General features: G+C 38.2%; 3 protein-coding genes across 3 annotated transcripts; 1 reads left to right on the forward strand and 2 right to left on the reverse strand.

Annotated features, from left to right (window-relative positions):
* Nucleotides 1–27,059: 27,059 nt before the first annotated feature.
* Nucleotides 27,060–42,204, reverse strand: LOC107784968 (uncharacterized). The gene is made up of 14 exons (XM_016606175.2): nt 41,803–42,204; nt 39,699–39,862; nt 38,743–38,846; nt 38,152–38,218; nt 36,910–37,002; nt 36,664–36,828; nt 36,437–36,577; nt 36,262–36,339; nt 35,118–35,230; nt 34,969–35,029; nt 33,453–33,620; nt 28,303–28,404; nt 27,623–27,712; nt 27,060–27,441 (listed from the first exon to the last, which is right to left on the reverse strand). The coding sequence occupies exons 1-14, from the start codon at nt 42,080–42,082 to the stop codon at nt 27,379–27,381; spliced, it is 1,689 nt and encodes a 562-aa protein (XP_016461661.1). The 5' UTR covers nt 42,083–42,204; the 3' UTR covers nt 27,060–27,378.
* Nucleotides 42,205–47,439: 5,235 nt separating this feature from the next.
* On the reverse strand, nt 47,440–54,880 carry LOC107784969 (uncharacterized). The gene is made up of 10 exons (XM_016606176.2): nt 54,582–54,880; nt 54,284–54,450; nt 53,886–53,990; nt 53,703–53,759; nt 50,811–50,891; nt 50,258–50,292; nt 49,885–49,974; nt 49,636–49,792; nt 49,292–49,492; nt 47,440–47,754 (listed from the first exon to the last, which is right to left on the reverse strand). Exons 1-9 carry the CDS (start codon nt 54,733–54,735, stop codon nt 49,373–49,375), a joined length of 966 nt encoding a protein of 321 aa, XP_016461662.1. The 5' UTR covers nt 54,736–54,880; the 3' UTR covers nt 47,440–47,754; nt 49,292–49,372.
* A 4,723-nt stretch (nt 54,881–59,603) lies between these two features.
* Nucleotides 59,604–59,957, forward strand: LOC142172653 (uncharacterized). Its single transcript, XM_075236319.1, has one exon. It carries the CDS (start codon nt 59,604–59,606, stop codon nt 59,955–59,957), a length of 354 nt encoding a protein of 117 aa, XP_075092420.1.
* Nucleotides 59,958–68,254: the final 8,297 nt, after the last annotated feature.

Consider the following 68,254-nt stretch of genomic DNA (forward strand, 5'->3'; position numbering starts at 1 on the left):
CATCGTGAAAATATATCTCAAACCACGTTACATCAATGCACCCGTGGTTATTGACATATCTCGAGTTGGTTGAGATTTTGGATTTTGGTCACATAAATGTGCACCCGTGTTTAAGGAAATTAAATTATTAAGACGTGCCTAAAGCAACTAACGTATTGTTATTTTGGGGAAAACCGTAAAATTTGCTAAACGGCCTGTCCCGATTTCTAAGTATTTTAATATATATATATATCTGGATGGCCCCGCAGCTTCTACATTTCTTGTTTGTCGAGGATCGTCTCACTTTGTTATTAAAAGGAATTTACAACGTCATGAAAATGCATCTCAGACCACGTCACAATCAATGTGCCCGTGACTAAAGACATATTTCGACTCCGTTGAGATTTGGATTTGGGTCACATAAATGTGCACCCGAGTTTAGGGAGATAAGATTATTAGATGCGCGCTTAAAGAGACTATCGCGTTATTATTCCTGGAGGGTCATGAGATTTGCTAAACGGCCTGCCTTGGAAACTGAATGCTTCGATATATACATTTAACGAGGGCCCCGCAGCTTGTGCGTTTTTATTTGTCGAGGCTCATCTCGTCCTTATTTTAAAAGGATATCCTATAGCAACTACGTTTCTTGTCGCGTTTGTCTCTACTAACTGAAATCAGAGATAGTCCTAGTTAATTACATGCTTGCAGGTTATTTATAGCAGGATTCAAAATGCTTTTACAGAATAGGAAAATGTGGCTACGCGCACGGACAGCTGATCGAACATTATGGGCCCAAATCCAGCTTATGCGAGATGGGCCAGACCTGGGCCACTGTTTATCCGATGCGGGCCTGCTTAGTCTGTTTCGACCTGGGCTCTACCCCCATGAGGTTGAGACCGTAAACTTATGTTCTTTGTTCTAAAGGTGTGGCTTATCAATAATTATAACAAAGCAGTTTATCAAAAGGAGATGAACTTAACTAGTAATGGATAGTTTCATGCTTGACATGTATTAAAGAATATGTTACACAATTAAACTAAGTCTAGGATACAACCTACTACATTGGGAATATTTTTACCTAACAGCATACACATACAACTAACATTCAATCACCATACATTGATATCTACTAGGCGTGCAAGTTACCTTCAGTATCCAAACAAAAATGTAAACTATTATGCATTACATGATATTCAATATAACAGTCTATGCTTAAAATAAACAATCTTCAATTCTTCTCTTTTTGCATTCATACTCAACTTCAAGTTACATTGACAGTATTAGTCGTGTACCTGGATGTTTGCACAATAAGAAGAGGAAGAGAAAGAGTATCAGCAGCAAGCAACCCAACAGCAACAACAAATAGCAACAACACAGCAACACAACCAGCAACAACTATGTAGCCCACAGGTGATCGAGCATCAAACAGACAAATCCCAGAAAAAAACAGAGTAGAGAGACAGCAGGAGGCCCAGGATATCGAATGTAACAGCAGCAGAAATCCAATAACCAACAAAGCTCGGCAAACAACCAACAACAAACAACAAAGACAACTTGACCGCCTTGAATTCTTACACAGTTTTCAGACAATACTCATTCACAGTATTCTGAAATTTGTTTCTCTTTTTTCCTTCTCAGTTTTCTTACTCACAGTATCTCTCTGAAGACTAAAGGATGTCCAGCCCCTTTTATGTTCTGAAACAGCTCTATTTATAGGCAGAAATGGCAAGCACTCAGCTGCCTTGAACCCCTCTCCTCTTTCCTGCCCATAACTTCCTTTCTAAACTAATCAAAACATTCCCCATACCCATCCATTCGACAGGCTTTTAGCTTGTATTTTCTGCCCAACAACATGGGCACCCCTTTTTTATTCAATCAGCCCCATGCCACAAAGTTTGGCTCCCCACTATTACCTTATTTTAATCCTAATCCAGTACCCTATTTGTCAGCTCATTTAAACTAATCATTTTTGTTCTTTTTAACACCCAAATTACCCCTGTTAATCCCTGGTTATTACTGTCTTGACCCTCTGCAACAATGGGTCATTTTGAACTTCTGAAAGTTTAAAATCGAAGCTGCCCTAGACTGAATCTTTCAGTTGTTTTGTAATGCAGTTATAGGCTAATTTCAGGCAATGTCGAGCATCCAACTAATCACAAACAGGTTTGTTCACTTACATGGAGTTGTATGAATTAGAATATTTGAAAATTCAGTCGTAGGAAACTAATTGACGACGTTTATCGAGTCGACTATACTAATTATAACAGGTAATAATAAGTCGATTATATAAACAACACGTACAGGGTCCCGAATGACTTCAGACAACTTTTGTTCAATTACTGGGAACCTATATGAATTAACTATTTGACGATTAATCTAATTGACGGGCTTGTATATCACCAGATGTATTCACATATACAGAAGAACAAATGACCAAATAAATGGTCTTTGACAGAGATGGAAAAACTTTGACAGAAAAAAAAAATATTAGAAATTACCAAACAATCACAACAGAAACATGCTAACACACTTAATCAGCACGCAAATAAAACATAAAAAGAAAAGAAAAACTTACTGAAAACTTTTAAGAAAAGTCGACCTAGGTCCGAATCAGCTTTGGCCTTTTGAAGCCGAACAGACTTTAATCGGGGTGTTCTCAACCGAGAACACCCTGATTGAAGTCTATTAGACCCCAAACCCTCTATGAAACAGGTCAGATTCCCCAGGTTCTGGTGTTCTAGGGTTTGGATCTTCAGATTTGAGATTCTAGGAGTTGTGGGTAGATTCGGACCAAACCAAGCTTGGTTTGGTCACGAGGGAGGTCAGGGGAGTGTCTGGTACGAATATGGTGTGGTTTGGTCTAGGTCAGAGTTCGACTCGAATCTTCAAATAAAGATTCGAGAAACTAGGGACTGATTCGAGGCACAAGGATAGCAGATCCATGTTCAGGGCAGCGAGGTGGTCCTAGGGTGTTAAGGAGGTGGTCACCGGCGTCCATGCCGCCGGGTTCAAGTGAAAGGGAAAAGGGGGCGGCGTTAGGGTTTCATAGGGTTCAGGGTTTGGTGAAGAAGACGAGTGAAGGGGGGTTTGGATAGGGGGCGGGGTAGAAGGGTTAGGTTTATATATGCCTTGGAGGTTTAGATCCTGGCCGTTGGATCAAATGAGATCTAAGGCCAGGATCTATTCACTTAGGAAAGACGGTGTCGTTTGGGTGTGATGGTGGGTGAGACCGGGTAAGGCTGGATCGGGTCAAAATTTGATGGGTTTAGGGGGAAGGCCTGGGTCCGTTGGATCAAAAGGGTTAGACGGCTTAGATCAACTTGCCTGAAACGACGTAGTTGAGGTGAAATGAGCAACTTGATCAGGACCGTTCGTTTGAGTCAGATCAACGGCTCTAATAGGGATGCTGATACGGAGTCGTTTGAGTCAGTGCTTGGGCAGGCCTGACTTGGACTGGGTCTTGCATTGGCTTTGGGCCTCATTTGGGGCCCAATCCGATTTCTTCACTTCTCTTTTTTTCTTTTCTTTCTTTTTTTCTGATTTTTTAAAATACAACTAAATTAAAATGAACTTAAAACACCCATTAATCAACACCTAAACAATTATTACACACATATTAAAAAAATGGTTAAATCACAGCCTAGAATAAAAAGCTGCATATTTTTGTGAATTTTATTTTAAAAACCGAATTACGGCCCGATTACACACGGCATACTTATTTTGTATTTTTGTTTGATAAGATTCAATGAAAAATGGATAGAAACACAAAGGACTACCAGCACATGTCACGTAAAAATTGAAAATTTTTACGGCGAGGCCATTTGCAATTATTTTGATTTCTTTTGGAGTGATTGTTCGTGAAGCAAAAATCACGTGCTTACAACGATGCGCTGCCTGAGTAAGTAAGAGCAGGATCAATTTTTGAGAACAAACAAAACATGACTAAATTTTTCTGCAGCTTGGAGATAAACCAGAAAGTTGAATTCACTGTTGTTAGATCATGTTCAAAGAGATACGAGCTGAAATACATCGTGGAGAAATGTGGTTGGAATGTACGTGCTACCAGAATAAAAAATTCCACACTTTTTCAGGGTGATAAAATATCACAACAACCATGAATGCTCGGTTAATGCAAGAAAATCAGATCAGAAGCATGCTACATCAAATTTTATAAATGAAAAAATTATAGAACATGTTCGAGACAAAAATATAGAGGTTACACGAGCCTTTGTAGAAAATGAAATGAAAAAAGAAATTTGGAATTGACATTGGTTATCACAAGGCATGGCATGCAATTCAAAAAATTGTTTCTTGCATAAGGGGAACACCGGAAGAGAACTACCAGATTCTTCCTTCAAACCTACACATGTACACAAGCATAAAAAGAGATGAGCAGAATAGGTAAGCAAAGCAATACTAACCATCAGCTTAAAGTTTCAAATGTTCCTATTTGAAAAACTTCACACCTTATGATTTATTTTTTTGTGTTTCACTGTATAGATTTGCTTACATGTTCTTTGCTCTTGTGGCATCAATAGCTGGTTGGTCCTACTGTAGACCCGTTATTGCAGTAGATGCAACGTTTTTAAAGTATCGTGGTGTTCTATTTGTTGTTGTATCAAATGATGCAAACAATCAAATCTTTCCTCTATCTTTTGACGTAGCAGATTCAAAAAATAATGAGGCATACATTTGGTTCTTCGGGGAAATGAGAAAAGCAATTCAAGTCCATTGTGAACTAGTTTTCTTGTCAGATAGAAACCAATCAATCGCAAATGGGATTAGAAAAGTTCATCCTGAAACTCACCATGGTATCTGCCTCTATCACTTTGAGAAAAATTTAAAGCAAAGGCATGCAAAATCCACGGTAATAAATCTTTTTCAAAGTGCTGCAAGGTCATACAAACGTGAATATTTTAATCAGTTAATGTCCCTACTCAAAATTGTTGACAAGAAAACATACAATTACATAATGGAATAGCCTCCGGAGAGATGGGCTTGATCGTGGTTCTCACGGCGTCGTTATGATATGTTAACAATAAACATGGTAGAATCAATGAATTCCATTTTACTAAAAGCGAGAGAGATGCCTATTTTAAGAATGTTAGATTTCATCTAAGAAAAGTTGGGAGAGTGGTTTTACAAATGGAGAAAAAAAGAAAATGAAACTTTTCACAAAGTATCAATATGGGCAGAAGAAGAGATGACTAAGAAGATGGACTTGGCTTGAAAAATGTTTGTGAGTATATTTATTAACTTCAGGATTTACTTCAGCTTTTTATATCGGTTCCAGTGATTTACTGCATACATTTAAAAAACTTCATACTTTTTCTTTTTGAAGCAACAATACACTAATATAGTTTATCTTAATTTTTTATTCTTTCTTAGGTGTTCAACCTTGATTTAATATTGTTTAGAATAAATAATAAAGGAATCGAATTCATTGTGGACTTAAAGAAGAGAACTTGTGACTGCTTGGAATTCCAACTTGATGAATTGCCCTGTACACATGCAATTGCTGCTATTAATAAGAGATATTTACATAAATCTGATTACTGCTCAAAATGGTATTCAAAGGAAACATGGTTCAAAATATATAAAGGATATGTGAATACCGTGGGAGATCAAAAATCATGGGATATTCCACAAAATGTAGAATCTGAGATCACAAAACCTCCTGATGTAGAGATTTTACAAGGAAGAAGACAAAAGAAGAGGCATATCCCCATGACTAAATCAATACCATTGAAGTCTACCAAATGTGGTCGATGTAAACAAGTTGGGCCTAACAGAACAACTTGCTTGTCTTCTCCAGCACCTCATCCATATTCCAAGAAACACACTGAAAAATACTCCAACGTTCAATAATCCTTGGGTTGAATTTAGACTTTCATTATTGTATGACATATTTGAAATGTGATTTTTTTTATAGGAATAAAAAAAGCTCTTGGACTATTTTATATATTGCTAAAGTACAAACCACTCATTTTGTTGCGCAGGTGTGATGACCCGGCCAGTTGTCTCATGAGTTACCACTCTGTTTCCCTTATTTCTGCTTCTTTATGCTTTGTTTATCCATGTTATGTGATATTGGGTTGGTCGGATCGAATCCGGAATGATTTTGGTAAGGTTTGAGACACTTAGTCTCTTTTAAGGAAACTTAAGTTGGAAAAGTCAATCGGACGTTGACTTATGTGTTAGAAGGCTCGGATGTGAGTTTCGATGGTTTGTTTAGCTTTGGGAGGTGATTTTGGACTTAAGAGCGCGATCGGAATGAGTTTTGAAGGTTCGGAGTAGATTTAGGCTTGAATTGACGAAGTTGATATTTTGGCGATTTCCGGTTGGTAGGCAAGATTTTGATATAGGGGTCAGAATGGAATTCCGAGAGTTGTATTAGTTCCGTTGTGTCATTTGGAATGTGTGTGCAAAATTTCAGGTCATTCGGACGTGGTTTGGTTGGGTTTTTGATCAAAAGCGGAATTCGGAGGATTTTGGAAACTTAGGCTTGAATCTGATGTGTTTTGATTGATTTGATGTTGTTTGAGGTGTTTTGAAGATTTGTACAAGTTTTAATAAGGTTTTAGGATATGTTGGTGCCTTTGGTTGAGGTCTCAGGGGCCTCGGGTGAGTTTCGAGGGGTTGAACAGATAATTTTTAAGTTAAGAAAGTTGCAGGTTTTGGGTTTCAGCAGTTGCATGCATTTTGGTCTTCGCGTTCGTGAGTGGACCCTCATGTTTGCGAAGGGTTCGGAAGGGAGGCATCAGGTTTGGCCTTCACGTTCACGAAGGGGAGTCCCGCGTTCGTGAAGGGCCGGAATAGTAAGCATCGCGTTCGCAAGAGGCTTGGTCAAGTTCGCGTAGGTTGGTGAGGCTGAGGCATCGCGTTCATGATGGTGTGGTCACATTTGCGTAGAAGAGTTTTGGTCCACAGAAGTTTTGTGCTTCGCAAGCACGAGGCTTTGACCGCGTTCGCAAAGAAGGAATTTAGGCCTGGGCAGAAGGTTTAAAAGGTCGTCTTGTCCGCAAATGTGGGGTTATTTTCTTCCATTGTTGGTCGTTTTTGGAGCTTTTTGAAGGAGATTGAAGAGGGATTCAAGGGGAATCACTTGGAGGTAAGATTATTGGTCTTTAAACTCGATTCTAATGTGAATTCCACCTAGTAAATCATGGAAGTTAAGCCAAAAATTGAAGAACTGGGGCTTGGAAATTTAAACTTTTGATTGAGGATTTGAAGGACCATTTGAGGTCGGATTTCAGAACTTTTGATATGTATGAACTCGTGGGGAGATAAGAAATCTATTGATGTAAAAATTATCGAATTTCGAAACGTGAGCCTGGGGGTCGGATTTTGGTAATTTCAGGATTTGTGTCATATTTTGATTGTTTTCGCTTGGGCTTCGTTCCCTTAGCATATTTTGACATCCTCGTTCTAATTTTGGATAGATTCGACGCGTGTGGAGGCCGATTCCAGGGGAAAAGGCATCGCGAGTTAGAGATTTGATCGGCTCAAGGTGAGTAATGATTGTAAATGGTGTTCTAAGGGTTTGAAACCCCGGATTGCACGACGTAGTGCTATATTGAGGTGAGGCACACGCTTGATGACGAGCGTGGGGTCGTGCACTATTGGGAATTGTGACTTGGTCCGTCCCGATTGATGATTTTACCGCGTATTTGACTGAAATCTATTTGTTATCATCATTATTTGGGCTGAATGCCATATTTAGGACTTGTGCCAACTATTTGAACCCTTCGGGGATTTTTACTAGTATTTCCTCACTATTTTGACTTTATACTTAACTCAGTCGTGTTATATTTCATTGTTTTTCGTACTCAGCCAGGTTTACTCTATTTTAACACTTATATGATCTTTTAAATGATATTTTGGGCTAAGAAATATGTTTTACAACTGCCTGAATGGCTTGTGAGGATTTTTGACTGAGTAAGGCCGAGGGCCTATGTTGTAAGGAAACATTTGATACTGATTATGAGGCAGAGAGTCTGAGATATGTATGCCACGAGGTGGCTTGATTGATATGAGGCTGAAGGCCTAGTGATGATGCCACGAGGTGGCTTGATATTGCGCTGGGCCGTAAGGGGCCCCTCCAGGAGTCTGTACACCCCCAGTGAGCGCGGGTACCCATTGTGATGTGAGATTGAGCCCGAGAGGCTAGTATTGTGCTATGTGATTGCCCGAGGGGCTGGTACTGTTATGAGATGTTGCCTAAGGGGCAGATTTGTGCATACTGTGCCCGAGGGGCGAGCCTTTATGTGTTTATTTTTTATAATTGACTGTCAATTACCTACTTAATCATTGAGAAAGGCTTTTCATGAAACTACATTTGACTTAAAGAATTTTACCTATCTTTCACTAATTTACTAATTTTAAGTGGTTTTACTGCTTCATTATAGAATATTTTGTGCCTTACATGATTTCTTAATTTCAATCTTTATTTACATTTTTTACTTACTGAGTTGGAGTACTCACTTTACTCCCTGCACCCCTGTGTGCAGATTCAGGTGTTGCTGATCCTGCCAGTGCGAGTTGAGAGCTCCCGACGGACATTCGGAGTCCACAAGGTAGCTGCTTGATGTCCGAAGACCCATGTTTCTCCCTCTTTATCATTTCTATTTCTGATCAAACAATTGTAGTAGCTTATAGACTTATCAGATTTGTAGTAGGATTTATAGATGCTCATGACTAGTGACACCCCGGTATCGGATTGTGTTGGGTTGTCCTTCCGCATATTTATGATATTATCTGCTACTTAGTATTATTAAATCATGTTTTAGACTGTTTTACTGTTGTTTAACTGTTTAACATCGAATTTGGGAATAGTTGGCTGGCCTTGTCTTCACGAGAGGTGCCATCACGACCGGGTTCGGGTTTTGGGTCGTGACAAGTTGGTATCAGCGCCTACGTTACATAGGTCTCATTTGTCATGAGCAGGTTTAGTAGAGTCTCGCGGATCGGTACGGAGACGTCTGTATTTATCCTCGAGAGGCTACAGAACCTTTAGGAAAAACTTTATATTCTTGAAATTCTTGTCGTGCGAATTTGTTGATCTGAGTACTAAACTTTTGCTATTTTATTCTCTCATAGATGGTGAGGACACGCGTTACCGGTCAAGATGGACGACCACCAGTACCACCAGATGTGGCCACTAGGGGCCGAGGACGCGATCATGGTCGTGGTAGGGGCAGAGCAGCTAGGGCAGCACCTGCAAATCCACCGCTGCCCCAGTTCAGGATCAGGTCCCAGTTATGGACGCTCCAGTAGCACCAGCTGTGCCCATTGAAATTTCGGGTCTTCAGAAGGCTTTGGCTCAGATCTTATCAGTTTGCACTGGCCTAGCTCAGGCGGTTTCAGCCACTACAATCGCAGCTACTTCTCAGACCGGGGGAGGCAATCAGACTCTCACCGCTTGTACACCTGAGCAGGTCGTGCAGGGACTTTAGATGTCGGGGGCACATCCAGCCCAGCCGGTTGTAGCTGCTCAGGATTATGTAGTTCGTGCCATGCCGTAGGATGATCAGCGTAGGTTTGAGAGGTTTGGTAGACTGTAGCCTCCGACCTTCAGTGGTGTAGAGGGCGAGGATACCCAGGGTTCCTTAGATAAGTGCCAGAGGATGCTTCGTACAGCGGGTATTCTGGAGACCAGCGTGGTCGCTTTCACTACTTATCAGTTTTTAGGAGCTGCCTTCACTTGGTGGGAGGCTTTTGAGAGGCGAAGGTCTGTTGGTGCAGCACCCCTTACCTGGCAGCAGTTCTCCATTCTCTTTCTAGAGAAGTATGTGTCGCAGTCCCGTAGAGAGGAGCTGCGTAGGGAGTTTGAGTGGTTGCATCAGGGAGAGATGACTGTGATGCAGTACGAGATGAGGTTCTCCGAGTTAGCTCGTCATGTTATTTGGATGGTTCCGATAGATAGAGAGAGGATTAGGAGGTTTGTTGATGGCCTCTCTTATCAGCTTCGTATTCTTATAACCAGGGAGAGGGTGATTGGTGCTACTTTCGAGGAGGTTGTGGATATTGCCCGTGAGATTGAGTTTGTTCGTTGCCAGGAGCGAGGGGAGAGGGAGGCCAAGAGGCCTTAAGGATCTGGTAGTTACAATGGTACTTCTTCAAGAGGTCAGTTTCAGCACGACAGAGGCCGTCCATTCAGGCATGCTCAACCAGCTCGCGCAGGTTATCATGGGGCATCATTGGGTCATGGTTCTTACAATTTTCATCAGGTCCAGTCATCACTTAGTGCCCTTCCAGCTCAGAGTTCGCCCGTGCTCCATTAGTTCAGGGCTCTTCTATGCCGAGTACATCTGCTAGTCACTCCGGTGCGAAGGGGTTCCCTTCAGTCCCCTTCTCCAACACCTGGGGGTTGTTATGAGTGTGGTGAGATGGGTCATATGTGGAGGCAGTTCCCTCGTCGTCTTGCGAGTTCATCTCAGTAGAGGGGTCTTTCATCGGCTTCAGCACCAGTTACTTCACCACCACCCGCCCAGCCATCTAGGAGTGGAGGTCAGTCAGTTAGGGGTCGCCCCAGAGGGGGGAGGTCGATCTGGTGGCGGTCAGGCCCGTTTCTATGCACTTCTAGGCAGAATCGATGTTATTGCTTTAGATGTTGTTATTACAGGTATTGTTTTAGTCTACCACAGAGATACCTCTGTATTATTTGATCCCGGTTCCACCTTTTCTTATGTGTCACCATACTTTGCTCATTATTTGGGTATGCCCCATGAGTTTCTTGCTTCATCTGTTCATATATCTACCCCAGTGGGCGATACTGTTGTTATAGACTGTGTGTACCGGTTGTGTGTGGTGACCATTGGGGGTCTAAAAACCTGTGTGGATCTTTTATTATTGTGTATGGTGGATTTCAATGTCATTTTAGGCATGGATTGGCTATCTCCGTGTCATGCTATTCTGGACTGCCATGCTAAGACAGTTACGTTGGCTATACCGGGTGTGTCGTGGATCGAGTGGTGAGGCATGACTGATTACGTTCCTAGTAGAGTGATCTCATTCTTGAAAGCCCAAAGTATGGGTGGGAAGGGTTATCTCTCGTATCTAGCCTTTGTGAGGGATGTCGGTGCTGAGACTCCCATTATTGATTCTGTTCTAGTTGTGAGGGATTTTCCCGATGTGTTTCATGTAGACCTTCCGGGCATGCCCTGGACAGGGATATTGATTTTGGTATTGACTTGGTGAGTGTCTCCATTTCTATTCGCCCATATCGTATGGCACCAGCGGAGTTGAAGGAATTAAAGGAGCAGCTTCAGGAACTCCTTGACAAATGGTTCATTCGGCCTAGTGTGTCACCTTGGGGTGCACCGGTTCTATTTGTGAAGAAGAATGATGGAACTATGAGAATGTGCATTGATTATAGGCAATTGAACAAGGTAACAATTAATAACAAGCATCCTTTGCCTTGCATTGATGATTTATTTGAGCAGCTTCAGGGAGCGAGAGTGTTCTCCAAGATTGATCTCTATTCAGGTTATCACCAGTTGAAGATCAGGGACTCGGATATTCTCAAGACAACTTTCAGGACCAGATATGGTCATTATGAGTTCTTGGTGATGTCTTTTGGGCTGACCAATGCCCCAGCAACGTTCATGCATTTGATGAACAGTGTGTTCCGACCTTATCTTAACTCGTTTGTCATAGTCTTTATTGACGATATTCTGGTATATACGCATAGTCAGGAGGAGCACGCAGAGCATTTGAGAGTTGTGTTGCAGAGATTGAGAGAGGAGAAGCTTTATGCAAAATTCTCCAAGTGTGAGTTTTGGCTCAGTTCAGTGGCTTTCTTGGGGCACATGGTGTCCAACGAGGGTATTCAAGTTGATCTGAAAAAGATAGAGGTGGTTCAGCCACAGAGATTTGCAGCTTTCTTGATTTGGTGGGTTATTATCGCCGGTTTGTTTAGGTATTCTCATCTGTCGCATCGCCCTTGACCAAGTTGACTCAGAAGGGTGCTTAATTTGTATAGTCAGACGAGGGTGAGGAGAGCTTTCGGAAGCTTTGACCACAGCTCCAGTGTTAGTTTTGCCATCAGCTTCAGGTTCATATACCGTGTATTGTGATGCTTCGAGAGTTGGCATTGGTGGTATATTGATGCAGGAGGGTAGAGTTATTGCTTATGCTTCTTGTCAGTTGAAGCCCCATGAGAAGAACTACCCCGTTCATAATTTAGAGTTGGCTGCCATAGTTCATGCATTAAAGACTTGGAGGCATTACTTGTATGGTATGTCTTGTGAGGTGTTTACTGATCATCACAGCCTCCAGCACTTGTTCAAACAAAAGGATCTCAATTTGAGGTAGCGGAGGTGGTTGGAGTTGCTTAAAGATTATGATATCACTATATTGTACCATCCGGGAAAGGCCAATGTGGTGGCCGATGCTTTGAGCTAAAAGACAGCGAGTATGGGGAGTTTGGCATATATTCTAGTTGGAGAGAGACCTCTTGCAGTTGATTTTCAGGCCTTGGCCAATCGGTTCGTGAGGTTAGACATTTCGGAGCCCAATCGGGTATTGGCTTGTGTGGTTTCTCGGTCTTCCTTATATGATCGCATCAGAGAGCACCAGTATGATGACCCGCATTTGTTTGTCCTTAAGGACAGAGTTCAGCATGATGATGCTAGAGATGTGACCATTGGTGATGATGGGGTGTTGAGGATGTAGGGCCGGATTTGTGTACCTAATATGGATGGGCTTCGGGAGTTGATTCTGGATGAGGGCCATAGCTCGCGATATTCCATTCATCCGGGTGCCACGAAGATGTATCAGGATTTGAGGCAGCACTATTGATGGAGAAGAATGAAGAAAGATATTGTGGGATTTCTAGCTCGGTGTCTCAATTGTCAGCAGGTGAAATATGAGCATCAAAGACCAGGTGGCTTGCTTCAGCGAATAGATATTCCAGAGTGGAAGTGGGAAAGGATCACTATGGACTTTGTAGTTGGACTTCCACGGACTTTGAGGAAGTTCGATGTTATTTGGGTGATTGTGGATCGGCTGATGAAGTCCGCGCACTTTATTCCTATGTGTACTACCTATTCTTTAGAGCAGTTGGCAGAGATCTATATCCGGGAGATTGTTCGTTTGCATGGTGTACCAGTTTCCATCATTCCAGATAGGGTCACTCAGTTTACATCGCAGTTTTGGAGGTCTGTGCAGCGAGAGTTGGGCACTCAGGTTGAGTTGAGCAAAACATTTCACCCTCAAACGGATGGGCAGTCCGAGCGCACTATTCAGATATTGGAGGACATGTTGCGCGCTTGTGTCATTGATTTCGGAAGGTCATGGGATCAGTTTCTACCGCTTGCAGAGTTTGCTTATAACAACGGCTACAAGTCGAGTATTCAGATGACTCCATATGAGGCTTTGTATGGAAGGCGGTGTAGATCTCCAGTTGGTTGGTTTGAGCCCGGTGAGGCTAGGCTATTGGGGACATATTTGGTGCAGGATGCCTCAGAAAAAGTGAAGGTGATTCAAGAGAGGCTCCGTACAGCGCAATCGAGTCAAAAGAGTTATGCTGACAGGAAGATTCGAGATGTGTCCTACATGGTTGGTGAAAAAGTTCTGTTGAAGGTTTCGCCCATGAAGGTTGTTACGAGATTTGGAAAGAAAGGTAAATTGAGTCCTCGGTTCATTGGGTCTTTTGAGGTGCTTCGAAGGATTGGGGAGGTGGCTTATGAGCTTGCTTTGCCACCCAGATTATCGAGTGTGCATCCGGTATTTCATGTTTCTATGCTTCGGAAGTATATTGGGGATCTGTTTTATGTTCAGGATTCCAGCACGGTTCAGTTGGATGATGATTTAACTTATGATGTGGAGCCAGTAACTATTTTGGGTCGTCAGGTTCGAAAGTTGAAGTCAAAGGATATAGCTTCAGTGAAAGTGCAGTGGAGAGGTCGACCTGTTGAGGAGGCTACCTGGGAGACCGAGCGGGAGATGCGGAGCAGATATCCTCACTTATTTGAGGCTACAGGTATGTTCTTGACTCATTCGAGGACAAATGTTTGTTTAAGTTGGGGAGGATGTGACGACCCGTCCAGTTGTCTCATGAGTTACCGCTCCGTTTCCCCCTATTTCTGCTTTTTTATGCTTTTTTATCCATGTTATGTGATATCGGGTTGGTCGGATCGAATCCGGAATGATTTTGGTAAGGTTTGAGACACTTGGTCTCTTTTAAGGAAACTTAAGTTGGAAAAGTCAACCGGATGTTGACTTATATGTTATAAGGCTCAGATGTGAGTTCTGATGGTTCGGTTAGCTTCAGGAGGTGATTTGGGACTTAGGAGCGTGATCGGAATGAGTTTTGGAGGTTCGGAGTAGATTTAGGCTTGAATTGGCGAAGTTGATATTTTGGCGATTTCCGGTTGGTAGGCAAGATTTTGATCTAGGGGTTAGAATGGAATTCCGAGAGTTGCAGTAGTTTCGTGTGTCATTTTGGATGTGTGTGCAAAATTTCAGGTCATTCGGACTTGGTTTGGTTGGATTTTTTTATTAAAAGCGGAATTCAGAGGATTTTGGAAACTTAGGCTTGAATCCATTGTGTTTTGGTTGATTTAATGGTGTTTGAGGTGTTTTAAAGATTTGTACAAGTTTGAATAAGGTTTTAGGATATGTTGGTGCCTTTGGTTGAGGTCCCAGGGGCTTCGGGTGAGTTTCGAGGGGTTGAACGGATCATTTTTAAGTTAAGAAAGTTGCAGATTTTGGGTTTCAGCAGTTGCAGGCATTTTGGTCTTCGCGTTCGCGAGTGGGCCCTCGTGTTCGCGAAGGGTCAGGAAGGGAGGCATCAGGTTTGGCCTTTACGTTTGTGAAGAGGAGTCCCACGTTCGCGAAGGGTCAGAATAGTAAGCATCGTGTTCGCAAGAGGCTTGGTCGCGTTCGCGTAGGTTGGTGAGGCTGAGGCATCGCGTTCGCGATGGTGTGGTCGCATTCGCGAAGAAGAGTTTTGGTCAACAGAATTTTTGTGCTTCGCGAACACAAGGCTTTGACCGCATTCGCGAAGAAGGAATTTAGGCCTGGGCAGAAGGTTTAAAAGGTCGCCTTGTCCGCAAATGTGGGGTTATTTTCTTCCATTGTTGGTCGTTTTGGAGCTCTTTGAAGGGGATTGTAGAGGGATTCAAGGGGAATCACTTGGAGGTAAGATTCTTGGAGTTAAAAATCGATTCTAATGTGAATTCCACCTAGTAAATCATGGAAATTAAGCCAAAAATTGAAGAACTAGGGATTGGAAATTTAGACCTTTGATTGAGGATTTGAAGGACCATTTGAGGTCGAATTTCAGAACTTTTTATATGTATGAACTCGTGGGAAAATAAGAAATCTATTGATGTAAAAATTATCGAATTCCGAGACGTGGGCCCGGGGGTCGGGTTTTGGTAATTTCAGGATTTGTGTCATATTTTGATTGTTTTGCTTGGGCTTCTTTCCCTTAGCATATTTTGACGTCCTCGTTCTGATTTTGCATAGATTCGACACTCATGGAGGTCGATTCGAGGGGCAAAGGCGTCGCGAGTTAGAGATTTGACCGGCTCGAGGTGAGTAATGATTGTAAATGTTGTTCTGAGGGTTTAAAACCCCGGATTGCACATCGTAGTGGTATATTGAGGTGAGGCACACGCTTGATGGCGAGCGTAGGATCGTGCACTATTGGGGATTGTGACTTGGTCCATCCCGATTGATGATTTTACCGCATACTTGACTGAAATGTATTTGTTATCATCATTATTTGGGCTGAATGCCATATTTGGGCCTTGGGCTAACTATTTGAACCCTTTGGGGATTTTTACTGGTATTTCCTCACTGTTTTGACTTTATACTTAAACTCAGTCGTGTTATATTTCACTATTTTTCGTACTCAGCGAGGTTTACTCTATTTTAACACCTATATGATCTTTTAAATGATATTTTGGGCTGAGAAACATGTTTTACTACTGCTCGAGTGGCTTGTGAGGATTTTTAACTGAGTAAGGCCGAGGGCCTATGTTGTGAGGAAACATTTGATTCTGATTATGAGGCCGAGGGCCTAATATATGTACGCCACGAGGTAGCTTGATTGATATGAGGTTGAGGGCCTAGTGATGATGCCACGAGTTGGCTTGATATTGCTCTTGGGTCGTAAGGGGCCCCTCCAAGAGTCTGTACAACCCAGTGAGCGCGGGTACCCATTGTGATGTGAGATTGAGCCCGAGATGCTGGTATTGTGCTATGTGATTGCCCGAGGGGCTGGTACTGTTCTGAGATATTGCCCGAGGGGCGGATTTATGGATACTGTGCCCGAGGGGCGAGTCTTTATGTGTTTATTTTTCATAATTGACTGTTAATTACCTGCTTAATCATTGAAAAAGGCTTTTCATGAAACTACATTTGACTTAAAGAATTTTACCTATCTTTCACTGATTTACTGATTTTAAATGGTTTTACTACTTCGTTATAGAATGCTTTGTGCCTTACGTGATTTCTTGCTTTCAGTCTTTATTTACATTTTTTACTCACTGAGTTGGAGTATTCACTTTACTTCCTGCACCCTTGTGTGCAGATTCAGGCGTTGCTGATCCTGCTAGTGCGAGTTGAGAGCTCCTGGCGGACATTCAGAGTTCACGAGGTAACTACTTGACGTCCGTAGACCCGTGTTTCTCCCTCTTTATCATTTCTATTTCTGATCAAATAATTTTAATAGCTTATAGACTTATCGGATTTGTAGTAGGATTTATAGATGTTCATGACTAGTGACACCCCGGTATCGGGCTGTGTTGGGTTGTCCTTCCGCATATTTATGATATTATCTGCTACATAGTATTATTAAATCATGTTTTAGACTGTTTTCCTATTGTTTAACTGTTTAACATCGAATTTGGGATTAGTTAGTTGGCCTTGTCTTCACGAGAGGCGCCATCACGATCGGGTCCGGGTTTTGGGTAGTGACAGCAGGCTTACAGGTTTGGTTGCATTTTTAAAAAGTACGCAATGACTTCAGTGAGAAAAAACTTCAGGCTTACAGCATGTGAAATACATATCTTTAACAAACACACACACACACATACACGGATAGCACACAAAAGAAACGCATGTACAAACAAAAAAGCCAGCATCTCTAGGCTGAAGTTATAGAAAATGAACTTAATAGCTTTAGCATATTCTCTAATGAATATATTGAAGTAAACAAAAAAGCACAGCATAAAAACATTAAAAAGGGATTACAAAAACTAAGCATCATCACCATCATCAGAACAATACTCCTCAATTTCTTGAAATATTTCATCATCATCAGTATCGGAGATAACTATAGGGTACTCGGACAAAAGACCAAAGAGCCCAATGAGATCAATCTTCAACTTGTTGAATTCATCACGTAACTAACTTTGTTCAACTATTACTCTGTTCGTAAGAGAAAGAAGAGTCTTCAGGTTGTTTCGCAACTTGGTATAGTCATCCCAGATGGGAAACTTAAAACTATCAAGCTGCTGCACGACCTTGTCAAATGAGGTTGAATAACCTCCACAACTACGTTCCAGGTTAAGCCTGTTCTGGAATGATTCATTGGCAAAAAACTGTAGTCTGATTCTCTCCCAATCAGCCTTTATTTGATCCCACATATACATAAGATTAGACATCGATATGTTATTGTACCACTCACACTTCAAACTCTCTCACTTCTGCATAATTTCATCCATTGTAGGCTTCCTACTTCCGCTTGCACCAGACATTCCTTCTTTAACAAAAGCTAAAAGGCTACAGATGAATATAAATTTAAAGAAATATGATGGAAGTCTATGAATGACTATGAAATTTTCAAGTGAAGAGATTTTTAATATAGCCAAAGAGTGCACCTAATCAATTTAATATCTATAAATGTAAAAGTAACTTTTCAGGTCCTTAGACTATTTTACGTTCAGAGAAATTGAATGAAACAAGATAAGTAGGTGGTAAAATAAGTAGGTGGTAAATGCAAAAAGAAATGTAACTTCAGCCCCTCAGCCCACAGTTTTTCTATAGTAAAAAAAATTCAACCTGAAAATTTTTCACATAATCAATGTAAGTGCAAAAGTAAATTTTCGGGTCATTTACTGTATGGTCAAACAAATTTAAATGAAAGATGAAGTATGTGATAAAAGACAAAAAGTAGCTAGTAAATGCAAAAAAGATAAGTATAAAGTTTAAAAAATACCAAAACATGTAGAAGTTTTTGTCATGAGCTTTTTCAAAAACTTCAACAGAAGGTACTGAAGTTATTTAGTTCATTTCTAAAAACTTCAGCACATAATAAGCTGAAGTTTTTTGTCTTGGATTCAATAGTTTTGTCGTAAAGCTTTTTCAAAAACTTCAGGAGAAGATGCTGAAGTTATTTAATTCATTTTTAAAAACTTCAACACATAATATGCTGAAGTTTTTGTCCTGGATTTAATAGTTTTGTCATAAACCTTTTTAAAAAAACTTCAGCAGAAGGTGCTGGAGTTATTTAGTTCATTTCTAAAACTCCAACACTTGATAAGCTGAAGTTTGTCCTGCATTCAATAGTTTTGTCGTAAAGCTATCACGAATCGGATTTCCCACCCTCGGGAGTCGTGATGGCGCCTACTAGTGAGAGCTAGGCAAGCCGACCATTTACAAATTACCTTTTTCTCATTTTAATCCTTTAATGGAAATTAAAACAAGCGAAAGAAACTATTAAACCATTTAAATAATCCCAACATAATTTCTTGAACAAAACTACCCAGAATTGGTGTCACGCTTCACAGACAGTCTAGAATTACTACAAATAAGGTCTGAAAAATAAATAATATACTATTTCTAAAATACGTAAATGAAACAAGATGAAGGGATAGAGGGAGATGCCGGGGCCTGTGGATGCCTGCAGGACTACCTGGGAATTTCCGACTGGACTGAAGGCAGCCACCCAAGCTAAGGTTCTAATGTTGCTGCTCCGGGATCTGCACACAGTGCAGAGTGTAGTATCAGCACAACCGACCCCATGTGCTGGTAAATGCCTGGCCTAACCTCGCCAAAGTAGTGACGAGGCTAGGATCAGACTACCAAATAAACATGTGCAATTATATCATATACAGTGAAAAATAAAACATAAATGTACAGTTAAGAATGGGAGGGGAAAATATGTTGCGGGGGAATATCATTTACTAACAGTAACTCAGGAGAAAAGCATAAAGAACAATTTAAGATTCGCAGCTGAAAGAATAAGGAAACCGTAACAAATCAATAACCACTTTTATCCTTTAATATTGCGGTGCGCAACCCGATCCAAATCATATATATAAACACTGTTGCGGCGTGCAACCCGACCCAAATATAATAGTGTCGCGGCGTGCAACCCGATCCAAATATAGTGTTGTTGCGGCGTGCAACCCGATCCATATATAGTATTGTTGCGGCGTGCAACCCGACCCAAATAATATTGTTGCGGCATGCAACCCGATCCCAATATACAATTCAACACCAATCACAAAAGAGTCTCGGCAAGGGAATAATAAGAAAACGACAATATCCCGGCAAGGGAATCAGCTATAACTAAACTTGTTTCAACTTTTAACTTCACAACAGAACCCTCATCTAGAACCAATATTCAACCATAAGCAATTTTCATGAGATTAATCATAACTCTTGTCTAACACAGAGAATCAACAACTTAAGCATTTGTAGTACTTGTTAAAAAACATAACAATGTCAATTTAAGACTCACGGGCATGCTTGACACCAACGTATAGATACTCGTCACCATGCCTATACGTCGTACTCAACAAATAACACATAGCAAATAGGACTCGACTCCTAATCCCTCAAGCTAAGGTTAGACCAAACACTTACCTCAAATATCTACGGCCAACTCAAGCCTCAAACACCGCTTTTCCTTTAGAATTCACCTCCAAATAACTCATATCTAGTCCAAATTGATTTAACAACATCAATAAATGCTAAAGAATTCATACCCAATGCTTAATTATAGGTTTTCTATCATATTTCCCAAAAAGTCAAAAATCGGCCTCGGGCCCGCTTGATTGAAACTCGAGGTTCGGACCAAAACACCGATCACCCATTCACCTACGAGCCCAAATATGCAATAAGTTTCAAAATTCGACCCCAAAACGAGGTCTAAATCCCAATTAATCAAAATCCCTAACTCTACCCAAATCCCCAATTTTCTACCATTAAAACCCTTGGATTTTAGATAAAAGTTGATGAAAAATATTAGAGAGTAGAAAGAAATCAGCTAATGAACACTTACTTGTGAATTGGGAAGAAAATCTATTGAGAAAATCACCCTAGGCCTTCTATTTTTATGAAATTTTGAAAGAGAAAACACTGAAGTTTTGTTTTAAAAGACTCCACTGCCCGACTCTCGCACCTGCGGTGCTTGGGTCGCACCTGCACAATCGCACGTGCGGAAAGTAGACCGGTTCTGCGGAAATGATAAGGCCCGCTGGGGCAGCTGCTGCGAGGGGAGACCCACTCCTGCGGAACCACTTCTGCGGAAGCTTGTCCGCATCTGCGAGAGGCTGGACCGCACTTGCGACTCACTATTCGCACCTGCGAGCTCGCACCTGCGGTGCTTGACTCACAGGTGCGGTTACACCAGAACTGATGCAACAACAGTGTTTTCCTAAGCCTAAACACCCCGGAACCTACCCGAAACTCACCCGAGCCCTCGGGGCTCCAAATCAAACATGCATACTAACTCGAAAACATCATATGGACTTATATGTGCGATCAAATTGCCAAAATAACATCTTAAACAACGAATGTAGCATAGAAATCTAAGAAAAATCTCAAAACTTTCAAAGTATCAGTTTTCACAACTACGGGTCCGAATCACATCAAACGACTTCCGTTTCTTACCAAATTTTACAGGCTCGACTTAAACCACATATAAGACCTGTACTGGGTTATGGAACTAAAATACGGGCCCGATACCATCAACTTCCAAACATCTTTCATTTCTAAAAACTCATATATATTTCAGAAAATAATTTTCTTTAAAAATTCATTTTTCGGGCTTGGGACCTCAGAATTCGATTCTGGACATACGCCCAAGTCCCATATTTTCCTACGGACCCTCCAGGACCGTCAAATCATGGGTCCGGATCCGTTTACCGAAAATGTTGACCAAAGTCAACCTAAATTCATTTAAAGGCAAATTTTTATTATTTTTCATAGATTTCCACATAATGGCTTTCCGGCTACGCGCCCGGACTGTGCACGCAAATCGACATAATGCAGAAAGAGGTTTTTAAAGCCTCGCAACATAGAATTTATTTCTAAAACAAGTGATGACCTTTTGGGACAAAAGCTTTTTCAAAAACTTCAGCACAAGGTGCTGAAGTTATTTAGTGCATTTCTAAAAACTTCAGCACTTAATAAGCTGAAGTTTTTATCCTACAGTCGACATCTTTTGTTATGAGTTTTAACCAAAACTTCAGCCTAAAAAACAAAAGTTAGTTACTTCATGCTGAAGTTTAGCATGCTGAATTTCAACAAAATTATACTTAAAATTCATGAAAAAAAAACACAAACATATTTGATTCAACCCAAGTCAACTAAAAAACTAATTAATGCGAATAGAACAAAAATTTAAAAGACAGACATCACATAATTCACACAAATTAATGTATATTCATAAAATTCAATTTTGTTTTCACTTATATCCTAAAAAAAAAGAAAAATTTATTTTTTGTTTACAAGTTATTCTTTATTAAAAAAATTCACAGTGTGTCTTCATATTCTCCATAGTCATGTCCTAGTTGCTCTTCTGGAGTTTCATAACCGTTATCTTGTTAACACTTTCCATGAGTCCAAAGATTTGCAGCCAATTCTCTGTTGAATACCAATGCATGTCTTTGGTTATAGAACTCTAAAATTCGCTTCCAACTAAACTTTACTACTATGATTTTGTTAGGAACTGCCGTCTTATTTCATAAGAAAAAACAAGAAAATGTTGGCAAAGACATGCTTACTGGTGTGCAGCTGAGAATTCGTGGGAAACAAAGATAATGAAGAAGAAGCCCAATATACTTCATATGTGATGGAGAGTGGCTACATTTTGTGGTGCATCAAAAACTTGAGCTCCGGGACATTTTGCTCTTTTTACTAGTTGATAAATCTAACTTTTATGTCGTGCCCAACACCAAGAGCAAAATATACCAGAGCTCGAGTTTGTGATGCACCACAAACTGTGGTCACTCTCATTCACATATGAAGTATTTGAACTTTTCCTTCATTATCTTTTCTTCTCATGAACTCCCTGCTACACCCAATAAGCATGTCTTTGTCAACATTTTCTTTTTTTTTAATATAAATTTAAAGAAATATGATAGAAGTCTATGGATGACTATGAAATATTCAAGTGAAGAGATTGTTAATATAGTCAAAGAGTGCACCTAATCAATTTAGTATCTATAAATGTAAAAGTAACTTTTCAGGTCTGCTAACTGTTTTACGTTCAGAGAAATTGAATGTAACAAGATAAGTAGGTGGTAAAACAAGTAGGTGGTAAATTCAAGCATGTGGTAAATGCAAAAAAATAGTAAAAAATTAGGTCACAATTTTTCTATAGTAAAAAAATAACTTCAGCCTCGAAAGTTTTCACATAATCAATGTAAATGCAAAAGTAACTTTTCGGAGCATTTACTATATGGTCAGAGAAATTTAAATGAAAGATGAAGTAGGTGATAAAAGACAAAAAGTAGCTAGTAAATACAAAAAAGATAAGTATCAAGTTAAAAAAATACCAAAACATGCTGAAGTTTTTGTCGTAAAGTTTTTTCAAAAATTCAGCAGAAGGTGCTAAAGTTATTTAGTTCATTTCTAAAAACTTCAGCACATAATAAGTTGAAGCTTTTGTCCTGGGTTCAATAGTTTTGTCGTAAAGCTTTTCAAAAAACTTCAGCAGAATGTGCTGAAGTTATTTAGTTCATTTAAAACTTCAGGACATAATAAGCTGAAGTTTTTTTTCCTGGATTTAATACTTTTGTCGTAAAACTTTTTCAAAAAATTTCAGCAGAAGGTGCTGAAGTTATTTAGTTCATTTCTAAAAACTTCAGCACTTAATAAGCTGAAGTTTTTGTCCTGGATTCAATAGTTTTGTCGTAAAGCTTTTTTAAAAAATTTCAGCAGAAGATGCTGAAGTTATTTAGTTCATTTCTAAAATCTTCAGTACTTGATAAGCTGAAGTTTTTGTCTTGGATTCAATAGTTTTGTCGTAAAGCTTTTTCAAAAACTTCAGCAGAAACTACTAAAGTTATTTAGTGCATTTCTAAAAACTTCAGCACTTAATAAGCTGAAGTTTTTACCCTATAGTCGGCACTTTTGTTATGAGTTTTAACCAAAACTTCAGCCTAAAAAGCAGAAGTTATTTACTTCATGCTGAAGTTTAGCATGTTGAATTTCAACAAAAATGTACTTAAAATTCATGATAAAAGACAAAAACATATTTGATTCAACCCAAGTCAACAAAAAACTAATTAATATGAATAGAACAAAAATTTAAAAGACAAACATCACATAATTCACACAAATTAATGTATATTCACAAAATCCAAATATTGTGCAGCCAATTCTCTATTCAAAATATTCACTCAGAGTCTCTTCATAATCTCCATAATCATGTCCTAGTTACTCTTCTTGAGTTTCATAACCGCTATCTTGTTTTCACTTTCCATGAGTCCAAAGATTTGCAGTCAATTTTCTCCTGAATGTCAATGCCTGACTTTGATTGAAATTGAAGACATCTTTTTTCTTCAACCGCATATCGATGAACTTAAGAGCAAATACATCACAATCAATACTACAAAAGGAACATGAAACAGAAATTGAAGAATAGTTAACACAAGAACAAAAAATATTAAACATAAGATACATGGTAAAACATATGCAAAACACGTACTTGTTACCCTGCAGCGGTGTGTTCATCCACTTAATTTGAAATATTTTTCACAGGACTTTCCCCATAACTTTTATTGTGTGTGCCAAAGTCCAAGCGTCGGAGACAGTGTGGGATCAACCGGGCATAATTTTTGACATGTTCAGGCGCACACTGCTCAGTCTAAACAACTGGAACGTTCCTCTTCAACTTGTTCTTGAACATGTTGATCGCCTTCAAAAGTCGCTTCCTCACGTGTAGCATTTTCATCTGCAATTATGCGATGCATCATGAATAGCATTAATTTCCGATAGATGTTCTAAAGAGTCGTTCATCCTATCATATTGTTGATAGTTCGTCAAATCAAAAGTGTCATCATCCATTCCATTTGATTTGTTGACAATCTTAAACAACTTTTCAAACTTATCATCGAAGTATTCCTAGAAAAAAAATTACTAACAATGATTAATCCGAATAATATTAGCAGGAAAAAAAAAGACTTCTTTATAAATTAGCTTAGCTTTACTTTTTCAAAAATCGCATCCACAAAGCAGATCGCTCATCCCGTTTAAATTGATCAACAACTTCTTTTGAGATCGTGCTTCTTTCTTTTTCTGCATGCCTTTGAACCTCCATCGTTACCCTCTAGTATAGAGACACAGAACAAAAATTTAGATATAAAAGAATGTTGTTGTTCAGCAAATACAGAACACAACTTCAACTATTATAATGTTGAAGTTCATCACAAACAGAACAAAACTTCAGCTCAAAAACATGCTGTAGTTTTACAAAAACACAACTAAAAAACTTCAGCTCAAAACTTACAGAACATATTGTGTCGACTAATTCATTGTCAAACGTCATTGTAGAACGGTAAGAACGACTCTGGGTACGAGATGATTCGCCAATAACAGGAGTTCGATTCTCTTCTTTTGATCGACTCCGACTACGTGGTGATTCGCCAATAACAAGAGTTCGATTCGCTTCTTTTGATCGACTTAGACTACGTGGTGATTCACCAGTTGAAGGAACCGCATTATGTACCTTTGAACGAATCCGGTTGCACGGTAATTGTCCAATTAAATGCATTGAATTCAATTCCTCTTCTGTAGGAATTATATCCAATACCCTAAACGTGTGATATCTCTGTTTAATACAAAAAAGTATATTATGAGAAAAAAAACTAATACGTCAACATATTAACACAAAGACAAAAATAAAAAAATTAACTTATAGCATGATTACTGAAGTAATCCTCATTAAGTTCGTTATATTTAGGCTCTCACACACATACATAACGTAACATCCTAGGAACCTGAGGGGTATCAAGGTACTCATCCTCTCTTAAATACTTCTCCCGAATATTTGGAAAGCGCTCATAGAACCAAGCACATAACGGAAATGGATATCCACCAACTTTATACTCAGTTGAACGAAATTTATTCTGCTTGTCCAAGGCATGTTTCAGTGAGTAAATGAGCTTCTCATAACACACATTAACCCAAGGATATTCAGCACAAGCCTTATCATTTTCAACAATAACTGCATACTCCTCCAGCACAGATGATTCAGTCTTTTTTCAAACAAAATAGACTCCACAACAAGAATTTCCATAAGCTTCACAGCATCTTCATCACTCTCGAATACGTGTCTGAAATTCACAGCATTCTTTGGAATTGCATTCCGAATCATAAAATCTTGAATATCCTTCAAGGTCACACCCTTAGACTTCCCAAAATAGCGCTTCAGAATATTGCTCTCTCGATTAATTGGTTTTTCAACATTATGTGTTGTGATCCCCAAACCGCACATAATGTAAAAATCTTCAAGGGTGGAGGAAACATCATGGCCAAAAATCTTGAAACTAATGGAGTCTCGATCATTGGTGAATATTCGAGAAAAACACAAACAATAAACCAACTTCATGTTGCATTTGAAATTCTCCATAGCCATAATATATCTAAATGTACCATTATTAAGCTTTCCCGTTGTGCAGGAGTCAAGAAACTTTCAATTAAACTCTTCAAATTGTGGTTTCCCTTCTAGTAACCACGACAGTTAAACCAATCTCCAAACTCATAATATTTATCCCCTGGTTTTGTAAGTGGAGCAGCATGGACTAAAGGACATGTGGGTATTATAGGTTGTTTAGGTGTTTTAGGATCTTTAGGTGCATTAGCTGTTTTAGGATCTTTAGGTGCTTTAGGTACATCTGTTCAAAAAAAGTAAAAGATACAAAAAATAACATCAGAACATTATCAAAAAAATTAGTTAAAACTTCATCTCTAAGAAGGCTGAAGTTCACTAGTTACAAAACAAAAACTTCAGCTCCTAGAGCTGAAGTTCACCAGTTACAAAACAAAACATTCAGCAAAAACATGTTGTAGTTTTTACAAAAAATAAAACACAAATTCAACTCCAAAATAATGTTGAAGTTCATAAAAAATATAACAAAAAACACAAAACACGAAACAAAACTTCAGCTCCTAAAACTAAGGTATCATTGAAGTATTATAAACTTCACAGTTTAATAGTATCATCTATTTAACTCTCAAAATTTTTAAAAATTTCGACGTCTCCAAACATTGAAGAATTTAAAATTTTCATCAAAAACACAAACACACATTCAAAAAACCTAAAAACACAATCGTAAAAGTAAAACTATCGCACTAATAAAACTAAACCCTAGGAAACTATTTTATCATAAATACATGACTATCAAAACCAAAACCAGAAATTAAATCGTAAAAATTAATACTAAAATAAAACCCAGAAAGTTAATGCAATGTACCTGTGATTATACGTAATGTTATTGGGGAACAAACAGTTGAAAAATAAAAAACAACGACGAAACCTGTTTGATTTCAGAGAAGAACAAAGCAAAAAACGTGAATAACGGGAGAGACAGAGACAGTAGAGTACTAGCGTATACTTGAAGAGAAAGTAGTCTTTTAATAAAGAAGAGCAAAATAGTCTTTTTAAAAAGCTTTTAACAAAAACACGAGTACGGGTGCAAACAGAAAAACAAAGCGGCTACAAGTTAAAAAGGGGCGATCAAATAGGGCGCCCCATGCAATTTTTACCTAAAGACATAACCAAGTAAATAAAAGTATTTGCTCCCTAAAAACCTAATACCATCTCCACAAACGAATTGCCTGTGAAAAAAATAATAATAACATCCAGTGATATGCCATTTTGAAGCATCTTATTTTTCAAGAACATAGCTTCATTTGGTTTACTGTCTACAAATTAATAGTCTATACAAGGAAGCTCGAAACTGTGCCTCTAGGTAGCCGGCTATGAGAAGTGCATTCGTAACTCAGCAAAAATTTATAAATACGTATTTCACTATCGGAGCAAAAAATGTGTAATTTCTCCCATGGAACGTTGAAAACTTTCTAACCACGACAAACTACAGATCAGTAGGGAGCAACTCATCCAAGGACGATTTTCCTTGAGCCTACAAAACGTAAAGCAAGCTTCAGAATTTGCTGGAGCCTGAAGCTGAAGTTGTCTGGCATCGAGAATCAAGCAGTTTTCACTTTCCGAGATGGAGGACGGCGGAACAGACTGATAAGATCGTCAAGACCCTGTTGAGCAATACCAGTCACATTCAGTTCTCTTTTCTTTCCATTAGATTTTTCCAGTCTTTCTTTTAGCTTCTTTTATTCGTACGGGGTTTCAATGTTGTGCAACAGTAATACAAGGAAGAACACAAAATTAGCAAACCAGAAGGAAGTTATAAGGGATTTAATAAACTAAGAGTCATACCCTGGTGGTGATGACAAGAAAACTGAAAAGTGTAATCAAGTATGATCCGAGAACTAACAGCAAAAGCAAGTCGAATGTCACACTGGCAACCTACAATAAGAAGAAAGTAAGGTGTTAGATTTCTACAGGTAATGAGGAAAATGATTTGCCACAATAAGCTCAAAGGCAAATCAAGTAACATGACTCTAGATTAATAGAGGTGCAAGATGAAACAGAAAGGCCACGTTAGCCAAGAGAGGCCTCAACAAAATAGACCTATCTGTTAAAATTACAATTGGACCTAAACAATTCAACAATGATCAATGATGAAATATATTGTACATTAACAATTTCATCTCTTACAACCGAACCATTCTTTTCCACACTTCTCTATCAAACTAAATATAATACTACATTTTTGAACATTTACTTTTATAAACCATGCAGTTAAAGCAGATTTAATCTATTGGGATGGAATAAGTATATTTTGAGAACATCTTTTTTAATGTCTTCTATGTTTATTGGACATTGCTATAAAGGTAGCTTACGTGGAAATATTGATCTAATTATCAAGACATTTCCTTCATCTACCTTCCGCAGACACCTCCTTGCCTTTTTAACTATTAAATACAAAAACCATTATAGACATGACTACTAGGAAGGTAGTGGCAAGGAGACAGAAGAGGGAGTGGTCTACGCACCTGATATATATGTAACCTGCCACTAATTGAATCGTAAAAAGTAAACACTCCATCTAATGTCTCATGCTGTATATTCACCTCAGCAGTATGATCAGCTAATTCCTGCAAGAGATAGAAAGCACATGTCGTCAAAATGAGAGAAAAAGATATGGCTACCAGAAGGAGCTCAAATTGATATATGCCAATGCCAGAGTTATTTTTTCTTAAATGATTATGAAATGAATATGCCAGTGCCGGAGTAGTATCTCTTTTTCAAATAAATGCCCTCAAACATATTGTAGTAAAACCAAAACCTGCTTGATGACCAATAATCAGAAGCTCAAATGGCAGGTAGCACTTTAACAGGTCATACATGTGTATAAAACCAATAGACCAACTAGTTTGAAACCAAGCAAAACCAGCTCAATTTGGCTGGCCCATCCTCACCTTTTTCAGAACATCCTTATCCCAAAGTTTATTTCGACCAACAGAAAAGCCCTCAAAAAAAGAATTCCTTTTCTGGATAAATAGAAAAGCTTTTAAAAATAATATACCAGAACCAAAATCTGCTTAATGACCAATAGTCAAAATCTTACATCCAGGGGGGACGATAATAGGTCAAACATGTGGATAACACCAATGGACCAACTAGTTCGCGACCAAGCAAAACCAAGTTTGTTAGCCCATCCTCGTCTTTCTTAGATCATCCTTGTCCTATTGGGCTGATTTGTACCAACAGAAAAGTCACCGCAACCAAGTGCTTCAAGCCTAGTTGTGACCTAAACTTCATCTCCGACCATGTTACAAAGGAGAGACATTCAGAAGATAAAGGAGAAGCTCACATGGTTCCACATATATCATTACCAGCAAGAGAACTGATTCTCTGAAAAATCAGAATCCAGTTTCCTTTTCCCGTAAGATTAAACAGTAATAAAATACCCAACACATCCAGTTTTCTCAAACAGCCATTGCTTCCAAATGATAACCAATTTTAACTGATAAACGTTCTAGAAGAAAATTAAATGCATAAGATCTATCTACAAAAGATATTTATATGATACAGTTTAACTTGGCTGAAAGACTAGGAAATGCTATTATAACATTGTTTTAAAAAATTTGAGCTGCTAGAAATTATTATAACACCAGTCAGTCATGTGAAAGATGTCACCGTCTATCTTTTGAATTATTTTTGGTATGAGGGAACTGTTATGAATCAACCCCAGCCCAATAAGGATATCAACACACAAATAGCTATTGGGCCGAGAACAAGCAATAAGGTCAGGCTAATCTAGGATCCGGGTCGAGTAGTGAGCCCAAAAATTATTCTATTAAAAGAGTAGTGGCCGGTGATTTTGAGATTATGCATATTGTTGAGAACTCTGCTCCCCTTTCGTCTCCGTTCTTGTGACTTCTTCCTCTGGACTATCTCTTTATGTTCTCCCTCGGCTCTCTCTATCCTTCTTCTCTGAATCTCCTTCTCAGTTCTAGTTTCTGTTATTGTAATGATTGACTCTTTGAGTTTATGAATTAGACATATCATTTCCCTCGTTTACTTTGTGTTGTGATTCAAGTTCATTACATTGGTGCTTTCATCGATTCGGACTCCAATGGTAGCGGTGATACTAGATAAATTCAGCAACGGCACCCCAGAGAGCTGGGTTTATCAGGCGGAGCGTTACTTCAAATTCCTTGGCTTCTCCGAGGAAGACTGGTTACCTCTTCCTTACTTCTACCTTGAAGGTGAGGCCCTCGCTTGGTTTGATTGGCTATATCGTAACAAATAGTTCTATGATTGGAACCACTTCAAGGAGAAATTGTTTTTGCGATTTCGAAAATGGACCTTAACATATTCCAATAGGAGTGTGGCTGATTCATCCCTGGCTTATCATAGCTACGTTAGCTATGCTACTTTGTGTTCGTCTGAAGCCCAAGTATCTCCCTCACCTGATTTGAGTCATAATTCCAACTTCTATGGGTTAGAATCTACACTCAAAGTTGGAAACTCAGAAGCGAAGCATGTGTTCGATGAAATGTCTACTAGAGTTTTCACCAAAGCCGTGGATGAAACTTCTTTTGTTAAAGCAGCATGGCAAAGCACAGATGCACACGTCTCTATCTCTCACTTTTTAGCTGATTTGAACGATAACCAATCACCTAAGGTGTTCAACGACATGTTACATAGTGGTTGTCCGAAGGTATTCGAAGGGGTGCAATCAGATGCTACAATCGAACTGCCTGATGCTGAAGCTACAATTCCTGAAAGCAGCAAAGTCCAACTGTTCGATGACAGTTCCAATAGAGACATGCCAGAGAGGTACGTTAATACGACTTCTCTTGATCGTGGCTCTAGTGAACGGCAAAATGAATTTGAGGTCTTAGAGGACATGTATCTTGCTGACTTTTTTATGGGACCACAAACTATTGTGAATCTATATCTTGATAAACTTTTTATGGAGAATGGGGATGGGATTTCGATAGGTAAAATGCCTTCGGATGAAACGATACCGGATGTTGAGCATGGAAACACTAGTGGGGCAGTAGAACATGATGAAGGTATTCTATTGGTGGCGAGTGTACCGCATATTGCTTTCTCAATGAAATTCGATAGTACTTATAAGGATTACTCGACCATAGTTGTGGACGATTTCAAGGAAATACCTGAGAAATCAGCTTGTCGTATTGATAACACTTTCACTGATCATCTTTCGAATCAATTTCCATTTAATCCTGGTGTAAATCTCGCCGTGGTCATTGCTCGTGGAATTGCGACGGGTTTTTGTGTAGGAGATCCAGGAATAAGTTTCAACTTCAAGTCTCTAACAGGTTATACAGTGAATGTGGAGCCACTGCAATTGATGGGATCTACTGACATATTTTTATTCTTTGCAAATATTAACTCCATAACTACAGCGTGGGATCCCGGACAAGAATGGTATTCGAATGCCTACATTTTGTACTTTGATTCGATATTGGCTGCAACTGTATCTCCAGCTTTTCATTATTGTTATAATGCTGAAAAAGACCCTTCATTTGACTTAACAGAGTTGGAACCAAGAGACATGGTATTACCTTGAAGACTGAACCTTCTTGTTTTATTGTTTGCGTGCAATACTTGGATAAGGATACTTCAGCGAAATACGTACCCAAGGTTATAACAGAAGCAAGTGGTGAAGTTTTACTCAAGCTAAGATATATTGAGAACGTAGAGGAACTACTTTTGCTGGGCAAGTCTTCCTTACTTGCATATTCTAACTCTAAGAGTAGAGTGTGGGATCTTGGACAACCCTGGTGTGTGAATTCCTACTTATCCAATGGGTTCTCTGTTGTCTATAACTATATTGCATTCACATGTCCTTTAATTGCAGGGGAAGAATATAGTCCAATCTTAGATGAGTATTTTGATGTAAAACATGACATTTTGGTGGCAGATTTCAAACACATATCAGAGTGGGAACACAGTTTTAGTAATGTTCTCGATGATATTCTAGTCAAGTATGAAGCTCTCGAGGGTAACATGGTTGTGGATACATTAAATGAAGTGGAGTTGACTGTTCTATATAGTCAACTCCACTCTGTTCTTAGTACGGTTGTGAAAAACATAGCGAGAGGTGAAAAGGCCCAGTTGACAATGAAGCCACAAGATAGCGTTGGGAAGAGAAGAAAACCAACCTTGAGCTATAGAGGAACAATCTCGCCTACTGTCTTGCCAACAGAAATAAACTTCGGCTTGATCTCATAGAAGACTATCTCAAATGTCAAGCTGACCAGCATATCGCAAGATGGCACAAACCTCATCGAGGAGGGCCATGACGAGGAGAATGGAGATGAGCTTTTTGAGTTTAGGAGAGATGATGAGCAAGTTATTGTTGGGGTAGATAGAGTTGAGATGACAAGAAAGAAAAGTAGAATTAGACATTCCCATGTTACTGATTCATATATTTTTGTTGAGTTGTCCATTCAAATTGTAGTAAACAAGATGAGCTTTCCTCTACTGTCAAGGAAATCAATGCATCCAAGGTTGTGGAATGCACCAAGAGAGTTGCTTTTAGTAGCCAGGAGCTGTTGTATAACTGAGTTGGTTGGACTCTTTTATAACAGAATTACCAACTTTCAGTTGGCATCATTGGGTACCACAATAATTGGACAATTTTAAACATCCCAACAAGCCATGGGGAGCAAATTTATTGTGTGATTGTGGCTGGTTTTGTTCACTTGCTACAAATGTGGAGTTTGATATTAAAAAGAAGGCTTCATTGGCAATCTCCAAGGCTACATCTGGTAGTACTAGTGAGCAGATCAAATACCTTAGTAGTGGTGGAGGCTTTACATATGAACTCTCACGAACATGGGTGGGGGACAAGTAACTTTGTTGAGACTTTTGGCGATGTGGTTATTGCATTTTCCACAGCGTTACTTCAAGCTCCATCAGTGAACGTCACCACTATGATATCATTGTCTTCGAACCTTGAGGACAAGGTTCTTTTTGAGTGGGGGGGAGTACTGTTATGAATCAACCCCAACCCAATAAGGATATCAACACACAAATAGCTATTTGGCTGAGAAGAGCTATTGGGCCGAGAATAAGGAATAAGGTCAGGCTAATTTGGGATCCGGGCTGAGTAGTGAGCCCAAGAACTATTCTATTAAAAGAGTAGTGGCCGGTGATTTTGAGATTATGCATATTGTTGAGAACTATGTTCCCCACTCGTCTCCGTTTTTGTGGCTTCTTCCTCTGGATTATCTCTTTCTGTTCTCCCTCGGCTCTCTCTATCCTTCTTCTCTGAATATCCTTCTTAGTTCTAGTTTCTGTTGTTGTAATGATTGACTCTTTGAGTTTATGAATTAGCCATATCATTTCTCTCGTTTACTTTGTGTTGTGATTCAAGTTCATTACAGGAACTGTATAAATGCATAAAAAGAATGTCCCATTGCCAGTTGATCAGAGTCTGTTCAAACAATTTGGGATATCATCCAGTAAAGCATTCTAAATTCATTCTGTAGTATTGGAAAACTATGAAGAAAGAATATATTCACTATACAACATGACCGAGGCATAAGAGCAATGCATGTTCAACTCTAATCCTGACACCCAGAAACACGAATTGTTGATGCATTTTCAGAAATGAGAAGCAAAGCTTTTTTTTTTTTTTTTTTGCAAAGAACGGTAGTACCTTGTGCAGTGCCATGATGAGTGGGTCATTCTTAGGAAGAAAAGGTGCCACTCGAGCAGTCCTGGACAAAAGGTCCAGCCAAGACCGTACATAGGAAGGATTAACAGCCAAACTACTATTGTCGGAAAATATATTTGTGTTTTTCCCTTCCTGGCCGTATATATGTCTCTGTATACATAGATACTTGTTAGACAGAAAACAACCATATATTTAACAGGATGTAAACAAGGATATTCCTCAACCATGAGATTGCTCACTTCATGAGATAATAAGCAATGGTTCATACTTTAGTTGATACAACAGAAAGTCTACCACAAAATAATAAGGCATGCAAGGCTGCAAAGATGATGTACGTCCACATGCTTTGAGAGTCTAGAAAGATTTACTCTTTTTGGGAAAAATCCTAGAAGATTCTCCTAGAATCCAGAACTAGTTGATCAACTAACACAGTATGTAGCATACTGAAATCATCAGTTCAATATGAGTGAAAACATGCTAAACAGAGATCCTACCACCAAAACTGATCTTCTTACATACAGCTTCTCAAGAACATGAAAAATAGACGAAAGATTGCCACAGCACATGAAAGTTTGTACTCCATATTAATTTCGCCAAAAATAGAACAAAGATAATCCTGAATTAAAATAAGTACTACAAGAAAACCTGATGCATAAGATGCATACCTCTTCTCCTAAACAACTACAAGCAATCCAGGACATTATAGCTCCAAATGTGATAAGAAAGAGAACAAATCAAAATTTTGGGACTCCTAACTTCACTCTTAAAGTTTTATGATTGTACTATTCTGGAACTGTTAGCCTCATCCAAAAGATCTCTAAAAGATACTCTTCAACAGAATCACGTAAAATTCTCATATTGTTCATCTGACTTATTTAAAGAAAAGATGCAAATTAAGCTAAACTGTATTTTGGACAGATGTAATTAGGTCTTGTTGTAATTATGGCTTCCAGCACAAATTTTGTGTTGATGAATATACTGTTACCTTTCTTTTAAAAAAAAAAAAAGATGCAACATCAATAAAATAGTAGATATATTACTTATAAGCTAGCAGATTGCTTCCAGGAATCGACCAAAGCTTAAACGTTATTGTGGAAAACGTGAAGAGACCTTCAATGAGAGTAATTTTGTCAATTAAATGGAGTCATGGAATGATGAGGTAAGCACGGTTCTCTAACTTATCTTGTTTATGTTGAATAAATTATGAGGTTAATGCTGATCATGTAAACAGTATATGCGCAAAACATTAAATGCAATGTATATCTTAACAAAGAGAGAAAGATGTAGATGTGACACGCATTAAAGGTCCCGTGAATGGCCAAATAAGCTTCCGCTTTTCCTTTTTCAAGTTCAAACAGTTAGGTCCCAGTTGTCTATTTCTCAAAAAGTAAGATAATGTCACTTGAAGGTTGCTTGTTTGATGATTTATGAAATCACACTTCTATTATTATTTCATCTTGTTTGGAACAGGTTTGGCGGCAAAGATGTAGATCCTTACTGCTAGACTTTCAGCAACAAGCTTGACACTTCGAATAATTGAGGCTTCACTCACAGAATGTCTGGGAACAGGAAACAAGGATTTCAGCAAATTGCCATCGAAAGAAGTTTGAAAATAGGACATAGAGGCATCAGTAGCAAAGCCACTACCTGTTATCAGACAGACCGCCAGTGCTTTCTAGCAATTCAGGTGCAGTTGAAAGCTCAGAAATTGTTGCTGCAGTAACTCTCAGCCTTGAAAACTGTTCATGCTCCCAGGCTACCTACAGCATTTTAGTAAATTTAGCACACTAAAACTATTACACATGGCATCCTAAGAAAATAAAACAAGTAAAAATGGCATGAGTAACTGAACTTCAACTACAGAACAAAGCTCAATAACTTATTGTTCAGTCAGTGTTAATACTGTTCAATTATTCATTTATTAATGCGAACCTGTAGTATAGTACAAATGAGATGGGAAATCTCAACCCTACCCCCAACATAAGATCAGATAGGAGGTTCCTCCTTCCCAAGAAAGAATGCTGCATAGAATAAACTGTTCCTGGGGTTCCCTTTTCCTTTATGTTGCAGTTTATTTTGCCTATGCCGAAATCTGAGTTTCACAATGACAAATTATTAGCAGCCAAGGATCATCTTTAGCAGCCAAGGCGAAGATGATTGAAGGAGAAAAAGAATATCCAGCACCCACATACTGTTGGCGTTGCCACTAAATTACCAGTTTACTATAAATTGCACTAATAACACCCAATCGACCAGCAAACACCATAGACAATATTGTTAAAATCTGTGACCGTGACCAGACAGATTCTGCCACTGACAAAATCTCATTTTTGAGTACCAGGGCTCTTGTCACAAATGTCACCAGAAATGCAACCAAGCACAAACCTAACCTCAACCAGCAGATCACTATGTAAAACACACTAATGAGTCGCACCATGGCCAAATTGATCAAGTAGGAAAATACTAAGCAAATTTGGTCCAATAGAAATGGCAAACTGTAAGTTTTCACAAAAATAGCCTTACATAATTTAGGTATGTGTCTGATTCAGGGGAAGGGGGAATAATTGCTCGAATTAAGCAGTAGTCAATTTTCTCACACAAAAAGGCATTTACAAAGTTTTTCTTTCACCATGAAAATGAAAATTCCATCACCACATCAGAAAACATTCAATGCCCCAAATACCCTTTTTGCAAAAGAAGTTTCTGAGGCTCTAAAGCTGGTCTAAGGGTCTGCATATAGATGACATCATAGAACAGGCCTGACCAACACAAAAGAAAGATGTGTGCTTACTCGAGGACTGGAGATGTTTATTTTCTTGTGCTTAAGACCAACTTGAAGCCCCGATTCTTCTGCTACACTAGAGAAACCCTACAAATACAGATTTTTAGATTAGAAAGGATTGCGGTAGAAGTAACAAAAAATTGAAATGCTCCAAGGCTCTTTCAGTTGATAGATCATTCAATACCTGAAATATTTGTTGAATGTACGCGTTTTCGGGAGGTTTTGAAACATGAAGATGTAACTCATTGCCCAAGGACCCAAGACTATTCAAGCAAATGGCATAGTCTATACTCTCACGTAGACGTTGGTCAAAACTTCGAAGCCACTGAAGAAAGAAAACTACAGATTGGAAAGACAGAGCAAGATAACTGCAACTTATGCATAGAAAATGTTTGGGAAAGAGTAGTGCACCTTCTGAGTTCCGTTGTAGTTATAAGGCCCACCAGATGTCAATCCGAAAAGTAAATTATATCTACCTCTTGTTTTAGGATTTGAATACAGAACCGAGAACAGCCTAGCTATCTCAAGAAGAGCCACGACACCACTTCCATTGCTATCACTTCCAACTGACAATGCCTGTAGATTTTAACATAGAATAAGTGATAAATGTCATAGTGTATACTGGCAGTTCACAAGTTAACGAAAGTTATTGTTTACCGGTGCAGCCCCAAAGGTGTCGTATGAAGCAACTATGGCAATAGTAGGGAGTTGGCTCGAGTCCCCGTCAAGTTTCAGTCCAGGTAACCATCCCTGAATTCACCCATAAATAATAAATAATAATAAACATCTTAACATACAAATACCAGTTATCAAATTAACTTTATTGATTAACCTAACTTATTAACCAGTGCATATTTTAGATTGTTATAGTAGCTTATTTGAGCAACTCTCCTATAATTCAAGAAAATATCTATGGTAACTAGGAAAAACATTAAAAAATTACTATAAAACAAATTTTGGCTAACCACAACAAGAAAATGAATTCATGGGGTATTTCAAATGATTTTTCAATCAAATAATAAAAAAGAACAATTTAATGATAATATTTATACCTACCGACTACACAGGGTTACAATATTTATAGCAACTTCGGCATGCAAAATGAAGAACCACAAACATTTCCAACTACTAATGCGGTTAGCTTTAGCAACCATAGAAAGAACAACATCTTCTCCACATGACAAAATGAAACAAGCAGAACATGTCCACCTTCTTGCCTAAGTTGACATCAACATGAACCATGTTTATATATTAGTACCCATATACAGTGTAGTTACTACAGGCATAATTTGGACTTCAAAATGTGTATTCATAGTGCTTGGGTAGCAACATATAGCAGGTAGGACATCCAGTAAGGATCAAAAGCCCATTATTGAGGAATAGCTTCATACTTCCTTTCTGGAGCAATGAGCCCGATATAGCAAGTATGCCATCACAAATTGTTTCCATAGTTCTTGGAGAGCAAGAGATAATAGATAGAACGTTCACCCAGATCAGAATTGTTATAATTAAGGCATAGCTCATTTCTTCTCTTCTTCTGGAGTGATAAGCCAGTGATAGTGAGTATGTCATCACTAACAATATCCCCAAGGTCAAGCGAACCAGGGGCTATGAATTAAAATTTGCTACCTGCAACCCCTCTGGAAAAAAAATCCCTCCTCAACCACCTCCTATCCGGTGTAAAACAATAGCTAATAACGTTAAAGCAAAGCAGTAGTTCCTAAACATATAAGAGAAAGTGACCACAATTGATAGCAAAAAGGGGCGATAAATTTTAGCCATCAATAATGTCAATTTTTAGGGCAATAAGAAAGGTTAATGTCAATAGAAAAAACATCAACTTGAACATTCATAGTAAGTCAAATTTATCCAATTTAGAACAAGAAGGTGAACTAGAACCTGAATATTTGCAATGGTGGGAGATGCAATTCTCTTAGGATCTGAGGCAGCAACAACAAGCTTGTATCTGTAGACATGTGATCAGCCGAATCATTGACACGAGGAAATGAAACCAATTTGACAATGACAGAAACAATGTCAAATATCAGATATTCATTCAATTTCATTTACAAATAATATAAATCAAACGAAACTAAATAAATATCTGTGCACGATCAACTAGTTGTTCAACATTCTGATGTGGTTATATTCTTTCTTTTATTTTCTTCTTTTTCTATCTTTTGGTGGACAAGCACGTATACAATAAAGGCATAGAGATAGTAATCAAACTTTTCAGCTCAAATAAAATCTTATTTTGGCAGCAATAAAATATGTTGAATTAGCTGAAGAATAAAGATGAGCAGAAGCATTTAATTTTATGATGGCGACTGCAGATAGTTAAGAAATTTTACAAGCATACTAACAATAGTAAATATTATTCAGACTACAAATCTTTAGGACATCAGTCCAATATTGTCATGTTTTAGTAACTTGTTGTCAGGCGAAAGAGGCAACTTCTATCTCAAAAATAATAGTGAGACATAAACTTACCCGCCTGTAGTAGCAGTTGCAGGTTGACCACTAGCATCATTTCTCTTGACTTCAGCTAGTACAGCATTGATATTATCATCCTCAAAAGCAAAATATACAGGGTACTGGAAGAAAATTTCATATAGTTAAACAATCACCACATTTATGTCATATGCAATAACAAATGTTGAATTTTTTCAACATGAAGAAGATGCAACTAAACCACAAGTGCTATCCAAACGAGAAATCTAGAGAAGATGTACAATAAAAATACTATCCAGAACAAAAACATTGTCCAATGTTTGGGGGAGAACTTACAACAAAATGCAGTGAATTTAATTATATAAAATCACATATAAATGGAGACACAGGTCACATGTATTAAACTACCTCCATCGCAATTCAACTGTTACGCCCCGTAACATTTCGTCAAATTTTAATGCATCTTAAGGTTTATGTAGGCATATAGCTCCATCTAATTATCTCACGTTGTTTGGAATGGACTTTAGAGTTATTTCTTGAAGTGTGGTGTTCTTAATTTAATACAATGGTAACAAAAAAAATTGATTTCACCCAAAGAAAAAAAAACGCTAATGAAAAAAAAAATTATATAAAGACTGATTAAATCAGTTAGTCCAGAAAAAGGAGACGCTGCACAAAGAAAAAATATAATCAAGGAACCAGGAGCAAAAATTAGAGCAGAAAGAAAAAAGATAATCAAGGATGTGTTTGCCTCACAGGGATGTTAGCATGATTAAAGACTGATTAAAATTATTTTTAATTTAAAGACTGATTAAATCAGTAAGCAGAGTAAACCAAACCAAACCAAACAGGCGCCTAGACAAAGGCCAAAGACAGCTCTAGGAACGTGATGAAGGTGCATTATAAATCTCATGCATTTAAGTCACTGAACACTTAACCAGGAGCAAGAATTAGAGCACAAAGAAAAAAGATTATCAAGGATGTGTTTGCCTCACAGGGATGTTAGCATGTATAAGCAACCGCTCCAGCTCAGACACTTTATTCCTCAGAAGGTCAAAATCACCATCATCGCCAGCTGCAGCGTCTACTTTTTCTAGACTAAATTTAGGAGGCAGTAAAAGCAGTAAGCCCCCTAAAAGCTTCCCTTGTCCAATATATCCTGCAATAAAATGGAAAACAGGAAGAGCAAGCCCAATAGACAAGTGAGTGAACTAGAATGTATCAATTATGTTGTACAATGAATTTTTAAATTGAATTTTTGGATTAATTTTTCTTTCTGCAACTGTCAAAATTTAATATGCCCTTTAGCAGAGTTGGCAACCCAACAAACAAAACAATTACTATCAGATCAAGTCAACAACAATCAAGCAGTTGAAAAATGTATATACCAAAAGTATTTTAGCAGACTTATCACTTTAAAAACAAACGCCGAGACAGAGAAAAGAAAGAAAATCTCAAAGTGCAATCGAAGACAATCAATTTACATTAGCAAAAGTCAAGCATTCATGTTTTATGACACTAGAAGTCAATGTCCCAAACAGTGAAAGGAGGGCCCCACTACTGAAAATGCTTGTTTACCATGCAATTCAGCTTTTGAGAATAAACCAGAATCTTAGAATGTTCCTGCCCGTAAATAAATCACTGTAGCAGTCCCAAATCAGTTTGTCCTTTCTTCGAACGATATATTTTTTCTGCATTGTCAACCTACTGATAATTTTCACTGTCATTCCTTAAAATAAAACCTTCTCTGTTTAAGTGTCTACAAGCAAATAGTTGTATAAAATGAACTAAACACATTCCTCAAAATAGTCAATGTATCTAGCTTTTGCCTTGTTTTTTCTTTATTTGTTAAGGGAAAAGATCCAAATTTGCCCTTATACTATTCGAATATGCTCAGTTTTGCCCTCCGCTATACTATTGGTCCATTCATACCCTTTTTTTTTTTGGTAAGTTAATGGATTTCATAGAAGGGATCAAGAAGATGCAAAATTCAGAATTTATAGAGCAAAAGCATAGAAAAAAGACAATGTTAGCTCTATTACAAAAGGTCTAGTCTAAAGTTAAGGAGCTACAAAGTCCAAAAAATCTTCAGGGGACAGATTACTCCAACTACAAGGACTTCTTAAACATCTAGCCTTAAGAATGTAGTTTGGAGTAGTAATGCCTTCAAAGCATCTAGTGTTTCGTTCTGTCCAGACACACTAGGAAATACAACCAGGAATCATCCTCCAAACTGTCCTGATTGATTTCCCAACCCTACATGAACTCCAACTAACCAGGGCATCTTTAACACTCTCAGGCATAACCCAGTTAAGACCAAAAGCTGAGATGAACATGTTCCATACATATGCAACTGCTGTACAATGTAAAAAAAGATGTCCATCAGTCTCTAAGGCATGCTGACACATGTAGCATGTGTTGATTGTGGGGATGCTTCTTCTGCTAAGATTGTCTTGAGTTAGCGAGGCTTCATAGAGGGCTATCCGCTATCCAACTAAAGTTTAACGGAGAGCAAGGTCGTTCAATTTCGGAGGTGATAAAGCCATCAGGAAGATATGATTTATGATCCCTGCAGTATTTTTTGGCTTGTTTGGACGAAAGGAACCACAGCAGTTCTGACAGAATCTCAACTCCAAACCACTCCCCAAAATCTAGATGTGATCTATTTGCTAGAGCACCCTAACCCTGTAAATAGCACTGATCATTTTCCGGACTAATCTTAGCATAGTTTCTTTTGATGAATTGGAGCTAACACAAATTCTCTTTTCTACCTTTTCCACCTTCTTAATACCATTTAATGAAACTTATTACTTCATCAAATAAATGCATCAATTGCTATTAAAAAAATCATAACAATAACTAACGAGCTTCTTGGCTGAACTATGGCTAGTAAATGCAACTTCCGAACACTAAATTCATCTTCAACTTATTACTTCATCAAATAGATGCATCAATTGCTATAAAAAAAAGTCATGACAATAATAAGCGAGCTTCTTAGCTGAACTAAGGTAAGTAAAGTCAATTTCAAAACACTAAATTCATCATCAAAGTTCCTTGTACTGAAAATGCAGATTTCAAGCAGTATATAAAAGCGCGAACCTTTAATGAGATCGAGGTTCAACTCACGAACGGGAAGCATGAGTACAGTGCGAGAGAGATCGACAGAAGCGAAGAGCGAAGAACCGGCGTGGTGATTGAGAGTAGCGAGGCGAGATCCGAACGGGACGCCAGATAGATCGTACTGAACGAGCCGGTAAACGTCGACGACTGTGATGGCATCGCACAGGTCGACGCACGCAACGAGGACTAACACCAATGCGACTACTGGATAGTAGACGGGATCCAATACGGCCGCCGGCCTTCTCTGAGAATTCGCCATTGAAGAATGGCTGCAGAACTCTCTGTGTGTGTGGGTGAGAGGGTTTTGATGGATTGATCTGAAAATATATTAAAGAAGGCAGCGTAGTGTGATGGAGTGTCTGTCTGACACTAGGAAGGGTGAAGTTGACGAAGATAATAGTAAAAGAAAACAAATAAATAATGAATGCATGTAATAAAAATGAAACTATTGGTGGGTGAAAATCATGATTTGAAGTATTTTAAATTATTGTTGGTTTTAAATTAATAATTTATTATATATATATTTAATAAATTTTTAAAATAAATAGTATAAAGTTTAGACAAAAGCTACTAGAATTGGCCGAATTCATATACGATATACTTGCTCCTCCCCTGATCGAAGCTAACGAGTTGTTCCAACGGATACAAAAACAAAAGGAAAAAAATAATGTGCGGGGTGGTAGGGGCAGTGGGGTGGGGTGGGTGTGTGGGGTGCAAAAAAATAAAAAAACAGAAATTTAAAAATTACAAAAAAAAAGGTAAAAAAAACCTTTTTTTGTGCGAGGGGGTGGGGCTGGGGTTTGGCGGGTTGAGTGGTGCAGAAAAAAAACAGAAATTTAAAATTACAAAAAAAAGAGTAAAAATTAATTTTTTTTTTTTAGGGTTGGTGGTGAAGGAAAGAAACTGAAATTTGAAAGAAAAAAAAACCTTTTTAGAGAGAGGGTTGGGATGTGGGGTGGGTTGGTGAGGATGGGGAACTGGTGAGATTATAAGGGTGGCAAGCGGGGCGGGCCTAGATGGTCCGGTTCTAAGTGGGCCCGGGCTTTGTGGGCCGGACTTAAACGGTCCCGGACTTCGTGGGCTTTTGGGTGTAACCAGACCGGGACCACGAACTAATGGTCCCGGGCTATGTGAGTCGGGCCCGGGCCTAAGTGGGCTTTGACTATTTTTAAAAAAAAAATTAATCTAAGGTAATTTCTTGTAAATTATATAGCTTATATATATATATACACACACACACACTCTATATAATTTAGATAATTTACAAGAAATTGCCTTATATAGTATATTGCCTTATATAAGATTGTATATATAGTAGTATAGTATTATAGATATACTAAGTATATAGTATATAAGCTATATTCGAATTTCGATATATATTAAGACGTATATATATATTAAGATGAACTCGGTATCAAAGCTACAAATTAAAGTTTACATTTAATACTTCAAATTAAAGTTCAATGCCTTCAACATAATACTTCAAATTAATCTAACAAACTAAAACATTAAGCATAATACGTCTAATAATTTTAAAATAACACAAATTGTCTCAAATCAACTTAAAATCTTAAATACGAATGTCTGGAGAACGCGCAAGACAACTCTGTATATGCCTCCTTAAATAGCGCGTGTCCTTCAATTTTGGAAGATGAGTGTAGACTCGACCACAGTTCTTGCACTTTATTATGTAAACTTCTTCATTTTCTTCTACCATATTAAAGTGTTCCAAAACAAATGGGCGTCATCTAGAATCACCGGGCATGATTTAACTTGAATTAAGAATTTGAGTTTGAGAAATGAGCGATGAGTGAAGACTTGAATACTTCAATTTGAGTTTGAGAAATGAGAGAGATTGATGATTTTGTGAGAAAAATAAAAGAATGGGGTGGAGGGTATTTATAATTGAAAATAGGGAAAAAGTGTAATTATAAAAAGTCTGGGGTTAAAACAAAGTTGGGGGTGGGTTAAATGGCTATTTTAGAAAGCCCAAACGACTATTTTTGCAGGCCAATGGCCATTTTTTAAATGTTGCAACGACCAAAAAAAATTTTGGATTTTTTTTAAAAAAAAAAGTAGTCGTTGAGCCCGTTTAGGACCGGTTGAACCGGCCCACTTAGGACCCGGTCTCGGGCCCAAACGGTCTCGGGCCTAACGGGCTTCTCAATGAACCGGCCCAACTGAGTCTCAAGCCCCCTGGTCCCGGGCTTAAACGGGTAGGCCCTTTTAGGCCCACTACCTATATGGCTCGCGGGCCTGGGCCGGCCCGCGACTAACTGGCCCACTTGCCACCCTTAGGTGGGAAGGTTGAGAAGGGGTTTTGAAAAATATTTTCCCTTCTCTTGACGAGGAAAACATTTTCTCTAATTGGAGGGAAATGAGTTCATAAGGAAAATATTTTTCAAAACATTTAAGCCAACCAGACATGGGAAAATTGGAAATATTTTCCTTCGTACCAAACACTAGAGTGTTGATGGTTTTGAAAATTTGAGTTTACAATTTTGTTAAAGATTTTTATTAAAACGTCTACATTCTATTTCACATAAACATATCAAGATTTGTTACATCCTCTTTGCAATTATTATCTAGGCATGTAAATGAAGTGGTAAACAGGGCGTTATTGAATGAATAAAAGAGAGTTTAAGAGAGTGATTCAAGTAGTTATTTTGGTTATTTTTCCTTCCCCAACTGCACCTATAAAAGCAACTAAAAGAATACAGAGTATTAACTAGGCAGTTTATTTATTCTCAATAAAAATTTTGCTTAATTCTTATCTAGATTTACGACCAAAATTCTAATAGCGTGATGATATAAAACAAATATGTGAAGTTTGTAATTAACTTTAGTTGACGCTTTAGTTCAAAATAATTTCCACTTTATAAATTCAAGACTAAATTTGTTAGTTGTTTCCATATCCTTACAACAATAACAATAACGACCCAGTAAAATCTCACAAGTAGAGTCTGGAGAGGGTAGTGTGTACGCAGACCTTATCCCAACCCCGAAAAAGTAGAGAGGTTGTTTCCGAAAAAACTTCGGCTCAAGAAAACGGAAAAGACAAGAAGAGAAGGGAGAGGACAATATATTAGTACCATCAAACAGAAACTAAAGAAATAATGACAACATCATAAAAACTAGAAAATAATTGAAATGCAATAACAAAACCAGAAAATAAGTCCCGATGATATACACAACGAAAGGATAGTGTGAACACAATATTAACCACTAGCAGTCTAAGGCCAACCCTATCAAACTAGCATCACCCCCGGACTCGACTACGTTCTAACCTATAACTCTAATGCTCAACCTTCACACCTTCCTATCAAGGGGCATGTCCTAGGAAATCTACAGCAACACCATGTCCTGTCTGATCACCTCTCCCCAATACTTCTTATGCCGCCCTCTACCTATTCTCGTACCCGCCAAGGCCAAACGCTCTCACCTCCTCACCGAAGCATAAAGGCTTCTCCTCCCCATGTGCCCGAACAACCTGAGTCTCGCTTCTCGCATTTTGTCGTCCATAGGAGCCACACCCACCTTCTCCTGAATAACTCTATTCCTAATCTTATCCATCCTAGTATGGTCGCACATCCACCTTAGTCTCCTCATTTATGCTGCTTTCATCTTCTGAATACGAGAGTTCTTAACTGGCCAACACTCTGCCCCATACAATATGGCCGGTCTAACCATAGAATTTACCTTTGAGTAACAGCGGCACTTTCTTGTCATTCATAACTCCTGAATCCTGATGCTAACCTCTATTTTATCCATCCCACCCATATACGGTGTGTGACGTCCTCGTCGATCTCTCCGTAAGATAATCGACCTTAGGTATTTAAAACTACTTCTCTTGGGGATGACATCCAAACCTCCCATCCATACCCACTTCCCCCAACTCGGCGCCGAACTTGCACTCCAGATATTATGTCTTAGTCCTGCTCAACTTAAAACCCATAGACTCAAGGGCATGTCTCCAAACCTCCAGCTTGTCACTAACACTGCCTCGCGTCTCATCAAGACGTCAGCGAATAACATACACCATGACACCTCCCATTAAATATGGTGTGTCAATGCGTCCATCACCAGGGCAAATAAGAACGGGTTGAGTGCAGATCCTTAGTGTAACCCGTAACAATCGAAAAATGCTCTGAGTCGCCTCCCACTGTCCTAACCCGAGTTTTAGCTCCATCATCCATGTCCTTGATCGCTCTAATGTAAGCTACTGTCACACCTTTTGCCTCTAGGCATCTCCAGAGAACCTCCTTATAGACCTTGTCATATACTTTCTCTAAGTAAATAAACACCATGTGCAGATCCTTCTTCCTATCCCTATACTGATCCACCAACCTCCTAATAAGGTGGATAACTTCCGTAGTCGAACGACCCGGCATGAACCCGAGCTGGTTGTCGGATACAGAAATAATCCTCCTCACCCTTACTTCCACCACCCTTCCCCGTCGCTCTGCCCCTACTCATCTTACGCATAGCCCCCACGACCTCATCGACCTTAATGTGCATACTCAAACTCTCGGAGACTCTCTAAATGCCCTAGATCGCCTAGCACAATATCCCCGTCCCCTTCTCCATTCAGAAGTTCATGAAAGTAAGTCTGTCATCTCTGCTTAATCTAAGCCTCCCCCATCAACACTCTACCGTCCTCGTATTTGATGCACCTCACTTGGTCCAGGTCCCGAGCCTTCCTCTCTCTCGTGTTAGCCAGCCAAAATAAATTCTTATCTCCACCTTTTTCCCCTGTTCCTCGTACAGACGACCAAACGCTGCGGTCTTAGCTTCCGTAACCGCCAACTTAGCCTCCTTCCTCACTACCTTATACCTCTCTTTGTTCACCCCCCTCTCCTCCTCGCTTGTGCTCCCTACTAACTTCAGGTATGATGCCTTCTTCGCTTCCACTTTGCCTTAATATTAAAGAAATAATGTAGTTCTTTTTAATATAGCTCAATTATCAAAAAGCATTTAATAAGGGTAACTTAGTAAACTATACCTTATATTTATTGTTTTCTTAATAGACGTAAAAAGAGCTAAAACGACAGTTAAAATGAGACGGATGAAGTAAAAGAAAGGTAATAAAATTACATAATTTGAAGACATGAAAGGAGAGTAAGATTTTGAAAAGTTCCACTCTACTAATTGAAATTCTTCTAGGCATGTACCAAAGCACACCGCAAAAGAGCAATTGACTTAACCATTAGTCTTATATCCCGTTTGGCCAAGCTGCAGAAATCAGCTTATTTTGAGAAGTACTTTTTTTCAAAAGTGTTTTTCTCAAAAGTACTTTTGGTGAGAAGTAGTTTGTGTTTGGCTAATTAGTTTGAAAAGCACTTCTGAGCACCAATTAGTGTTTGACCAAGCTTTAAAAAATTACTTCTAAGTGTATTTTTCTCAAAAATGCTACTTTTTTCTGCTTCTGCTTCTCCTCAAAAGTACTTTTTTTCCCTCCAAAAGCTTGGCCAAACACATCAATTTTTGGCCAAAAAGTACTTTTGTAAAAGAAAAAAAAAGCACTTATGGCCAAAAAGAAACTTGGCCAAACAGGCTATAGTCTCAAACAAGCCGAGTCAGTTATATATCTGACCAGTTCATAGATGGTGCAAGACATACAATAATTCCCTACCATAACTTTGTGACTCCAAATAAAAAGGGGAAACCAAGAATATATCAACACTTGCAAGTCACATGAAGTAGGTCAAAACACTACTCTATATTTCTATATACAACACCCTACTAGAATTGTCTCTACAAAAGATTCCGTGGATGCCCATGATCACCCTTTCAAATGAACTATTTACTCTTGAAGTGCAGCAGCGAAATATTCATCCCTTAAATCCTGCTATCTTAAGGGGCCGGATATATTAAAGCTTGCCCATGTTCTGCAAAATTCAGCGTGCTGTTCGTTGGTTATTCTCCATTATGCTGCAGAAAAAGTGGTGTTGGTTAAAGAGTAAATGATAGGACATTAACCCGAAATATGTACAGATTAAAGTCATCAACAACAAGCACTAACAGCAAGAATCAAATGTAAAAACTAAATGTCAAACTGTTAAAGTAGAGATGTGATGTATGATCCTGCGAGTGATTTGAAATTTAGGCAAGCATGCTACGGTACACCTGTCCTGTTAACGTTTATCTACATTTCGACTTTAGGTAAGGATACATAAGTTTCATGTTGGGTTAAACAGATAATGTGGTCTCATCTGTAACTAAGAAATTTTCTGCAGTCACCATGCGCCAAAACCATGACCAAGAAGCCCGTGCTTCTGCTTACCTTGGTACTAAGGATAACAACATCTCTCTCTCTCTTAATTTTATTTTATATTATGTGTTTGTGTGTGTGTTGTTGATAAGTAACAACCACCTCTTTCTGTAGATACCTTTCATGAGAACATGATCCAGGTCATTCCCCATCTTTAAAGCCAATTCACTTACATCCTCCTGTGAACTTCTAAAGCTAAAGAAGTGCTACTATATAACCACTTGGTATCTAAACTACTTTAATAGTATCTCTGATTCTCATAAATCGCTCCTCTGTAGGCCAAAGCTACTCCCTTGTGACAGCAGACTATTGGCACCTAGTTTCCTAATACATAATGTCTATGATGAAACCTCCAAGACGTCTCACCATAAGGAAGGATCCTCATACATAGAAAAGGATCCAATGAATTTGAAATGATTAAACAAACCTCATTTTGGGAGGGTGAGAACATTAAATAATATCAGAAGTGCAAAAATGATCAAAGAATTTTTGGCCCCAAAGAACTCTAAGGTACGGAAGAAGCAAGGATTCTCGTTTGTTGCCGTGGAATTAGTTTTCTAAATATGTTATCTTGCTATTACTACTTGTTATCGGTACCCGTTTCATATTCTCTGTTGCTATCTTCGATTTAGTTTTCTAATTATTTGTCTTGCTATTACTTGCTATCAGGGCTTCTCTCACCTTCTTTAGCCGAGGGTCTATCGGAAACAGTCTCTCTGCCCTTCCAGGGTAGGGGTAAGGCTGCATACATCCTACCCTCCCCAAACCCCACTTGTGGAATTATATTGGGTGGTTGTTGTTGTTGTTGATAAGCACATGAAATTCATTGACAAAGTAAGATTTACTGGTGAGCAATACAATATGTAAATAAGTCTGTATAGCAATGTATATAGAATTACAAAGTATATCGAATACGTGCATATTTCTAATTACTTGCATTAATATATAAGTAAATTTCATGTAATTTTTTCATGGAGTTCATATAATCCTTTACCGCAAAAGAAGAAGTATTTGAGGTACGTTTCCAACTTCTTTTGAAATGATTCTTAGTTGCATTAATTGGAAAGTTCATGAAGGTCAATTCTCTAGAAAATCATATGGATCAGATAATTGAAAGGAGAGAAGTCCTCGCAAAAAGGTATTTCTGGTACATCCAAAAAAATTTGAGATGACTAAAGTTAAAAAAGGAATCATTACCCAGAAGGTGTATGTTAGGTAGGCATCCAACTTCGCCATGGCTACAACAAGTAACATTTATTAGTAACATATTCCACATATTCAGTTAGCTGACCCTTCTTCATTCTCAGGAAAAAGAAATTGAAGGTCTTCATTGTCCCTGTACACTTGCACCAGAGCAGCTGCTTTATACGCAAACAACCCAACCATAGCAGGAACCAGCTGTTAAGATCCCAAAAATATGTCACATTAACTTATGAAAAACCACAACCAGATGAATCAAACAGAGGATAGCTTAAATAAGTCAAGATTCTAAAGGTTTAAATAGGTGTTGATTTAAATGCTGTAAATGTACACAGCATCACCTGGAAATCAAAAAGATCATGGGCAAAATGCTGACACAATTCCCACAATCCATATATTGCTGCAGGAAACACAAGCCTGGGAGATGAAAGAGCGATACTGCTGCCTTTAACCGATCTCTCAAAAAAATCCTGCAGATCTTGGCTTCGTATTCCAATTCTGAGGGGAAGAAATATCAGATCACTTCAGTCAGTGAGGTTCACCATTCTCATGTGGAGCATAACCAAATGAAGACATAGTTATGGAATTACTTTTTTAGTTTCTTTTTCTTAAAAATCTCAGGAACTGTCTCTTGTGAGAGGTTGTCTGCATGTTGGCAGAGGAGCTGCAGGTACACGTAACTGCATAAGAAATTACAGACAACATTACCAGAAAGAAATAAGCCGAGTCGAATATGATATGGCCAATTTTATCGAAACATATCCTCAAGAAAAGAGAACAGTTGAAATGTGAAGATCCTATCACAACTAAGTACTGTAAGGTCTAGATGATGTAAAAGCATATTTCTTAATATTATAAGCTATCCATTTTTTACTGCCCATATGTGCCAAACTAGGTTGTTTACAAGTACTAGGATGATCTATAAACAGGATAGATAGAGTAAAAAATAATTCTAAATCATACCTGAAAACAACTCCAGTTGCATAGCTCAAAGCCGCCTATGGATTAAACAAGTAAATCTGTCAGTCCACTGCAGATGCAGGTTTATACTAACCTGGGACCTCTTTCATAAGGTAGACAAGATAAATAACCCAGTGAAAAAGGAATAACAAAACAAATTTTAGTCAATAAAGCAGTGGAAATGTAAAGAAATTTGCAATAGGAACAAAAATTGGGCATCAATGGTGACTGCAGCTGTTGTGAGATGTTCTACTAAGTTGATAGGGTGGTTTATTATAAGAAGAGACTGTAAAAGAGAGTATGAAACTCGGAGGCTCACTCTCTCCATTATAAGCTTTCCCAATTGCAGTAAATCAATCACCTATTGTGATATACATGCATGTGCGCTCACTGCTCCCACAGCTAAAGTGAAGATTTAGGTTAATATAGCACAAGTAAGCATGGCCATTAATGTTTTTTTTCTTATAAGTACCATGGCCACTAATGCTTCTAAAGGTTAAACTATATGCCTTCTATTATAGAATGTCTCGACCTCAGAACCTCTTCTACCAAATACCTGGACTGATAAAGCTACCAAACAATATCCACTGCAAGCAGTTCCAATGCCCACGGTTAAGTAAAGTAGCTCCTTCTTAAGCTGCAAGAGAAACAGAAAATGTTTTATACCTTGTAGATTTAGAACATAAGATAGCTCATTTGCAGATATCTTTTCTGTGCGCTTCAACAATCTTTTAATTGGGATACAATTTCATTGAACCATGCTTTCATAGTGAGAGTTAACATTTGAAATCTTTTCCTTGTCACTTTCATATACTCTAAGCAGCAGGTGAAATGTTATCTAGGTATAGCCTAAGGTGCCTTCTACTTAAGAACTCCCATCTTTCATGCTTTATGACACGAAATTCCAGCCAGCAACTGCAAGAATGTGCAAGCACCATAAATAAGTAGAGGTCTTGTAAATCACTCAACAGCTCAGACTAAGAGTCTGTTTGGCCAAGCTTCTGGGAGGCCAAAAGTACTTTTTTCCCTCAAAGAAGTACTTTTTAAAAAATTTAAATTGTTTGGCCAATACAGAGAAGTACTTTTGGCCAGCAGCAGAAGCAATTTTTTTGCTTTTGGGAAGAAGCTGAAAATTCTAGCTTCTTCCAAGAAGCAAAAGCAGAAGTAGAAAATTAATTTATTCAAGACAAAATTATCCTCAACATAAATTTATATTTTCCAAATTATCACTTACTAAATTTTTTTTTTATTTTCAATTTTGTTTATAATTTTTACCATTTAAAAAAAATGAAAAGGTCTGCGTACACACTACCTTCCCTATACACCACGGTGTGGGATAATACTAGGTATGTTGTTGTTGTTACCAATTTTTTTTTTTAAATTAAAGACATTATATACATGAATCATATTGTAACTTTCCAAATTCTTTATTGACTTTCTTGTTTTTGATTTTTTCTTTGTGTAATGTCTTGTAACTTTCCAAATTATCTTCTTTTTTTCTCACACTAAAGCAAATTATCTACATCCTTCTTTGGATTATCAATTTTCTTCCTACAAATAATCGTTTATAATTTCTTCTGTTATATGCTATTAGTGCCCGAATCTTTAAAACAGTTATTAAATCTAATTTGTGAAAATTACCTACAAATATGTAATAAATTTACAATTGCATCACATAATCTATCTATTCTATATATTATTAAAAGAAGAAAAAACATCCACATTAAGCCAAGTGTGCAGCCTCACAATAGGCCACTTGGCAATTTAAGACAAAGTTAGTAAGGTTATGTAATAATTAGTTTCTTTTGGAATTTAAATTTTAAAAATAAATAAACTATACACTATATATTGTTAATAATTAGTTACTCTTTTTGAATTTGAATTTAAACATACTTAACTATTTTTTTAACGAATTTTTTTATTTTTATATATTTAAAATTATTTCTATTTTACGCTCAATACTATCTTTCAAGTTTGACACACAGAATCATCTAGTTATAACTACCATGGCTATACATAATTTCATCTGACTGATAAAAAATTCAACTATTATGTTAATGAAGACATTACTGCAGAAATTGAGGAAGGAGATGGGCCTTCTGATATTTCTTTAGAAATGCGAGGCAAGTCTTCTACTAATATGGAGGCGTTGTGTGATAGAAGTAGAGATGAAATTGTTGAGAAATATTATCATGTGTGAGTGACTTTACTTATTATTTCATGATGGATTATCAATATATAGTAATTTGTGGATATAGGCTTCTAATTCATACTGAATATTGTATTTTGATTATTCAAATCATCATGTAACCATAAGTAATTATACTAGATAATATTATATGCTTTGGTATAACTATATAAGTAAAATTGATTTAAATCTTTAATATGTTTGATTACTTTATGTTTTAATTAAATAAAATAAAAATAATAAAAGTTTCTTACGATAAATATTTAAGTTCATTTTTCTCTCTAAAAAATTATAAGACCTTGGTACTATCTTTTTTGGTAATTTTGACACTCAAAAGCACTTTTTAGAAAGATTGGCCAAACACAATTTGTTTACCAAATGTTGCGAAAGGTACTTCTTAAATGAATTGGCCAAACAGAAACTACTTTTTTTTTTTTCAAAAGTACTTATGAAAAAAGTACTTTTCAAAATAAACAGATTTTGGCAACTTGGTCAAACGGGCTCTAATAGCTTGTTTGGCCAAGCTGCAAAAATCAGCTTATTTTGAGAGGTGTTTTTTTTCAAAAGTGTTTTTCTCAAAAGTACTTTTGGTGAGAAGCAGTTTGTGTTTTGGCTAATTTACTTAAAAAGCACTTCTGAGAGCAATTAGTTATTAGTGTTTGGCCAAGCTTATAAAAATTGCTTCTAAGTATATTTTTCTCAAAAGTGATTTTCAAAAAAGTGCTTTTGGAGAGAAGCTACTTTTTTCTGTTTCTCCAAAACTGTTTCTGCTTCTCCTCAAAAGCACTTTTTTAATCTCTAAAAGCTTGGCCAGACACTTCAACTTTGAAAAAAAAGCAAAAAAAAAGTGTTTTTGGATTGGAGAAGCTTGGCCAAACAGGCTATAAGTATGCATAGAGTATGTGTTCATAGAACCATTCAGATTCCACCTTTTTGTCAATAAATTATCTACAATAATATCCCCTTTTCTCCACTAACCATAAAAAAATATTGGAACTAGGAAATAATACGAATACAGAAGAACAATTACAGAGTGATAACAATATACAAGAAGCCGATTTTCCTTTGGACACCCTTTTGCCACAAGTAAATAAGACAACGTGAACCACAATAATGATGATAACCCGCAAGAGGGATTAAGAGTAGAGTCTCAACTATCTAAACCGACTACACTGGTATTCCAGTGCTGCCAAATATAAACATTTATTAAAAATATAAAGAGCATGAATGTAGTAAGAGGCTTGACTGAGGGATACATACAGCTTCATATCTGAGAAAGTTTAGCCTTTTCCTTCTTTCCCTATCATCTTGTATTTCCTGTGCATATCATTAGAAGCGTCAATAGCAAAAATATTACTACTACTCATTCCCTCGCTCATAATTAAGAATATTCAAAGCTCCACTGAAAAGAAGGAAAAAAAAACAAAACTTGTAAATAAACACCTTAAGGGTCCTCTTTTTATTAACTGGCGCCGTGGCATCACCTGAAAGCCACTCTTTGGTACTTTTCAATTTCAAAAACCCACCTTCATTATCTTCCCCTGATACCTGCATTTGCATTTTCGTGGTTCAATATTCAAATACGAAGCAAACTAACACCAAAAACCCACAAAACAAAAGGAAAATATTAAGTTATATACATTGAAAGTGTAATGAATTTTGTACACCATCAATATAACTTAACATGTTATAACAAGTTACTTAGCATTTAATCTAAATTACCAATCAACGCTATTCAATGGAGTTACCTATAATTATCTTTTGAAGTGAGTTGATTGTGTAAATATTTTTTACACCGACCGTGAATAAAAATTAAACTCAAAAAGAGGGCATGAAAATACCTCCAGTGACTGTGTAGCCTCAGTTGCACAATTTCCAGCTTCTAAAGAATCAAAATTTACCACATTTCTAAGCCAAATTCTATCAGAAATTCTGGAGATAATATCCCCATTTAACTCTCTTTCCCTCAAGAAATCTTGAAAAACGTCATCCACTGCAACTTCACTCACTGAGGCAAAAAAAAAAAAAAAGATTAAAAAACGGAAATTACTCAAATGGGTAGTTACAAAATTACTCAAATGGGTAGTTACAAAATTACAATGTTTTCAACGAAAAGTAAATTTTAAGTATTGCAATTACCGGGTCGAGAGGTTTTGAGAACAGAGAGTGTTGTAGTGAATCTGGGGTGGTCCCGGCAGCGACGCGGTGGTGAGGTTAAAGGGGAGAGAAACTGAGAGTGATTGGAAAAACACAATGGTAACATTTCAGTTCGTATATATGATATGGAATTCATACGCTAATATGCTTTGGAATTTGACAAAAGAAAAAAAGAGAATTTCTCTTTTGGGTACAATTCCTTTTTTGGAGTGGACAATTTGAAGCTAGCTATTAGCTTTCTTTTTATCCTCTGCAAGTTGTTCTGGAATTTTTGCTTGATAGATGACCAAGTTGCATATTAGAGAAGGGAATATCTTCTTTTCCTGGCCTTTTTTTTAAAAAAAATAATTATTTTTTTGTTTTCTTGGTGAAAATGATGGCTTTGGAAAATATGGTATTACCGTACACAATAAATTACGCGAGAAAATAAAATCAAGATCGAAAAATATTCTAACAATCATAATATTTGATTTCAAATATTTGGGCATTACAATATCTATCAATCTTCTAATTCTTCTTTTCAATAGTAAATTAATTCAAGGGCCTTTGAGCTTGAACTTGAGCTTGATTTGTTCTTTATTCTTGAGCTTGAACTTGATTGTTTAATCCACTAGCTCTTTCTTGCTTCTTGTTATAACTTATGGTGTATTTTTTGGGTTATGAAGACCTCTATTTATAATTGTGGAAAAGAAGAGTTATGATAATAACAAACTCTTTCCGACCAATCAAATCGAAGTGTGACAAGGCCGCATTTGATTGGCCAAAACATGTCACTTGCACATGTAGCACGATTCCATTGACCTTTTAACGTGATATGACATGCCTTGTCATTTTGACACGTGACATGATCCTATTGGCTCTTCCGTTTGACTTGGTGTGCCATGTCATTTGACACATGATATCAAATTGAGCATCTAGGAAGATGACATCTTGGTCCCAATAAAGTGGGTTCATCACATGTAGCCCAATTAAATGGGCTAGCCCAATGGATTCAGGCTTATTTATTTAATCTATATATATTGGACTTATATAACTAATCCAATTATATTAGCCCAACAAGTTTATTTGAACTAATATATCTTGAATTTAAAATATAGTCCGAATTATTTTACGGATTTAATTTCAACAAAATTTATATGTCTATAAATGCCCCTACCTCAAGCTTGTCGTGATGTAGGCTTGTCGAAACCGAATCAGGCCTTGAAGTACGGATTAATTAAGACATATTCCTTTGGATGACAACTTAGATAAGAAACATCAACTTTTACACACTTGAATTATATCAAAACGGGGCTACCGGACCATGTAATTCATCAAATATTACTTTTAAAGAGGCCTATAAACTAACTCAAATAATGGCCTCATCTATGTACTAAAGTCAACGTCATATCCAAGCCTTGTCGTTAATCGTGCCAACTTGATCTAGTTAACATACATGCTATTAACTAAACAAATATAAAACCTTCATAACACCTAACTACATATCATTTACTACTTCATCACAAAAGCCACGTATACACCACTTTGACACAAAAAGAACACAAAAAACGAACGTGTCTCTATCAGTAGGTAGGCTTGTCCATATGGAATTAGTTTTGTTAGAATCCAATCGAGAATAGAATTGCTTTACCAACTCCAACTTGGGCATGGAAGATTTGTGGGCGTTCGGACATAAGAATTGTAAAATTTTAAAATAGGGGGAAAATTTTTCAAGTGAAAATAATATTTGAAATTTAGAGGTGTGTTTATACATGAATATAATTTTGGGTTGTTTTTGAAGTTTTGTGAGTGATTTGAGTGAAAATTTTAAAAAACAGGGTTTTGGAGTTTTTCAAATTTTTGAAATTTTTCAAAATGCATCTTCAAGTGAAAATTGGAAATTTTATGAACAAACGTCGATTTTGGAAAAAAATGATTTTTTTTGGAAAAAAAAGGAAAAATTTCTTATGTCCAAACGGGCTCTTAATCACTGCCGATGTTCCCACACTGAACATGGGTTATTAGTGCCTCCATTCAGAAATCTATATAAACGCATATGCTCGTATTTGTTAAGCATTAGGTCGCAGTATTTGCATACCTATTCAAGTGTATCTTTTATAGGTAAAAGCACTATTTCTTTAACTGCATTTTTTTCTATTATTGTTCTTTTTTTTTGCAGGCCAAGCAAACAAGGATAACCTCTGCATGAAGAAGGTGATCATAGGGTTTAAAGGGATAGGTACTCATTCCGGCTCGAATATCGGGGAGATTACTCTCAAGGTGGTCCGAATATCGGAGGGATTACTCTCAAGGTGACCCGACTATAGGAGAGACTACTCTCAAGGTGACCCGACTATCAGAGAGATTACTCTCAATGTGGCCCGACTATCGGAGAGATTACTCTCAAGATGAACCGACTATCGGAGAGATTATTCTCAAGGTGGCCCCAATATCGGAGAGATTACTCTCAAGGTGTGAAGGGATGAATACTCATTCCCCTCTCCCCCCCGAAAACCAGAGGCCATTTCATCCATTTAGACCTTTGTTCCCATTCTAATATTCTTGATTTGGACTTTGATGACTTTTTTTTTGTTCTTTGCATCCCGAAGAGATGACAAATTTCAGAGATTATACCTCACCTACCTTCAAACTTAGATATCTTGTAATCGAGACTGAAGATGACATAGAACAAACCAAGCTTTTGGTTCACACCCCACAAGCTGGCCGGTATGCAGCCTCATGACCTTCTTTGATGAACTCGCTTCACGTAGAAAACTGGACCTTGGAGCACAAGTCTACTTCTAATCCATTGTCCAAGATGTGGTCTCTCAAAGCGCCAATCCATCGCCATGTAAGCATTGCTAGCAACCTTCTAAACTTAGGGCGTCGCATAATTCAAGGAGAAGTACGTTGGGGAAATACATCAACAATCGAGGGCGAGTATCGTCATATTCCAGGATATTGGGAATGAGCTGAAGATGTACTGGTGGAAGCCAACAAACCCTAAGTACAGTAAAGATTTATGATGTTGTCTATGCCTCACTTTTCACTTATAATCGAAACTCGAACATTTTGCAAGCATTTTATGAGGCTTGGTACCCCAAGACGAACACGCTTCTTACATCAGCTGGGGAACTATCCATCTCTATTTGGGACTTACATATCCTTGTCTGCCCATTGCGGGTTTTCCGTACACAGAAGTGGTACACGAGACAAGAGAACTCATCGGTTTGGACGAAAAATAGATGAGATTTATTCCTCGATATTGCGAGTATTTATTTGTTGCCTTCCATCACCTTAAGGAAGGTACGAGTGTTAACCAAAAGGTCTTCTTGAGCAAGTGGGCAAATTTTTGGTATAAGAAAGCTTTAATATATAAATCTGCCCCACTGTGAAAGGAAAAGAAATCCGCGTGCCTAAATTCGACGCATAATCCTGGCGGAGTTATTCCCGAGATAACTATGTGGTCGAATGATCAAGGAGTTATAATCTCTAAGCTTAGGGTGGGGTCTGATAAGAAAGATGAAACATATATAACATCCTTCTTATCATGTTGGATATGGGCCTTTTTGTTTCCCTACAAGGCAGAGGACTTCATTCGTCCCGAGACTTTTAAGATGGCAAGCATGATGGTAAGCGAGCGAAAAATTAGCCTTGCGGTCCCAGTTTTGGCGAGTATTTATCATGATTTGAATAAGATTTCGTGTTCTTCCCAACTTGATCAGGTCAAAGTTTGCTTTCCCAACCATTATGTTTATGATTGGATTGCACATTAACTCAAAACCCGTTATCCACTTGCTAAGGTTCCGTCTGTCCCTTTGATGGTGGCATACTTAGGAGAAGGAGTCGCGAGGTACTTTGAGAAGAAGGATGCAAGAAAATGCATCCACAATGGAGAGGTATAGTTTGGACACCAACAATGTTAACTAATACTCGTTGATAGGTTACAAGTACTTTGGTCATAAGTACTTTACTTTATGTTTTGATGATCTAACAAACTTACTATCCAGAACCAGATAAGGAACCTGTTACACATTTACAAGACCTTAAGATCACAAGGTTCCAGGTTGGGATCCAGCATGGGATATGATTCAACTCCTTAGAGTGGAAGGAATAGCTGAGGGAACAGGTCCCTACCGGTTCCCGAGGAGATTGTACGAAGTCAACTTTCCAGCTGGAAAGTTGTTGCCTGCACACGCTACTGTACAATAACAGTGTAGCAGTCAACTTTCTGTGGAAGACTTTTTACCTACCTTGCTTACATCATTGTATGTGAGGTCATACATGTATTATTAACATCAAGGGAGGTAAAACACATTCACTTGAACACTTAGAGATTTTACTCAAGCTCACTCATGTGATTATCCAGTAAGAAAGTTTCAAGTGCTTCAAGAACAAAGAACAAAGCAAATACGGACCAGTTCCCATATCAAGTCATTATATGTCCTTAGTGGAGTTGTAACTTTGTAATAGTTCTTCACTTGTATTTCCTACTTAGCTTGTTTAGAAGCATTTTGTACGAACCCCTTTTGTAAACCTTAAACCTGTGTGTTTGAGTCTTGGCTAGAGTTAGTCATGTTGTAAAGTCTTTGTAATAGAGTTATTATAAAGTGACTTGTAATAAGTGTGTTACAAGTTAGTGAGAGATTAAAAGGTTAATTCCTAGGTTGCATAAGTTATAATCTAAAAGTGCTCAGTAGTGAAGTTGAAATCCTACAAGGGTAGGTCATGGTTTTAATCCCGTTGAGCTGGGAATTTTCCACGTAAAATTCCTTTTGTCACTTATTTACTGCTGTGTGTATGTACTGTTGAAGCTGATAGAGAACCTGGTTCTCTATAGAGTTTGGTGGACCCTTATATTCTATCAATTGGTATTAGAGCAGGTTCTTTCTATCAGGTTAACACCCAGAAAGGATCCTCATGACTGCTCCTCCAAACTTCGAAGAAAGCCAGTCTACTTACATACCTTCAAGGTTCAACGATCAATACTATGTACGGTAGAAAACTAGGATACACGACTTCATCATGGCTGAAGATTCTGAGTTATGGAATATCATATGTGACGGACCCTTTGTCTCTACAAAGGACCTTGGCGACCCAGTTGTATCCATTCCCAAGACGAGGAAGGAATTTAATGACACTGAAAGAAAGGCCATAGAAAAGAATTTTCGTGCAAAGAAAATTCTTGTGTGTGGCATTAGTCCTGATGAATATAACATGATATCAGCATGTCAATCAGCAAAAGAGATTTGGGAGGCTCTTCAGACAGCTCACGAGGGAACAACACATGTGAAGCAATCTAAGATTGATATGCTCACAACAGAATATGAGCTCTTCAGAATGAAAGATGATGAATCCATCCAAGATATGCATACTTGATTCAGCTCCATCATCAATGAGCTTCACTCTCTTAGTGAAAGTATTCCGAGAAATAAGCTTGTCAGAAAAATCCGTAGTGTACTGCCCAGTTCTTAGGAAAGCAAAGTCAACACCATTTATAGAGGCTAAGGACTTGCAGAAACTGATCATTGATGAACTTGTTGGAAACTTTAAAACCTATGAAATGAAGAAGAAGAAGAAGAAGGACAATGAAAGAATAGATCCCGAGAAGGAGAACAACCTGGTCCTCAAGACGGACAACAATGACTCAAGTGGTGAAGATGGGGACATGGCCTACTTGACAAGAAGATTCCAAAAGATGGTTCGCAGGAATAGAGGCATTCCAAAAATGGGAAGTTCTAGCAAGCCAAGAAATTATGACCTCTATCATAAATGTGGCACGCCAGGACACTTCATCAAGGATTGCCCTATCCTAAAGCAAGATCAATATAATAACAACTTTGACAAAGCAGCCAAGAGGAACCAGGTTCCTAACAAACACTTCAAGAGAAAAAATGATGCTAACAATGTTGTAAAGCAAGCTCTTGCTGCATGGGGAGACTCCTCCAGCGAATCTGAAGAAGAAAATGACCATGGTAGTAGTTCAATGATGGCAGTGGAAAATGAAACAATTAAGTATGATTCAATCTTTGCTTTAATGGCTCAATCTGATGACGATGAAGATGACAACAACGATGAGGTAATTTTTTGGATGTTTAGAGAAATCAGAAATCTTACTCTCCTAAAAAGCTCATGTCATTAGCAAATGTTCTAATTGATGCGTACCATAGTCTTATCAATGATAAAGATGCACTAACTATGAAACTAAGGGAATCTAAACAAACCAGAGATGAATTAGTAGTCATTGTAGTTGATTTTAAAGAAACAATAGAGAACCTATAAAAGGGAAAAATGCCTTAGAAGAGAAAATTGCCAGTATAGAACATGAAAGAGATGATCTAATGGTTGTTGTGGTGGACTTAAAAGAAACCTTGACTGAGAGAGTCACTATCATTGAGCAAGAGAGATGACCTAGTAGTGGTGGTAGTAGACTTGAAAGAGATAATTGAGGATTAAAAATGGTAAATAGGCCTGAAAACTCTGAAAAGGGAAAGGAAGTTGCAAGTGAGGCACACATTAAGCTTGAAAATGAGTTAAATTTGGTAAAGACTAGTTTGTATGTTGAGCTTGAGAAAAACAAACAGCTTCAGGAAGAACTAGGGAAAGTAAAAAATGACCTTGAAAAATCGCTTAAGTGGACATGGTCCTCTAATGCTATCACTACCATGTACACCAACAACGAGGGAAACAAGCAGGGGATTGGGTTTCAAAGGGAAAAAAATTACCTTCTGCAGAAGTGGTGCTACTATAATACTTATGATGATGTGCTTGAGCCTCTACAGAAGTGGTGATACAAGTTGGCTGAGAGCTATTGAAAACGATGCTGAATTATAGGGCAGAAGGCTGGAATATGCAAGTTTTTCATCACTGAATAAACCGGCCCTGAAGGACCTGGTTCGTGGTCTGAGCAAGTTGAATATCAAGGAACACAAAGTATCCAATAGGAAAGTATGTCAGATCTCCATTCAAGCCCAAAAAGGGGCAATCAGCACCTCAAGGCCACTTGATCTTCTTCATATGGATCTATGTGGAGTAGTGAGAGAGCCAAACAGAAAAGAAAGAAGATATATCTATTGGCATTGAATGACTACTCCAAGTCCAGTTGGACTCTGTTCCTTAGAACCAAGGATGAGATCTCTCAAGTAATTATGGCTTTTGTCAAGAAGATCCAAGTATAGATAAAAACAAATGTGGCTTGCATCAGATCAGATCATGAAATAGGTTTGGATAATTCAAGAATGGATGAATGCTGCATTCAAAGAAGAATTACTCAACTTCATAGCTTTAAGAACACCGCAGCAAATGCAGTTGTGTAAAAGAAGAACATGACTCTTGAAGATTTGGCACAGTCAATATTATTTGAAAGAGGGATTGCAAACATATTGACCAAAGTTGCTGACTCATTTGAGGATATCTGGGTGCAATTGTTATGTTCTCAATAATGAGAAGGATCAACTTTGAAAATTTGATGCTAAAAGAGATGGTGGAATCCTCCTTATGTACTTATCTTAAGCGGGAACAGAAATACTGATCAAGGTGGAGAACGCTCATTGATTCCAGCGAAGAACCTGGTCCCACGACTACAACAACAAAAGCTGAAAATCGAGTTGTTAAAAAAGGTTTGACATAGAAGCATCACGCGTCATCAACACTCCCATTTCCACAGCTATATGCCTAGACATGGATGAACCTGGTTCTTCACTAATTCAAACCATGCGTATAGACATCACTGGATCACTCATGTATCTCACTGCAAGTGGACCAAACATCATGTTCAGATTTTGGTTCTGTGCAAGGTTTCAGTCAAATCCAAATGAGTCTCATCTGAAGGCTGTTGTAAGAATTTTAAGATATCTTAGAGGAACACAGGACATGGTTCTCTACTATCCTTCAAGTACTGGATAGGAAAAGCACGTCAAAAAAGGGATATTCTCTAGATTCCTGTCTTGTCTCATGAGGCTCAAGGAAATAAAATTCAATGGAACTCTCAATAGCTGAAATAGAATATGTATCATCTGCCTCCTACTGTGCTCAAATTTTGTGAACCAAGCAGCAAATTAGAAGACATTGAGTCTAACTCAAGAGGGTCAAATACATTGATTGTTGAAGATCAAGTTGCTGACATCTTCACCAAAGCCTTGAGAAGAAAACATTCTGAGGAAAATCGCCTTGCACTGGAGATGATAAAGCCCAACTAAGAACCTGGTTCCTCATGATTGGTTATGAAAGTCATACTCAAGTAAAAGTTAGCTAAAGTGTTTTATGGCTAAGTCTAACTCACTTGTATACCGTTACAGGTAGACACGTATGATGACTATAGAAGCAGATGTTGTAGTGCATTCTGAAAAAAGGGTTAAACTCACTTGCCAGACCTATTAGGGAACTTGGTTTTCTTGATACAGGTTAGTAGCTTCTTTATTCTTTCATACACAATTTAAAATGGACAAAACAATGCCACATCATCAGCGTGACAACCTCTTTAAGTTGTGTCTTTTCATCCAAAACGTCACACCTTTTCTGAACGATACAACTCCACAAGCAAAAGGTTACCGCCATTTCATAACCGGTCCCTCATCATAAATAAATCAACATCACAACCTTTCACTTCCAAATTAAAAACCTCCTCTTTGCCTTCTCTCTTCCCAATCTACAACCCTTCGAGTACAATCTCACTATGTCTGAAAATCAAGAAACCTCCAATGTACCGACAACACTATGATTGAGTCCACACCAGTCAGCATTCCAGCGGTAAACTCCTTCCCCGAAACAATCACTAGTCCAAACCCTAAAGTAGAGTCTCCTCCACACTTCACTCCCTCTCATACCCACTCCGATTTTGTTCCTTATCTGAGAAAGATTGAAAACGTTTGTCCTCCTCCAGTCTCACCGGTCAAATAGAGTAAACAGGGTGAATAGGGTAAACAAGGAAACCTTGTTCAGGATACATCAACTCTCTCCATGGTTGGGCACTCGAGTGAAAAGTGATTGGTCGTGAAAAGACTAAGACAACCATAACAGGTTGCGATTCTACAGGTATCACTCCTCTTTATGTTGAAATTTCCATGAAACCACAAGAAAATGAGGGAATAAAAAATATGCTCTCCATTGCTTCAGAAGGGGTTGTTGTAGAGGAAGGTGGAGGAGGGTCTGAGTCTCAAGGGGAAGAGCCTCAATCCACATAAGACTGGGGAGCACTTGTTTCATTTGAACAACCATTTCAATATGACACTACTGGGGTCCTAAGTGATGAACCTGATCCCTCCGCTAAGGATCTAGGTCAGGGGACATCTCCCCAGGTTAGTGTTGATCATGCTCATTCTCCCCACTTCTATGCTGAGCCTCTGAATATGGTGGTGCCTGAGATAAATTTTGATAGTGAGGAAGACACAGATAATTTGGCATATGCTAGTTTTATCACGTCTAGGAGTAAACCAATTGCAACTCTAGAGTCAATCCCTAAGCAACCCATTACTCGATTGCAGCAAAAAGAGGCTCTGGAGTCTACTCTTAAGAAGAGTCAAATGAGCAAAAGAAAGAGAAGGCTGGTAAAAGATGGAAAAGTTATGCATGAAAAGGTCGTCCCTGTGGTAAATGTTGATGAGGAAGCAGAAGAGGAACCTAGTTCCTTAACCCACAAGTACTCGAAGCAGAAGCACTCTCACTCTCAATCTATAAGGCACACTTCTACATATGCTGAAAGTACTTTCAAAAGTGCTGATGCTACTTCCAGTGAATTTTTTTGGTGACAAGATAGTGAAAGAGAGTGGTGACAAGTCTGATGATGAAGAAGTGGAAAAATCTGGTGAACATATGCAGAAAAATTTAGTGGAGAAGGGAAATTCTGCTCGCGAGTCAGTAAAAAGAAAAATAGATGACGATAAGGAACCTGGTTCCATCAAGAAAGAAAAAGTTAGTGAGTTTCTGAGTTCTGAGAAAAGGAAATTGAGAAATCAGAAAGTACTGTGGGGCTGCACATTTGCCTCTGACAATTTAGAACATGTTGGGATGAGACAATTGGTGGAAATTTGTGATTCTCAATAATGGACATATTTGTTTACAAATGAGGTTCCCAAAGTTTATGAGAAGAAGGTACAGAGTTTCTATACCGACCTCTTCACAGTAGAGGGTAATAAAGGAGGACATGCTGTAATGTACTCCCTTCCCTTTAAAATTAATGTTTCCCTTATGTATGTACCTTGTCAGTCACTTGTTATGTGTTTACTGACTTATGAATCCCAAACCCCATATCCCCTCCATGTGTTTTTGTTCTCTGGCTGGTTTGTGGGCATGTCAGCATCAGATATTGCTGTGCATGACCCAAACCTGACCCTTTCTGGGGTCATATGCTTCATACAATGTATTCCCAAAACCCCTTGACCCCTTGTGTAACTACTGATTCTGTGTGTTTTTGAGTTTTACTACTACTGTTTCAAATCGCTCTTGCCACTTACTATTTTCAACCTAGTTTTAAATAAATCTCTGTATTCTGCACTTCCACTATATTTTTAGAACCTATGTTCTGCTCCTCTTGGGTGACCCTTGCCTTGGGACCCTTGAGCTACCTCTGAACAACACATAAGGACCGGCCCTTCCACACTGCACTCATCTCTATTTGGTTATGCAAACCTGAGTGTAGGCACTACCTGGGGTCCATTGAGACCCTTAGGGAACTTTGACACACCCAGGTCTGAGAAAGGCTTTGAAACAAGTGGCATTTGAGGTGGTTTATTCCATAACTCAGAGAGGAAGTCAGAATCAGGCTTCCTATGGTTGTAACTGCTTATTTTTACAGTTTTTTGATGTAATTCTGTATTTGGTCTGTAATTTTGTAACAAATATTGGGGCTGGCTGGTGAAAAGGGATGGGGTAATTATGCATGTTTTAGAGATTAAAAGGGTAGAGAACATGGCTATAAGATCTACTCTATTTTAATTCAAGTTCTACATGCTTTACTTTCACACAAATAGACATCATGCCTATAGGATTAAAAGTCACTTTTAATAGAAATCATGCCTATAGGAATTTCGCTTTAATCAAATAAATCCTGCCTAATCAGCCTTTAATACTTAGATACCATGTCTGTAGGAATTAAAATCAACTATAATAGAGATCATGTCTATACGATCTAAAACCAGTTTAGTTAAAAAATCAGGTTGACTCGTACTGTTCTGAATTAGTTTAAGCAATCTACTCCTTTTATTAATACGGTTTAGAAAGCATGCTTATAGGATCCAAATCGTCAGTTTTGAAATTAACCACTGCTCTGCTGCATTCTTAATCAGTAATAGATATCATGTTTATAGGACATCACCAATACACACTTAGGCAAGCCTTAGGTAATTGCTTGATAAAACTGAACTCGCCTTTATTTAATTAGCACTTCTGCAACCAGCAGGCAGGCCTGATTCGAACTTCTTATATGAGTTATGTAATAAATATGGTCTGCTTCAACAATCTAAACATCCTGCTTCAGTGTTTTAAAATTCAAACCGTAAATGTGCTTAAGTCATGCTATTTATGTGCTTCAGTTGAGGAGGAATACATGAGCCTTTTAGTTGTTTATATGTTTCTCCTAATATGCAATCCTGCGTGTTTTATATGTCGCCTTAGCCTTTTTTACCTTTAAAACCCAAGAGTCAGCCTAAAATCCCCCCCCTCTTATAGGAATAGTAGTCCTAATTCCCTCCGGGACTGATAGAAATGGGACGAGTAATGGCATGCAATAGAGATCGAGACCAATCCGTGCTTTAATACCTTAACTGGGTGGGAAGGGTAGATACAGATATGATGACCGGTGCGCTAATACCACGTGTATCCCCTTTTCTGAAGAGTGTCATACCGGGTATCGCATTGATGTGACCTGTATTATAAATAAACCTAGGACCCCTCCTCCTTTTTATATTCTTAAGTATTTGTAGAATTGTAACTTCTTTTCAGAATTCGTCTTTTAATAATTGTTTTCAGACTCTTATGTGTTTAAACTTAAATCCCCTACTCTTTGGACCCATACTTGTCTGTTTGCTAATTGTACAAAATTCACAAAAACTGTCCGATCGGGAACCACACTAGTGGATCCTGAGGGGTGCCTAACACCTTCCCCTTAAGATAATTTCAAGCCCTTACCCTATCTCTGGTTATCAAACAAACTTAGAAATGAACCTTATTGGTGTCCTAATGCGCCTCAAATCATTAGGCGGCGACTCTTCAAATGCAAACCCAGTTCCCAAAGGGAATGAGTTGTCCCATACCCAAAATGTCGTAAACCCGATTTTCCGATGCAAAAAGGGAAAATGTGGGCGCGACAGCGTGGCGACTCTGCTGGGGATTTTTAGGCTTTTACCATTTCGGATTGTTCTTGTGAATTTGTACCTCCTTATGTGCAATTACTTGTTTAATTCCTTTAAGTATTTAATATCTTTTCCAACTGCAAAACTGTCATATATTCCTTGTTTCTTTCCTTTATTGCTGCTTTAAATTATGAAACTGCTGTATTTATCGCTTTTTAACGTGCAAATACGTGCCAACATGTTTTAATTATTGCATAATCATGCTCAACATCATACTCCACTTGTGCCAAACAAATACTATAGCAACACTTATAATGAGTGGTTGTGCTCTTCCTATATCATTGCCCTCTAAATTCGGAAAGGCATATTTGCGGTAAAACCAGTCGATCAGCAGTGCAGTCGACTATTCCGTGCCTTACCCCTTGAGTTGTCCGCTCAAGGGTACCAGTCTAAAACCCCATAGAAACCTTACTCTGTTCAAATTGTGCATGCATCATGGTCAAACCTAGCCGGGTCAGTTATGTTGTCCACATAATGATCCTTTAAGATAACCTTGTCCAAAGTCCACCGGGTTTCCCTGAACCCAAACGGACACCACTACGTTATGTACATTTATTTGGAGAACTAAATGCTTCATGCTAATTGTTGGTATTAAATAGTCGAGTCTGGTGGGGGTAAGGGCCTAACCTTGTTTGTTTTGTAGAAATATGAGACATAAAGTCCCTAGATTCGGCATGGTCACCAACATCCACCCAAGACTGCTAAGCTAGTGGAATGATCTTCACTCTAGTGATTAAACTATCATCCAAAAATATCTGGGAAATCTACCATTCCTTCTGGAGATCCAACCTAACGACAAGATCATAGAAGGTGCCACACTATTTTGGGATTGTGAAAGGGTTGTATTTTGCTTTGGGGACATTGAAATGACACCCTTGATAGAGGAGATAGGAGGATTGGCCGGTCTAGTGTGGGAAAATCCGGGTCTGCTGATGCCCGAGAACCACAAAGGCAGGGGTTTCCTCAAAATGATGGGTTTGAAGAAAAATCCAGAATTGACATGTCTGAAGGAATCCTACATCCCTTTTGACTATTTGTATGAAAGGTACAGTCACAGCAAATCCTACCGTACCTACCCTGACGAGTTTTCCATCACATCCGTAGGGCAAATTCACCGTAGGGTTTTCCTCTTCATGTTTTATTTCCTGGGGATGATCGTGTTTCCGATGAAGAAAGCAAGAATCCACACCAGGCCGGCAGTGGTAACTAAGACCCTAATGGAAGGAATTAATGGGCAACCATTCAGCATCATGCCCATGATCATTGCAGACATATATCGAGCCTTGGAGAAGTGTCAACGAGGAGCAAAACACTTCGAAGGCTGTAATT

This window comes from Nicotiana tabacum, chromosome 18 (assembly GCF_000715075.1).
Source record: "Nicotiana tabacum cultivar K326 chromosome 18, ASM71507v2, whole genome shotgun sequence".
Taxonomy (NCBI): domain Eukaryota; kingdom Viridiplantae; phylum Streptophyta; class Magnoliopsida; order Solanales; family Solanaceae; genus Nicotiana; species Nicotiana tabacum.

Bases quoted from the DNA above. Each gene is read 5' to 3' on its own strand.
- LOC107784969 (XM_016606176.2), bottom strand. From the start codon at position 54,735: ATGAATTCCATATCATATATACGAACTGAAATGTTACCATTGTGTTTT. The intron at 53,760-53,885 runs GTGTTTATTTAC...TGATATGCACAG, and splicing joins ATAAAAAGAGGACCCTTAAG to GAAATACAAGATGATAGGGA. The intron at 50,892-53,702 runs GTATGTATCCCT...TTTCTCTTGCAG, and splicing joins ACTTTCTCAGATATGAAGCT to CTTAAGAAGGAGCTACTTTA.
- LOC142172653 (XM_075236319.1), top strand. From the start codon at position 59,604: ATGGCTGAAGATTCTGAGTTATGGAATATCATATGTGACGGACCCTTT.
- LOC107784968 (XM_016606175.2), bottom strand. From the start codon at position 42,082: ATGGCGAATTCTCAGAGAAGGCCGGCGGCCGTATTGGATCCCGTCTAC. The intron at 35,030-35,117 runs GTAGTGGCTTTG...TCCTGTTCCCAG, and splicing joins GGCGGTCTGTCTGATAACAG to ACATTCTGTGAGTGAAGCCT. The intron at 28,405-33,452 runs GTACTACCGTTC...TATCTCTTGCAG, and splicing joins TCATCATGGCACTGCACAAG to GAATTAGCTGATCATACTGC.